Source organism: Epinephelus moara, chromosome 5 (assembly GCF_006386435.1).
Source record: "Epinephelus moara isolate mb chromosome 5, YSFRI_EMoa_1.0, whole genome shotgun sequence".
NCBI classification, from domain to species: Eukaryota; Metazoa; Chordata; class Actinopteri; order Perciformes; family Serranidae; genus Epinephelus; species Epinephelus moara.
The window spans coordinates 9,735,189-9,807,277 of record NC_065510.1 but is presented as its reverse complement, the minus strand read 5'-3'; the positions used below and the strand labels follow the sequence as shown (position 1 = coordinate 9,807,277).

General features: G+C 41.9%; 2 protein-coding genes across 2 annotated transcripts; both read left to right on the top strand.

Annotated features, from left to right (window-relative positions):
- Nucleotides 1-6,252: 6,252 nt before the first annotated feature.
- Nucleotides 6,253-34,320, top strand: rnf38 (ring finger protein 38). Its single transcript, XM_050045188.1, has 13 exons — nucleotides 6,253-6,386; nucleotides 7,365-8,046; nucleotides 20,223-20,284; nucleotides 26,273-26,475; nucleotides 27,025-27,418; nucleotides 27,549-27,713; nucleotides 28,000-28,170; nucleotides 28,510-28,692; nucleotides 28,822-28,925; nucleotides 29,046-29,130; nucleotides 29,382-29,503; nucleotides 29,620-29,719; nucleotides 30,653-34,320. The coding sequence occupies exons 2-13, from the start codon at nucleotides 7,446-7,448 to the stop codon at nucleotides 30,713-30,715; spliced, it is 2,253 nt and encodes a 750-aa protein (XP_049901145.1). The 5' UTR covers nucleotides 6,253-6,386; nucleotides 7,365-7,445; the 3' UTR covers nucleotides 30,716-34,320.
- Nucleotides 34,321-50,558: 16,238 nt separating this feature from the next.
- Nucleotides 50,559-71,768, top strand: chrnb5a (cholinergic receptor, nicotinic, beta 5a). The gene is made up of 8 exons (XM_050045194.1): nucleotides 50,559-50,684; nucleotides 57,345-57,490; nucleotides 62,810-62,854; nucleotides 62,948-63,057; nucleotides 64,487-65,013; nucleotides 67,245-67,735; nucleotides 69,303-69,448; nucleotides 71,043-71,768. The coding sequence occupies exons 1-8, from the start codon at nucleotides 50,639-50,641 to the stop codon at nucleotides 71,056-71,058; spliced, it is 1,527 nt and encodes a 508-aa protein (XP_049901151.1). The 5' UTR covers nucleotides 50,559-50,638; the 3' UTR covers nucleotides 71,059-71,768.
- The last annotated feature ends 321 nt before the right edge of the window (nucleotides 71,769-72,089 follow it).

Here is a 72,089-nt window from a genome sequence, read left to right as displayed (position 1 = left end):
TGGGGTTGCATCTCAGCTGCATACACACAATCAGGCTCGCAACACAAGACATATGGCAAACAAAATCATGCAGCATTTCAAACATTTGATAGATTAAGATAACCAAAGCGCCACATGGCGATTTACTTTGTGGTACCTGTTTGAGGAACTTTTTTGCTTTCCTCTGATATTGTCATTTGTGAAAATATCAGTTTTCACAATGACTTTTCCTTGCTTCTTTTGAATCACCAGACCATTAACCGCAGAAAGGGAAACAGCTTAAGCTTTTCTATCCAAGCCAAAGAAAATCTCTCACCCTTCCCTGTGTCAAAGCCATTGTGGTGCTCATCTGGCACAGCCGGTTGGATATTTTGGTGCACCATGGTGTGGCAAGCCATTTCTGGGGTATGTTTTCCACAAATATCCCCTCTGTGATGGCCTTTCTGGAGTCAGACGATCTAAAGGCTATAATCCTCTATTTAGGGTATCAGCGGATGGAAAAGTCAGGAAAATAAGTCCTTGTTTTTCACTATTAATCTGGCAAAGCCTATAAGTCCCCTCGTGCCTCTATGTGGTGATATGATTATGGCATGGCAACTATTACATGATTAGAAGCTGTGAGTAGCTGGGTCAGTTAGATTGCATTATGGGATATTTTGTTGTTTTGTATGGTCTGTGCAGAAACCAATGGAGGAATGTTCTTTGTTTATGTGTGTGTGTGTGTGTGTGTGTGTGTGTGTGTGTGTGTGTGTGTGTGTGTGTGTGTATGTGCCAGTGGCATAAATTACCCAGGTGTTGATGCCGCTCTGACTTTCAATTCTCTTTAGGGCTGATATGCATTACCAACCCTCCAAATGACAACAAACATAACACTTGAAATACCATACACACACATTAAAATACACATCATGCCATACATACCAAGAACTAAACTTCTACCCTCCATTTGTTGTTGACACACTATTAACTCCAAGAGCTGCTTAACAAAAGAGAGTAAACACAGTAAAGGCCAAGTTGAGATTATTTAATGCATTTTTAGCTCAGCTATTGGCAAGTCGCTCAGGCAATCGGCCTGTTCACCATTTTGGTCCAGACTGAAAAAACAAGTACTGGATGGAAGGCCAGGGAATTTTGTACAAATATTCATGGTTCCCAGAGGATGAAGGGCTCATTTGTGCTTAACGTTAGAGATGGAGACGGACAGAGCCTTCTGTCTGTACTCATTCTGTCTGCATTCATTTCATCTGTATTTGTGCATGTTTTCTGAAAACTTGAGAAGATCCAGAAGATCATGGAGGCAGCTCAGCGTAGTTCAAATGAGATACAACTGTAGGAGACAATGAAGAAATTGAATTAATGGTGGACCGGAATGAATCAGTAACATAGTGAAAAGAATTCTCAGTCCACATGTCAGGATATATGTTCATAATGGCCGCACAGACCACCGCCATCTACAATGCTGCTTCCATTTAAAGGTACAATATTTCGACGTCCTCCACCATTACCTTGTTTGTCATTGTGTGAAACTTTTGACTCTGCCCTCAAGTGCCTTCTATTGGCTGTATCTAAGCCATCATAAAGGACGAATGAAAGTCTGAGGGCAGTGACGTTTACTTTTAAAACTATTTTTGTACATAAAGGGAGTATAAATTACCCTGAATCTTACTTACTTTGAAGATGCTCTGATATTTCTTCTCGAGCTGCCATAGCTTTTAGTAAAACATCTATACAACTATTAGATGGATTACCGAGAAATCTGATACTTCTCACTGAGTACCACCAGCAGGTCACCATTTTGACTTGTTCAGTGAAATACTGCATTATCTACCAGATGGACTGGCATCATTTTGGTACAGACATTTGTGCCTCCCTCTGAATGAATTACAATAGCCTAAGTGGAGAAGCAGAATTTTCTTCTAGCTCCATGATCAGGTCACATCTGTGTGCTATAGGCCTACTTTGGTTTATGACTAAATATCTGCAAACTAATGTCATTCCCATCAGCCTCCGCTAGCCTCAGCTATACTATTTTATTTTTACTGATTATATGTTAGCATACTAACACACTAAACTAAGATGTTGAGCACGGCCAACAACATACTTGTAGAACATGATGTTAGCATTTAGCTCAAACCATTGCGGTGCCTAAGTGCCATGGATATACTTTATAAAGAGAACTGGATACAGCATTGGAGGTGGGGCCCGGTTCATTCCTATGAAAGTTGCTCAGTGGTGCATGAAGCCAAAAAAGTTCAACTTTCTGGGTATACAATTTCACGAATCTTCAGTATTGTTCACCACATAAAGCAAGTGCACTAGAGACTTCTGTAGGTCGAGCAGCTAACTTCCAGTTTAGCCCTTCACTAACTTGAATGGGAATGTTGTGATTTAATTGTGCGGCTCCTCTGGACTTTCTAAATGTTATCAGATCGAATGGCTCATAGTGAAACAAGTTATTTCTTTCCCAGTATAAGTCCGTAGGAAAAAGTATATTTAGGCCCAATGGCATCATGCGATAGACCTCAAAGTTGTAGTTCCACGGTTTGGCCACTATGTCAAATTGCCTTCAATTGGCTGGCACTGCTCTGGGGGGCTCGCTTAGTACAGCACACTAGTGTGGCTGCAAAATTGCCTTGTTCTAACACGACACACACAAGGATATTTCCAGAGTGTAATAAATGATCTAGAACTTTTTCAGTGACACTAGAGACCACACAGTGTGACCGACTAGTTAGTCAGTCATTACAAACTCAGGCCATGCAGCGAACATTGATTAAACCTGCTGAACTTTACATTCAATTCTAACACTGCAGGAACCATTCACACAAATGTATGCACTGTGGCCAAGGCTACCACACAAGGTACAACCTGCTCATCAGATATCATCGGGAGGGGATTCAGTATCTTACTCAAAGATACTTTATCCTATCACTTCCAATTGGTAGACAGCCGCACTACCTCCTGAGCCGCAGCCTCCCCATATAGGACTAATGGAGACTGCAATATTTTCAGAGGCCCTCAAAATGTGAGACTGAGTTTGGTGAAAATGTGTATAAAATGATGAACAAGATATCTAAAATGTTTCCAGTTCACTGAATGACAAAGCCTTGAAAACACTTCTTTCTTTCTTCTTAAGTAAACGTCAAGCTTCATCAAGAGTTGGAACAATCAGATACAGAATAAACAGTATATGACACAGCCAAACTGTTTGGAATAAAGTGATTTTAACAGCCTTAAAGCTACTTAGGAGAAAACAGAAAAAGGAAAACAGTATATAAAGAGGATGATACGCTTATTATACACAGTTTCAAACTTAGAGAGTCGACCTCAGTCACTCAGTAGGGTTCTCATGGCTGGTCCCACCTATTGTTTAGATCTGCTTGGGGAAACAGAGAGGCAGGCAGAAGGAAAGAACCTAATGTGTTGCTTCTTGCCTGTGCATTCTTGGCATAGCTCTTTGCCCTTTTCATTTTTTGACTGTGATTTTTTTTCTTCCTTGCTTTAATAGTGAAGCCAAGGGTCCACAGCCAGCCAAGTCCCACCGCTCCAGTCTGGCTAAGCCACAGAAAGCTTGGCTTCCTCCACTCTCTGCTCTCTCTCTCTCATTCTCCATGTATGACTACAGTGTGCGTCCCTCTCGTTTTCTCTTTGGATGTTTGTCTATGTCGCTGTGGCTCTCCTGTTTGTCTCTTCTCCTTTCTGTTTCATTTTTGGTGTCCGTCTGCGTTGGTCAATCTGCCTCTTTGTCTCAATTTCTCTTCTGTTTTTCTTGTGTTCCCTTCTGACACACACACACACACACACACCACACACACACACACACACACACACACCACCCTCTCTATTTCCCTGCCTGTCAGTCTGTCACAGCCAGCGGACTGGTTTAGCAGGCGGGGTTCAGCTGGGCTCCACAAACACATGGCTCTCAATCTGCCTTCTTGTGTGTGCTGGAATGGTATTTCGTTTTCTATGCTGTTCGTGCATTCTACTTAATTTTCTTTTAATTTATGGACATGTTTAAAGGCAGGTCAATGTTTTTACACTTATACATATGGACGAGGTAGATGCTGCAGAGTGTACGGCCATATGCTTTTCTTTTTGTAGTGAACTTTGTGTCAAAGCTCAACCACTTGGATCATTTGAAACGCCTTATTGTCACATATCGAATTCAAAAACATATTGCGTAATGAGTAGGCTAGGTAACGCTGGAAGGTATGAAAGGAATGACGTGTCACCTAAAATTCAGCTGCTTCTCAGAAGACATTCAGTCTTGTTCTACACAATACGAACAAATTTGAGTCCATAAGAGACAGTGTTGGCAATTTGCTTCTCTCTGTCTCTCAAGTGAAATTGAATTATAGATCAAGAACCCCTTATGCTCACCAAAAACAGAATTCTCCAACTCAAACAAAAGCCTGCGCCCTCTTCTACTACGCCCATTTCTATCTGATCAGCACCATTCATTCCGCCACTTAGACAGGAATCTAATTAGACCAGAATATCAACATTAAAACACATATCTGCCCCCCTCCCTCCTCTCTCTCACTCTCTCTCTTTGTTTCTCTGCTCTTCCCTACAGCTGGTGAGAGTATGGTTTGTGGCTGCCCCTCCCCCAGCGTTTGAACAAGCCAATAAGAGAGCACGTCAGCAAAATAACCCCCCCTCCACACACACACACACACACCATCCCTCGTTTTCCCTTACCACCCCATCCATTCCCAACCCCATCCCCCAGAGCCCTCTCTCCACCCCATCCCCCTTTCCTACCACCCCTAACCCACTTACTCATCCTGCCTCCACCCTCCTGCACACCCACGAGACTTCCCCGCCCTCTCTACTTTCTCACCCGTGTTCATCCTCCCTAGCCTCCTTCCCCTCTCCTCTCACTCTGCTTCACCCTTTTTCCTGGACACCCTTTCTTCAGACTCTCCTTCATTACACCCACTCGCCATTTTCCTTATCCCCATCTCTGCTGCTCCCCTTCCTTCCCCCACCTCTCTCTCTCTCTCCTCCCTCCCTTTCCTCACTCTCTCCTCTCTCTTCTGTGGCCTTATCTTATGAATATCGGTAGCACACTGGGTGAAAAATTGATCCTCCCCGCCTGTCTGTGGACGCTGCCACAGTGCATTAGCCTGTGTGTGAGTGTGTGTGATGTGTATGTGTGTGTGCAGGCTTGCTGCTTGAGGGAGGGAGGGAGGGAGGAAGGGAGGGAGGAAAGGAGGGTGGGAGGGATATTTGCATATCATCAAAGTAGGGAAAGGGAGTGTAATGAGGAGAGAATGTGTGTGTGTGTTGGGTGTGTGTGTGTATTAGGAGTGGTGTTGATGGGTTGGGGTTGAGTGTGTGTGAAATGAGAGAACAAGACCAAGGGAATATAGTATGGGAGGTGAGAAAGACTGGGATGGGTTTTAGGTGTGTGTGTGAAAGAGAGAGGACAGGCAGACAGAGATCACATGCATGTTTCCCTTCACATGTCATCCATCACACCCCTCACAAACTCGCACAGAGGATGCACAGAATATCAACACAATATGGCATACACATACATTTCTGTGCAGGCCATATCCTGACCTTTGACACAAAAAACAGTCTGGTTTCATTCATTGCTGGTGAGAATTTGCCATATCTCAGTACATTTCACTAATGTAAGAAGGAGCAAAAATTTGAGCGTGGGGGTGAAGACACATGCACAAACTTGTTCTATCCGTTGAGATATTTTGCTCACAAGCAGCGTGTCACACAAGCAGACTCGCCTCCCTTTTGCCTTGATGGTGAGAATTGAATTAGGCCAATTTAATTCAGACGTGCTCTTTTTTCCCCGTTTGTCACTAGGCTATTTATTTTCTTTATGTCTCCGTCTTGTTTTCTAGCCGCTGTAAAACGGCACGCAACTTTTGCAAACACAGCGAATAGTTATTCTTAAGGCGAACTTTCGGGCTCCAGAAGAAACAGCTGCAATGGGTAGGCTTGGTATTTGTAAATAAATAATTTAAAGCCCCTTTTAGCCTGCCTCTCTGCTATCCGCAGCTTCTGATTTAACAGGAAGCATAATCGATCGCCGATCATCCACCGGTTCATAATGCCGGTAAACTCGTGTTTCTGAGGTAAAGTGGGTGAAAACAGACCATAATGGACACTTTTAGATGGAGTTTCGTGTTGTTTTGTTCTCAGTGACTGTATTGGAGAGGCGTGTGCTTAAAAGCAACTACAAACGCTTTCTGTTTTCCAGTATCGATTGGGCATGCCTGGTGAAATCCGACTTGAGCGTTGACGGTCTGTCACATTTCACGCTGACACCAAGCGAACACTGGGCGCATACACACACATTCGCATACACTCACACGCTGGGCTCACCATATTATCGACAGATCCGAGTCAGGAGTACAGTCGAGGAGAGCACATTGAAGGTAAGTTGTTGTGAAAAACTACTCAGGGCAGGGAAATGAGACCGGGTTTCAGCGGTAGACTCAGAGGCGGGGTCATTCCTTAAGATCGTGTTAATTTTAGCCGTGGTTCTTTCTTTGTAATTTTAGGTTGACCACTTTTTATCTTCCTCTGTGCGCTTTGCCGTTTGCCCCTTCCCAGCTGGGAAAACATTACCGGTTCACCCTAACTCAGTGAAATCACCCCGAGTAAGTTTTTTAAAAAGCCTTTTTGTTTTGTTACTACTAACCAAGCAATTTAAAGGGATTCGAGGCGTGGGTGGCTAGCTACGGGATTTTTCTATGTGTTGGTCGGTGGAGGAGGAGGGGTTGGTTTGGCTTGCCAAGCTAGTGAACGACATTACGCAGACTGGCTAAACAAGTTTAAATGGTTGTTAAAGTGGGTAAAGTTGGCTTAAACTCATCTTGGGGAATGATGCGGTTGTGAGAAAGCGATCGGGTATGATAACACGGTTGTTATACGGTTAGAATAGGCGTTATAACGCGTTTACCACAGTATGCTATGCGCACTAACGTTAGCATGTCCCCCCAGCGTTAGCCTCCTGTGAGCTAGCGAGCCACGGCCGTACTCGGTGCTCGGCTGTTGTGAACTAAACGTCGCCGGTGAACCATGATATTTAACGCTACTATCATGTAGAAGTAGCTGATATTTTTAAACCCAAGTTATTGCCTCTTGGTCACAGTAGAGTTCAGTTAAAAGTGAGAGAGTATCGATGTTTTCTCGAATGGACGTCGTTTAGTTAGTTGTTGAACCAGTTTGGGGAATCACGTTGTGTTTAGTAACGTTACTTCGACAAACTTGAGGGAAGTAGACACCTCCAAGTTAAAGCACACATGCTTATCTAAATAAGCAGAGGCGGTTTACGTTAAGTGTTTGTGTGAACAGTACCAAAGAGCCCAGTTTGACTGTTAGCCTCTCTCCAACTTTGTGTTTTCACACAGTGGCTAAAGAGCTTCTTCTGTGAGAGGAAACCGGAGGAAAAACGCAGAAAAAGAGAAACAGAGGAAATCCCCCGAAAGGAAATGCCAATCGCAGCCGCTGGACAGCCAACGACTCAGGAGCCTAGAGTGTGCCCCCGGCTGCCCTCCACCCCGGAGCCTGTCCCTAAAGGGGCTGATTTATTCGACGAGGCGGGGGCGGCGGAGTCGGCGGAGCGAACAGAGTACGGGGGCGCGGAGGGGGGCAGAGGACTCGGGGGCTATAGTTACAGCCAGAGCGGCGCTAGGGGCTTTGTACAGCCCGGATCCACCAACGGCTCTCCGCCACAGTCCCCAGCCGCGTCCTCCTCTTTTCTCTTCCATCCACTTCACCACCCCCACCAAATGGCCATGGAGCCCCCAAGGACTCGATCGCGTTCTCGGTCTGGATATTACCAGCAGTACGGTGGTGGGAATGGGAATGGAATTACCGGCAGCGGAGTCATAGGATCTAACCATCACCACCACCACCTCCACCATCAGCAGCAGCAACTACATCCACAGCAGCAGCACGGTGCCGGTTGCGCACCGCTTGGAGCTCACAGCAACCACCCGGAGAACCAGCCTCGAGCCCCAGGAAGTAACGCCTCTTCCGGCATTCAGAGGCTGCCTTCGGTTCCCGGAGCGCACCGCATCCCGGCGGCAGGTAAATGTCCCCACTTGTCATTGTCACAGACTGTGTATGTGGTAGTGTATCCTCGACCAGGAGAGGCAGATGAATCACACGTTTTATTCGACTTTTATCTATGCACAAGCACCAAGTTAAAGGGATAGAGGTCGAGGTGTTTAACACCATGGGGGTGTTTTTAGAGGCAAATTAAGAGAAGGAGGGGACTGTCCAGGGGCTGGCATGACAAAAGTGTCTGTGCATGTGTGAACACATTTGTTCTATTCTAATGAGACAGGGTGTTTTATGTGCTTGCCACAGAGCTGCAGTGTGGATGTGGTGCACACAGTTCGCACATACAGTAGGTAAATGAACAACAGCAGTCTGTGGTGTGGACCGGGGTAGCCTCAAGCTTAGTGAACTGCTGTGCATAGTTAGTTACCCAGACTGTGTTTCTTAAGGCACTGTGGCATGTCTACTTTTAGTCAACTACACAAATATTGATGTAGCTAGGTAACAAGGCTTACAGTGGGAACAGGCTAATCTTTGTCTAAACTAGGCATAGGTACAACATGATGGCTAGATAACCCTGGGTTGGCTTTCTGGGCTGTTAATTTAACTTGTGGGCAAGAAACAAGACAGAAATCTACCCTTTTCACATCATTCTGGTGACACAAGTTCATTTTATAAACAGACTGTTTAAAGACTGTAGCTGTTAAAGATGCAGGTTTGTCTTCACATTCACATATTCATAGTACCGTAAATCTTTGCTCGATGTAGTGCTCTGGACAAGAGAATCAGTTAAGTGACAAAAAAGGAAGTGTGATGCTATATAAAAGTAGATAGCCATGGCTTCTATAATAACAGACATACTTTATCCTAGAGCTTGGTATATTCTGTTTCAGACAGGGGGTTCTCTGCTGGTAACTATCTGAGTGAGCCATGCTTTGATATCTGTGCCTCACTGCCAAACAAAACTTAGCGAGAGTGTGCATGGACTGGTGCTGGGTGTAGAATACATGTGAGGGCACTCTGACACAGCGAATGCAGTGCAGTGAACCACACAACATAGAAACAGCACAGCTAGAGTTTCGCATTCAGCAAGGCAGTGGAAAAGCTTTTCTTTCATCACACCTAACAGGCTTCTCAGGTTAGGAAAATGCTTGGTCGGTAGTTGTCTCCTGCTGTGCTTTGGGGTAAGTGGTAATTTCTTAATGAAGCAAATGGAAAAGGTGAAAGAAAGATTTGACTTACTATTTTTGCACAGTTTCTTACAGGCATGAAAAAATAAAGCATAAATTTGATTTATAAAGAATCAAAATTTAAGGGCTAAATGAAAGGAGGAGTTTTAAGAGGCATTTCTTATACGTTCTTACCCAAAACCTTTTGCTCTGTCCTGAGCAGACTCACTCTTCATACTGATTTTACATGTTGGGATAATTTAACATGCACTGACTAAGAACCCAGTCATTCCTCTCATTGAGCAACTCACGATGTAGATTAGTCACTACAGGTGTTTTTTTCTTTCAGGCCCACAATCCAACCACACAGTGAAATTACATTTGCATATAAAATCACAAAACTATTTTCTACCAGTCCAAATTTCACATTTACAGCTCCGAAAGTCTGTGTGTTGACTGACACCTTTAAACAAAAACTGTTTGCATGTGCGCATGGGAGACTGAGCAGTTGTGTGTGGGGACTGGAATTACCTGTCTGGGAAAGTGAGAGTAAGAAAAAACAGCTGAACATACATAAACAAAGGCCCCTTCTCAACTGCCAGCCTATTGGTTATCCAGCAACTTGTGTGTTACAGGCAAGGCCTAGCTTTGTAGAGGCTTTGCTGGCTTTGTGTTTGTGTTAGAAAGAGAGACCTGGAAGAACTGAGACACAGGATTTAAAAGACTGAATTAAAAAACAGATCAGTGTGGCAAGTCGCACTGCATCACCACAGACAGTGAACTAGTCATCGGCTGAGTTTATTGGTCTGCTGTGACCTACGACCTGTACTCTGTCATAGTAGCTTGGCTATGACATGTAGGATAGCACAAATCAATGGATAGAATGACTGTATTGTATTTCTAACCAAATGGATTTCGATCTAGAGGGGGAGGCACTGGCTAAAAATTCTATAGACGCTCACTCATTATCTGAATTAATTTCAATTAGACCTGAAATGCACAGCACACAAAAGAACAGTAATATGGGAAAAATTATAGGTGTGTGTCTTTTTCAGTGGAAATAATAAAGGCTGTAGTAAAAGAGCATGAAAAAGGGTATGTGTCATCTAGTAGTTATGGAGCGCTTCAAACGTAAAGCAGTTGCTTGATATTGAAATAAAAAACAGACAGCATTTGAGTGCTATTAACATTGTCAAATTAGCCAGAGGAAGCCTTAAGGCTAATTTATAGTTGAATATTCTCTTATACAAGTGAAGCAGCTGGCTAGCCGGACATCTCCCAGCACTACACACCTTTTATTAGACCCTCTTTCCATTTCTAGAATGGGTCCTGCTTGTTGGGAGAGAGTGGGAGAGAAGGAGATACTTAGTCCATTCTTCCTGTGCTAGTCACCTGCGTTGGGCATGAAAGCTAATGATATCCTGTACTCTTCAATCCCTCCCCTCTCTCTCTCTCTCTCTCTCGTAGTCTATTCTAAATCTTTTGGCCCCTTTGTGCCTCGCTCTTTCATGATTGTTTTAAACAGTTTGTAGTGCTCACATTTTTTTCTACCCCATTTTTGACATTCTATCTCATGTACCGTTCACACCACTTCGCTTACCATTTTAAGGAAATTAACATGTCTTGCAAGGTAAAAAAGACCCTTGAGAGCCCACGTCTGCAAAATTTAGACTCAAGGTGCAAAAGAGAAGCACAGAAAATGTACTTCATCTTAAGTTCCCACCAGATGCTTAAAACTGCTGCCAAATTGGTCCAAGTGGATAAAAACATCCTCTGTAGCAGCTGATATCCAATCCTGATTCCGACCCAACTCTGTCACAGCCTGTCCCCTGCTAGTCACACTACCCCTCCACCCCCCACCCTGCACCAGATCAGTCAACCCTTTCTGTACCCCTCCGGTCCATTTTCTCTGGCCTCCTCCCTCACATTTGTCTAATGGAGGGATCGTTTTAATGGATTGCCCAAAGCAACAGAGGGGCAGACACTCCTGCCACTCTACCTTTACCCCTCCACTCCACTCCTATCCTCTCCATCCTTCTGTCTGCAACAGAAGTGGAAACATGCACTCTTTTTTTTTTCTTTTTTTACTTTCCTTTGTCTTGTCGCCCAGGCAACCCCCTCCGGTTTGAAGAGAAAGTCTTTCACTTGGATCGACCAAGTAGCAGGGGTTCCCTGCTACTCCGTCACTCCAGATAAACAACAAAGCAGTCACTTTGGTCAGCGAGAGGAGATCCTGGGGGTAGAGGATGGTGACCTAAAATTGGCCTTAAACCCAATAGATGGGCTCTGCTTGGGTTTGAAAACAAGACGTACTTAAGAGGGAGTGGAAGAGAGAATACCAAAGGTCACTAAAAGCCTTAAGTAAGGTAAATATAGGGAGTATACAAGAGGGAGGCCAGGGAGAGAGCAAAAACTGGACTGGAAATAGAGACAACACGAGAGTCAGCTTTTAAAGAAGTCATGGGTTGGATTAGGCAGTTATAAGAGTTGATGTTTGGAGGAAGTGCAGTGTGTGAGATTTAGGAAGGTCAGGCGCAGAGAGAGGATGAGGAAGGAAAGGGAGGGATAATTAGATGGAAGCACAGGAGAAATGGCCAAAGGAGGAAGTTTCATGGAAAAGGGCTGGAGGGAGACGCAGGACATCATGAGTATTACTGTAAGCTAAGCAAAGAGAGGAAGCATGCTTCACAGACAGCAATTGAGTGTGCAACCCTCGGAGGAGGAGTGGATACTGTGACTGGACAGAGAAGGATGAAGATGACTGGGTGGGAGCAAATGGAGGCTCCGTAGAGGGTGGGATATAGGAGGCTAGAGCAGAGACTAGAGGCAGTTAAGTTTGTGTGTGTAGGTGAAACTATGTGTGTGATAAATGCATGAATGAATGTACGGAGAGTTAATGAGAAGGGAGGGAGGGGAAGGTTGTTGGCTCCTGCTGTTTGCATGTTAGCCTCCCATCCCAGTTGATATGACTGGGAATGTCCAGCAGATGTGGTTTGGTTGTGACATGGATGCAAATCCATGTTTCCAACGTTCACTGGATGCAGTTGAGAAGGAGCATGTCTTGGGGCAGCTGGATTTGTGTTGTTTTGAAGCTTGATCTCACAGCCTCTCACTGACTGGACTGTAAACTTCATATAGATTACCTTGCTATTATAATGTCAAAACCTGTGCTGTAGGTATCTGTCAAATTTTATTGGAATTTTCAGAAAATTGCCAAAAGAAAATGCGCTTTTCCATCCACTGCTGTTGTTTGAATGCAGGGAGTTGACTCATCAAGATAAGCAGTAGATGGCATTAATTCTCCAGTCAGAAGAAGAGGGCGCAAAAAGATTATGTAATTGAAAGAGCGCCAGTCAAACTATGGATATATAATAATGGAGAGTGTACGAAATAATGAAAAGAGAGAGTCATAACAAACTACTATTACAGCTCTTTGCTCTTGGAGGAGTTCTTGTAACCGCTCTGTGTGCATACATGAGTGTTTTAAAAGTCATCATGAGATGACAAAGAGAACTGACAGTGGCCTATGTAGTGACAGTACGTCGTGATGCTATATCATCATTTATAAAATGAGTCCATTTCCATTGTACTTAGTCACATTTCTCTTTAATAGACACACAACCTTTTCCACCTCCCCCAAGCTTAAAAACTTTTGAAATATTTCAAGATTTTATTTTTTTGTGCATGCAATTTAAAATCCAACTTACTATAGATTTAATTATCAACAGCCACAGACACCAACAATTCTACCATTTGTTGGCCTCTCACTTTTTAATTTTAAGCTCTAGTTGCTTTTGTAGCCGTCCTGTGTCGCAGCAGTTTGTTAGCATCAGGGATGTGCAAGATTAGTGGACTAGTCAATAAAACACAGCTACCCTCCGTAATCACTATTTTATGTAGGGTAATGTCAGCTGCATTTAAGATAAGATTTGGTTATTAAAAAAAGAAAGGATTAATGATTTTAAATGGCTCTAATACACAATATTTTTCCGAACAATGTTTAAACTTATAGGTAAGTTTGTGCTAAATTTCCAATTTGTTTTTGAGGGTTTTCTTATTTCTAGAGTAGTCAATTAGTCTACCTTTACACTTAGTGTTGAAACATCAGGAAAATTATTTAAGAACATCCCTAGTTAGTTTCTCCAGCTTTTTCTTGTCATTTCAAAACAACCCCTGTTTGTGTCCTTCCTTATTTCCACCTCTTGTTGCCCCTTTCCGCCTCTGTTGTAATGGTTATGCAAAGAGAGAGTTTGCACTGCTGCCATACCCAGACTGAGACTGAGTTCCCCACTGCAAGTCCGTGCTAGTCAGCTAGTCTAAGTTTACACTTCTGTTTAAGCATCAGGAAAAGTATTCAGCGCAGATGTATACATACTCAGTTCCCCACTGCAAATCTCTGTGAATGCTGACTTAGGTTGTAAATAATTTTTTGGTTGTTTTTTAGACTTTAAGTTGTAATAAAACATCCTTCTCTTTTTGTATTTTGGCAAACGAAGGACTGTTTAGAACATACTGACAATATCTTTTCTGATTTTCAATTCACTGATTTGGACAAACCTCTATAGACTGAATACATGAGCATATATAACTGTTGTACAAAAGCCAATGCGTGTGTGTATGTTCGTGTGTCTTTGCTATGGTTTGTCTTTATTCAAATAAAGTGACACCTACCTTTTATTATTAGCACCATAAAGCCGTGTAGCGCAGTATCTGTGGTCATATACTGAGCCAAAACTGAAGAATACCCAAGCAAAGAATGATCTCAGATTTAGAATAAATGATATTTTAATTTCAAGCTCAGCTTTCATAGATGTACTGCCACTGATCCTGGGGCTATAAATTGTGCATTTGTCGCCCCAAAGACACAGAACAAGTACATTTCTTACAAGTTATTTCCATTTAGCTCCTTGGAATGTTGTTTCAATGAGATGATAGCTCAGTTTGTGGTCGTAGTGTGGAGATTTATGATTGAAAAAGAGAATTAAGACTGTCATCTTTCTCTGCCTTTCTGTCCATTACTTTATCTCCCCTAACGCTCCCTCTCAGCTGGCTTCTGTCTTTCAGTGGGGAATAAGGAGGGAGAGGGAGATAGTGAGGACAGGAGGAGGAGTGAGAAAGAGTAAGGAGTGTGAGGGAGTATGTGTATGTTCATGTTCTCTTTCTACTGACTGTGTGTCTGTATGTGCACAGGCCTTGTTTAGTAGCTGCCTGGGTGGGCTGGGAGCAGGAACAGGAGTGTCAGAAACGTATGCATACATACATACAGATTGACGTCACCGTAGAAACGCTTTTACTGCACTGAATGAAGTTAACATAAGTGAAAGCAAGAGGGCAGAGGTAGGGTGCATGTCACCTAAAGTGTTCTGGATAACATGCATAGAAGCTACTTTAAAGGTTCCTTTTCAAATGAAAACATTTTGATGGATTATTTTTTCATGTATTAGTGTTTTGTATGCCTACAGTGTGTTAGGACGAGCAGCCGTCTCTCTTGCTGCACACAGCTTCTCAGTTTTGTAGCCAGAAATATAACAACAAGATGATGAGATGCAATGGGTTAATTTTGGGAGCCGCTAAAGACAGCTCATATACTGCCGCTATGAGTCTTAAAGATAAACTTTGCAGGCCTACGCACATAGGGTCTTTAAAGTGAGTAATGGAATATTTTTCAAGACCCCCTGAATCTAAGAATATGCAAATGTTTTTCAATTCAGCAGTTCAGCTTCTGGACACAACATGCCTGTCATTTCACTGAAAAGTCCTTTCTCAGTGTGTGTGCGCACTGGAGGTTTCAGTTTTCAACATCACACTTGTGCACACCGCATACTTGATCGCGATCTGTCTCCAAAGAGGTTGTGATGCCAAGATATCGTCCTTGTATGCACATGTCTTAAACTCCAATCTAAGGTGAGCACAGAGAAATGTTCCCCTTCAGGAGATGAATGAAAAAGCGATCGTCTAGCGTCAAACTCTGCACATACACCCTTCTGCAAACAGTAAGTAAAGTCACAACAAGCAGAACCGATTGTGGTGTGAACGGGGACTCTAATATTTTAAAGCAGTGTCTCTTACTTTGAAAGAAACATAATGAGGCAAACTAATTTCTTTTTGTAGGGTCTCTCAGGTGGGAGCTTTCTATAAGGCTATATAGGCTGTTATTAACCATGTGAAAAAATACTCCAAGCTTAGGTATGTCAGGGGTGTGTCAAAGGGCTCAAACCAAAACATCAAAACATGCCTCAGCAAAAATGACATACATTTATCCGTGTGAAGGGTTACATGAAAAGAGTTTCTTGGTAGTTCACGTGTGCTTTTAAATTAAATACCATGCTCACCTTCAAAATTTCAACTTCACATCATGTGTATTTGCAGTGCTGTGTGACTCAATCCAGCTGTGACTGGTTGGTCAAGGAAGAATTAGCATTACATTTATTTTCTCATGCATTTTATTTTATCTAGATTCTAGAGTTGAAAACAGGTTTTGTGTCTTTGTGTTTCCAGTGTTTTCTCAGTGCGGCCAAAGCAATACCGCCGCCTATAATAACTTTGCGATCAAGTATGTTGAGTGCGAACACCTGCGCGTGTTCTGTGGGACGTAGAAGCGGTTTTCAGACTTGAGAAGAAGTGCGGGATGGAGGAGCAACCTCAAGGACTGCTGCAGTCACAGAACAGAGAGGAAGATAATGAGAAAGATAATGAGGAAGGAGAGAACAATAAATAGATGGAGGAGGACAATGAAGTGGGAGAGAGGTAGAATCAGTCCCATTTCTATACACACATACACACACACTTGCCATCAGGCCCGTGCGAAGCAGTGTTAGGCAGGTAATGGCTGGGCAGGCGTTACATGTCCGCCTATTTTAAGCCTGTATGCCAGCTTGTTACTCGACTCGGCTTTGCACTAGGGTGTGAAGTGTGCTGTGACATGTGTTCAGGAGGCGGGGTGATGTGAGAGGTGCGTTATATGTGTGTGTGTGGGTTACACATATGCCCGGCTGAAATTTGTCTTTACTTTCTTAATATGTAAATTGGTACAAGTTCTGCAGCAGTCGACAATGTTTCCACCCATTTTCCCCATTTGTTTCTGTTCACCTGGTGATTTGTTAAGTTAGCCCGTCACTTATCCATCATCTTATCTATCCAGCCATTCTTTCTATTCACCCCCTTCCCCCTTTTTTTCTGTATGACACGAGAAGGGAAGTTTAATAGAGAAAGACTGCAACAGAGAGGGTGATGGAGATCACGGACAGAGATGGTGCGATAGGGAAAGCAAGGAAATGTGGGTGCTGTGAGATAAAGCAACAGGAATATATGGAAGAGAGAGACAGGCCGGGCAGATAGGGAAATAGATCGGCGGCAGGAAGGGATGGTGATGAAGTGATGGAGAGTGTGAGGAGGAGGAGGATGTGTGAGGAGGGTGTCTGAGCTGAGTGCAGGTGGGGTGGGGGGATGAGAAAGGGAGGGAGAGGTGGAGGAAATGGATAGAAATAGCTGATGCACTCTGAGGCTTACAGAAAATCAATAGCAGTCAAGAGGGGAAGCCACAACCCCCACCCTGCTCCCTCTTCCTCTCCCTCTCTGACTGCTCTCTCCCCCTCCAGTCGTCTTCCTTATGTTTTTTCCTCCACTCTTTATCTTTCCCCACCTCCCTTTCCTCCTCAGTGCTCTCACCCTTTCATGTGCATTTCCAGCCTTGTCCTCTTCTTCTGTACCGCCACTTTGCCTTCTTCTTGTCCCCCACATTCTCTTCCCCAGTCCTTTCTGTCTCCTTCACACCCCCTCTTCATCCACACCTCCCATCACTGTTGTGCCGGCCTTGTCTTTCACCCTCTTTCCAAGTCATCCTCGTTTCTTTTATGGGTTGCTTCATGCATTAGACGGAATAATCCGTGTCCATGATTTTCTTAATTTTCCAAAACAAACAATTGAAGTCAATGGCAATTTTCTGCAGCCGGTGCAAGTATTTCAAATTGTCTGGTTAATACAGCAGAAAAGAAGATCACAATTGCATCCCTCGCTATGACAGACACCTTCTCATCCCAAATTTACATTTAGCTTGGCAGTCTGTGCTTAAAGCATGCACTCACCTTCTAAGCTTGTTAGAAGTCTTCAAATAGTTACTGTAAATGAAAGCTGTCCATAAAAAAACATGTTTGTAAAGGCCTCGACACACCAAACCGACATCAAAGAATGAGCGGTGACGAAGGCCAAGTGTTGCATCGCCTCACTTCTCATGTGCCTTGGCCAAAAAGTTGCACTTGAACACAACGCAAAGACTACAGCCAACAGTCGACCAGCACATATGTACTGCGCCGGTATGAGAGGAAATAACTCTCCGTATCGGCAGTCGTGATAGTCTGTATATTTCATTAAAAAAGGGAAAGCTCAAGTTAGCACATTACCAACACATCCCAATGTTGACAGAACAAATGATATTTAACTTGCACTAGTGAACAATAACAATTAAGAACCATCTCTGCTAAAGAGCTCAGTACCTAACAAACAATCTTACCTAATATAACAAGTGTGTTGAGATCTGACACCCTCTTGACGGTAGACGTTTGTTTGCTTCCCTTACTTCTGTTAATCTTCTTGTGCGTTGAGCTAAACTGCCGATGAGAGTGATTTTATTCACAGATGGGTACCGCCATCTCTGATACGGAATTGGCTGAAAACCAGTCTACAAAGGCCCACAAGGGCTGACTGGGGCAAATGGTTTAGGACACACTGCACCAACTGGGGGGACAGATCCTCACCGATTGCCTGACAGTGGCTGAAGGCCAACTGTTGTCTTGATGTGTCAGGGCCCTAAGGCATATGATTGTTCAATGTAATACATGTCCATTTCAGATGGGCTTTCCTTAATCTAAATCTTAAATCAACAATAAAATCTTAAATAACAATTACTTAACCCCTGGTTCCTCTCCTCCACCCATTTCCTTTTCTTCACTTCTTTTCACTACTTCCCACCAACATATGCAACATTGACATCAACTCTGCCTACAGTGTGTCTGTTTTGTGTGTGCATAAGTGTCCAGTATCTTCTCTGACAAGAGTGTGTGTGTGTGTGTATTTAAAGTATTAACATATTTTAAAGTTTATAATATTCATGAAATCGCCGGTATTAGCATTTTCTAAAATTTCCTAGATGTAGGAGAAGAAATTACCGTGTCCGCACACATTGAAATTCATACCGCAATCCCACTATTCAACTTTCCTTGAGGCCCTAAGTGTAGACACTAAACTGTGTGTGCTGTGCTGTGTGCAGTCTGTTAGTCCAACAGTGGACATGATGTCATCGAAACATTTTAAACCTGTTCTGTAGCTTCTGTGTCGCGCTCTATAGAGTGACTCCGACTGAATGACTCGTCTCTGACTCAATTTACCGGAGTCCGACAATGTGCAAGTGAGACCATATTCAGGGTAGGAGCTGGATTTTTGCCTATTGTCACCGGTGAATGAGTGTCGTACAGAAGAGCGCTATGCAGCCGGCGAGTCCCATGAATGCTTCACCAGTACTCTGTCCCAAATCATCTCAGTGAAAATAGCCTTTTAGCCGGTTTTCACTTCACTAATGTAAGCTTTACTTAACTCAACCTTTTCAATCCATTTATTTTGCCTGCTCTAGGGATTGGAGAGGAAATGCTTTTTTAAGGATTGAGGAATTCAGTTGTGAAAACCTCACTCTGTCTGCCTCTTCTTTCTCTTTCTCTCCCCCCTCTCTTCTTTGTTGTCAATCACAGCTTTTCTTCAAAGAGGGAGGCTGTGAGCAGGAAAAATCCCACAAACAAACAGCCGAGAGGTGAAAAATGCTCTTTTAAAAAGGCCTTTTTGCATCTATTCCCTTCTACTTTAGCTCTCTTCATCCCCATCGTAAAGGTAGCCTTGTCTGGAGTGCCCTTGGGAGTGCTTACCCTTGGTGTGTACACCACTGCCACCATCTGTGGTGAGGACGTCCCCAGCTAAAGACGTGCCCATGACAAAGGGAAAAACAAAAGCCAGAATGAATAGAAAAGACAATAAAAAGATGAAAGGATTGTGGAAAAACAAAAGAGTAAAAGTCTTAGCCGTGATGCAAGCGGCGGTATCATCAGAAAGCTTCTCTAATCCAGGATTACTGTGTTTATTTTGTGTGTGTGTTTGTGTGTGTGTGTGTGTGTGTGTGTGTGTGTGTGAACCTACATCCACTGCCTCTGATCTAAGACTATACCATATGTGTTTTAGTCACTTTTGTGCCGTACACACGGTCAGCACCCGTTCTCACAAACATGTTGTCATTGTTTTTTGCCGCTGTGTATTAAATCCAAGTTGCACAGGAACAATAACAACAAAAGGATTAAACACACTGCGTGTAGATAAACAAGAGTCTCTGGGTATAATGGTGCTATCAGTTTCAACAAAGGTATTACCAAGATGTTTTGTATATTGTATTGTAAAATAATACACAGTACAGTGATAATTAATACAGGAGCTCTATCCATACAGGTGCCAGGGCTCATCTGTAAATATGGGAAAGTGTTGAAAAGCAACTTAATGGTTTTTCTGCTCACATCAACTTGAGCTCTTTTTTTATATGTCAGATGCATCTGGTTGGTGCTCCAAATTGAATTGCATTAAAAAACAACAACTTATACATTTCTTCACAGTGATAATTAATCATAATGAATGGAAAAAATACACGTTTTCAACAATTTCCAGTTTTGTGTGGGGGGAATATAACTCAACTTACATGGTCTTACAAGCACTGAATGCCTTAATGTCCTGGCAAATGAGCTGATGTTCTGTTTTAATGAGACATATATGGTGATGAAACTTATTTTTTTATATTTTGATGTATTTGACATTCCAAACAAAATCTTGCATTGAATAAAAATGAATTCATTAATGAAAATCAGATGTGTAACAGTTATGAAATGTAGAGCATGTAGGGGCCCTGAGCAAGAATAACATTTTATATAAAAGCGAAGTTATAAACACTATGCTCTACACACTTAGGTATATGTCTCACTGTGTTTTCCCTTTACCTTCTCTGTGTAGGAGCCTCTGGCGGGTCCTACCACTGCCACCCCGATCATGCATACGGAGAGGAGAGCGATAAGGTAAGCCACACACTTTTAACATGCTTACATGTCATGATACAACATAAGAAGTTAAGTTGCACCCTATGCAGCCTGATTGAGCTCATGCTGTGCAATGACTCAATATTAGATAATTCTTCTCTGAGCTGTTGCTGGGTGAAGGACTGAGTCGCATACACAAAGAACTAGTTCCCAGCAGTGTGTGTGTGCGTTCACAACGTATATGCAGAGTGCAGTGTGTGAGTCTCCTGCTCCCCCAGTGAACTCATAGTTGTCTCAGAGAGTAGGAGGCTGAGTTGTAGCCAGTAAAAATGACTGGAATTATTTTGGTTGTGGTGCTGCCACAGCCATGAACTCAAGCAACCTATGGCTTTCACTCATTGTGGTGTGGAATATCCACTGTCAGAAAATGATGACTTCTTGTAAAATTTTGTCCAATTAAAGTAACTTGAGAATTTCTGCTACAGTTGCATCAATGGGAAACACTGCTTAGGCTGAAATAACTAAATGACAATGTAAAAATCTGAAGTTTTTCAGCAGAATTTGAGCCATTTTGATTGGAAGTTTAACTCTCAGGTTGTTAATCCTATTTATTGTGTATATGCTTTTAACAGTAGTACCTCCTTGAGAAAATCAAACACAGCACAGTTTGCAAATCTCAACTCTGCTATATGTTTAGCAAATGCTGAAGTATGTTTATACAGTATACGTTAAACACATTATACAAGCCTAGAGAGCCTGCATACAGAGCATGAGCCTGTGGCAAGTATGTCCCCTAAGGATGGAGAAATGTTAAGTGTGTAAGCACATTCCTTATGAGCTGTTGTGCTCACATCGCTCAACGCAGTTTTTGTTTTTCCTTCTTTTCATTTCATTAAAAAGGACATTGTCGGAGCTGACCATGCTTTTAAGTGATCAGTCAGTTGTGGAAACTTTTTGTTTTATCAGCTGATTACTGGAATGAAACATCCATGGACCCCACATGTCTGCAATGTCTACACTTAACATATAGTTTTTCTCAGACAGTGCTTGTTATTTATTAGACACTATGAAATTAAATTCACTAGAAAAAAGTTTACATATTGCACATTTTAAGCACAATATCACTGATAATTTTGAAGCAACCAATGTCAGATCAGTGCAGCTAGCTGGCTAACCTTAGCTTCTCTGCTTGTTTGGGCAGGCAAAATCCTATCTGAGTGGACACGACAGTTGGCTAGCTTACCAAATAACTTCACCAGCTAACTGATCCATGATACTAACTTGTGTATTATGACAAACAGTATTGATTTAGCCAACAGTAAATGAAGCAGTGGTACAAAGCGCTTTCTACTTAAGCCAGCTAGCAATAAATTAGCTACTCAACATAGATCTGTTGTTTGTAGATTCATAATGTTAGATGATAAAGTAATTTGCAAACAGATCATGGAGCCAATGGTCCAAATGAAATATAGGAACACTGCCAACAGTTTCGTTAATCTGAATATGATTTTAACTAACTCTCCAGCATTCTGTCAACATGAGGTTGATCTATCTGGCCAACTTGCAGGTGCTCTCTCATGGCTTCAGAGTGCGAGCACTGGAGCGCAAGCAATAGGATGATGACTGCAGTTCACGTAGGAGCCTCAGAGAGAGGTGTCACTAATAACAAGGCTTTTCTGAAAGTTACAGACAGAACCTTTAAAAAGCAAGCAGACGAAGCAGAAAACGGCAAAGAAGGAGAAGAGGGGAGGCAGGATGCTGAGGAAGGTGTTGCAGAAAGCTTCGAGGGAGAGAGGGGAAGGGAGGGAGGAGGGGAGGGAGGTGAGGCCAAAAACAGGGAGGGGGTATTGCTAATGATTTCACCTCCAGCTGTGGGACTTGGTTGGAGTGAGGGAAGGGAAAGGAGGGGAGGGAGGGGGAGGAAGGGAGGAACAGTGGCAGAGGAAACAAAATGGGCTTTGAAATCTTGTTGATGGAAAGAAAATAAGTGGGGGAGGGAGAAGTGTTTGAGTGTTAGTGGAAGCATGTCTGCAAATATTAATGAATCTGTAAAAGCAAATGACCATATTTGCTCAGTGTGCAGTGTGCACATTCATGCGCAATTTCTAGGGCACGAATGCTGGAAAAGAGAAACCTGGGCTCAGTTGTATTTCTTAGGTGTGTGATCGCATACACTCAGTGGGCCTCTCTTTATTTTGGTTCTCAGCAATGACAGCGAAGCCACAACAGCTGCTGGCCACAGTTACAGTGTGTGTGTGTGTGTGTGTGTGTGTGAGAGAGAGAGAGGATGCATGCACATCCCAAATGTGGACATAGTGAACTAGAACGTGGTAGGGTGTGTCTGTACTCGTGCTTTAGGATATCTGCCCAGCCTGGTGTGTGCACATGCTGAATGTGGACACAGTGAAAGGAATGGAGGGTGTGTATGTATGTGTGTGTGTGTGTGTGTGTGGTCTCCACACTGTGAGCACTGCAGAATGTGCTATAATATCAGCCATAGAGCTGTTCACAATGTTTCTGGGCCGCGCCAGGAGTCACCATGTGTGTCTGTTTGTGTATCTATCTATGTGTGTGTGTGTGTGTGTGTGTGTGTGTTGAGCCTCTGAGAGTCAGCAATTTTTTTTCTCTATTTTTCTGGCTTTAGAGGAAACATGTTTGGACCAGACGTGTGTGTGTTTATGTTCACAACCAGCACTCTATTAGAACATAAGGCCACATTAAGGCATATTGCTTGAGGACACACACACACATACACACACATGCACACACACGCACACACACTCCTTTGTCTGACACCGCTCCCCTCCAACTAACGCGGGTAGACAGGCCCATCAAACTTTCATACTAATGGGCAATAGTCTGCATGTGTTAAACCAGTGTGTGCATGTGTGTGTGTGCTTCTGTGTGTGCGTCCTGTCTAAGAACTTCTTGTCTTGTCCCCTCAGATTTTAAGTCGGGGTCTTGGACAGGATAGGACAGACAGAGGAAAAAGGGGGTGGGAGCAAGAGGAAGAGGGGGTTCAGCTTATCTGATGGAAGGAAAGGGGGGGATGGGAGGATGTTGTTGAGGAGGGTGGGGAGTGTGTGAGGAGGGAATATGTCAGGCTTGGGATGGAGGGGGTGGCTTAGATATGAAAATGGGCACAGTAGATGTCCCTAGGGTGTTGGTGTTGGGGCTAGGCTGGTACAGAGGTTGTGGGGTGTCGGTCGGAAGAGAGGGGGTTGTTGTTGAGAAGAGCAGAGTGGTTTGGGGGTTGGGGTGGATGGCTGGTACCCTCCAGCCTGTGTAGACACGGGCATAGATAGAGTGCGCCTTCCATGTCATTTTTTATTATAGTGTGTATCATAGCTTTACTTAATGAAGAAGTTAAGTATATATCTTTTTTTTAATTTACCAAAAAGAATATGCAGAATTTTTTAAATGTGTCTTTATGTCCAAATCTCTTTGTGTAGGACTCATCCTATGCTCAGACACTGTACATTAAATTGCATTTTGGGCGAACAGATTGCAATCAGATTGTGTTTGAACACATGGAATCATGGATGTACTGTGATCACACTTGAGCACAAGTGTAAATGCGATTGCATTTTCAAGCTACATACAACAACTACGTGGGCTGAAATACATAATTGCGCGCAACTGTTCTAAACCAGTGAGGCAGCAGCCAATAGCAAGTTAGTGAGCTAAGCTACCAGTAGGAAAGCTTGGGGATATTCAAGACACTTGTGGATGGAGTGAAGACAGAAGTATACAAGCAGATCTCTGCAATTTATGAGGCAATTGCAAAGAACAGTTTTGAGCAGAGCGATCTGATCTCAGTGTGGGCTCAGCGCAGCCAATCACTGAAAGCGCTCTTTGATTTAACGGGATGTGTGATTGGCCCACTACCGCAGCAACTACAACCCATACAGTCTGTGGTGGGTGAAGTCGGGCGCGGTGCATTTGACAGAGTTGGCAGTTCAGTGAGTCAATATGCCACCAAAATGTTTGCAAGTATGACTACACTACACCCCTGTGGTATCTGGTGACAATTTATGTAACCCAGATCTTCCATTCACATGATCGGTGTCAAATGAAGTAGAAATAAAAGGTGCTTTGATGAGGTGCTTTGATGGTATTTGTTTGACTTTAAGAATACTGGTTTTGGTACTGGTATCGTTTTTAAAATGACACCCCGCCCTAGTAACAACTATGAATGTTAGAATTGTTCAAGGCTGCGACATGTGGGAATGAACTGGAAACAACTGTGTTTGAGCACAAACAGTATGAATAAAAAATAAACATAAAACCAAAAATCCTTGTCAGTTATGTAAAAAATGTTTGGGTCATTCAACTGCACTATTTCAAAAGCTGGCTGGTAAATATATTCTACTATTACTTCCAGAAAGAATGAGGGGACAAAAATGTGTTTTGAACTACGGAAAGGGCAGGTGAGGATGCCTGTAGGTGTAATACAGTTTTGAAGGTGTTGGGACAGGCTCACCAATGCATCAGTCATCTTAGAAAAAGAAGTTCAGGCGTGGTAATTTGGATAAGATACATCTTTATTGTCAGTGTACACTGAAATTCAGAAGAGCAGACATAGACAGACACACTCCAAATCTTGGTGTGTAACCCTCGATAGGAGCCAAATGTGTTCTGTCATTAAGGGTCTGGTGCGCCCTGAGGCTCCACCAAGCTTCTCCTCTCTGTAATCTGTCTCACACACTCCTTCTATCCATACTTTTCCTTTTCTTCCTTTGTCCTTTCTGCTTTCCATTCCTCTTCTATCACTCAGTCCACTCTGGTCAAGAGTTAATGAAGTCATTGTTATTGTTTGTCTTTCCCATAAGCTGGTCAAGCCCAGGTCACATCCAGCACTACGAGCGAGCGATAGAGCCATTAGTGTACAGTGTGTTTAGGCTTTACAGTCAAAATACATTTCATCCATGTTTGTTGGAACAGCAGCGTCTGCCTCTAAAGAGCTTCAGAAGGTATTGTTCTTTATAGGCTGTAGAACTCAAACAGTGGCAGCTGCCCATGTGTGAATGTGAATTTGCGCATGTCTGCGGGCGTTTCCATAACTCTGTGTGTGTGTGTCTGTGTGTATGTGTGTTTCTGCAGCCTGCTCTCCAGCTGTTTCCTGTTAGCTATCACACTGCTCTCAAGGTTGCTGAGCTGTGTATGTGTGTGTCTGTGTGTGTGTTAAAAGTCACAGCCGCTGAGTCATTTTTATCACACTTTTACAACGTGTCTCTCCCACGAAGAGGAGAGGTGGAAGCACGGATCAAGTAAGTGGAGGGGGGAAAAAGTGTTGAGATGGTAACTATGAGGAAATGTGTGTGTGTGTGCGTAGAGTCTCTGTGGTGTCTCTTAAAGAACCGATGTGTTCTTCAGAACACAGCTAAGGTCTGCGTTAGGGTGAATGACTAAGAACTGACACATGAGCATGAGTGTGTGTGTGCTCTTGCCTCACCAAGTGCCAAGTGTGAGAGTCACTGCTTGACTGTAAGTGAAGTGACTCACAGATGAGTTGATAGGGTTGAAACAGAGTATATGATAACTCAGTCCAAACCTGGATGACTCTATGTTCAGCTATGTCACAGTTTTTCTGCGTATCGCTGACTTTTTTTGATTCTCAGAGAGAAAGTATTTGTTGAGCTCTCCAGTTGAGGGTGTGTTCGTATGACTCGCACATGGACTTGTGAGTGCTTGTCTTGCGTTTGCATTTCCTCACTCCAAGAGGAAGTGACTTTGCAGCCTCAGGGCCTCTGAGCGCTGGTGGTGTAATATGCTCTCTTTCACACACACATGCACACAAATGCATATGAGCACACACACTCTGGATCATACAGGAAATGCCATGAGTCACAAAGGAACTTAGTGTCTATGCACTAGTTTGGATTGTAGGCTAGAGGGACTGTAAAGCATGGTGAAATTGATTTGATACGAGTGCTATGGGTCACTAACCACAACACTCATCCTCTCTCCCACTCTCCTTTCCTTCCCTCTTTTCCCCTCCTCTGTTCTCCGCCTCTCCCTCTGCAGAGTGAGGAAAGCCCCAGTCCAAAGCGCCAGAGGCTGTCCAGTCAGTCTGTCTTGGAACAGCTAACCTCATCCGCCCCCCCACCATCCACTCCATCTCCCCCAATCCGCCCCTGGGAGTCAGGACCCCCAAGTCGGAGACAACCGCACCCCCACACACACTACCACCAGGAGAGATGCCTCACTCCTGCTCGGCACAGACGCAGGTAAGTTGGTTTCTTGGTTTCCACAACTTATGCCAGCCATACACTGGAAGACTTTGAAAAGACTTTGAAATTACTTAAAGTCTGAAACCCTCTCACATCTAAAGACAGTGTAAGTTTTACAGTTTGGATTTTGTCGCCTCAACTCTGTACTGGCCTCTGTTGTTTGTCAGTGCTATTTTAGTGGAAGAAGACTGTGGAAATAAGAGGCAAACCTTTTCAAAATTAAGATTTCTCACTAAAATAAAAGCCGGCAGGTGGATCAGATACACACAGAAATAAACATGGACTCCTGTTCACTTCACAGCTCAACCGGTTTCTCCTCAGTTTTCACAGTACAAGAGAACCTGAAACTTGTTCACATTCTTGCGCCTCCTCAGAGTCCCCTCCATGTTCACTGTCCACTTGCTTTGCTGTGTCTTGTTTGGTGAAAACTGCCTAAGATGGTGAAACCGTTACAAAAGTCTATGGTGTAAGGCTGGCCTTAGTTCCACTGTAAAAAGTAAACTGAGTATCCCAAATGTAAACCTGTCCCTCTCTTCCCACCTCCAGCCCGCCAGCAAGGCGACAGCGCGGCCGTCTCTCCAGACCCACCCGTCACTTGCCTCCCCATCACCACCCCTCCACCCAAGGCCCCGCACCTCGTCTGTCACCATCGGAGCACCAGGATGAAAACTACCACCACAACCTCCATCCCTCCACACACCAGACATACCCAACCCACACGCCCAGCGCCTACGGCCAGCCTCCCACAACCGGAGGTGCGGGCGCAAGTTTGGAGGAGCCCCGAGCTTTCCACCCTCCCACCTTGTCGCCGCGACTACTGCACCCGGCTGCTCACCACCACCACCACCCCCATCATCATCATCACCATCATCATCATCAGCAACAGCATCACGCAACGCAACAACAGCAAGGAGCCATGGTCATGGACTTGCATGAACAGGTAAGTCTGCAAATACTTTCAAGTTATGTGTGAGACTGACATGAGACAGTGTGTGTGTGTGTGTGTGTGTGTGTGTGTGTGTGTGTGAGAGAGAGGCTGCATATTAACTGTGGTGTGTTTTCTCCCTTAGCTGCAGCAGGCCAGTGTACCAGTCTCCTACACAGTGACCCCAGTCCCTCCACACGGTCTCGCAGCACCTTTGTGTAGTGGCCAGCACCTTCCCCCTACCTGTTCTTCACAACAACAAGTCCCCGCCTGCAGTGTGGTCTTCAGCACTGGACAACACTACCACCCGGTGAGAGGAACACAGCAGCGTGCAGTTTGTAGGAGTGTGTGGGTTTGCTTGCTAATATAAACAGTACACTTTGTGCTGCACAGTCTTCCTTCCAACTTAACCACAGAAAAAGTTCTCAAAAGGAAAGTGGGGTAAAAGTAGACCTACAGAACGGTTCCCTGTCTGAGGGGGCTTATTATCTTCCAGGTCTTGGCTGCCACCTTGTGGCAATATATGGCACATTACACATGCATTTAAAATGTTTCTCATTTTCTTTCCTTTCTCTTGTTCTCCACCACTTTTCCAGATGCTACCGGCGTGTTCAATGCAACATTTACCGGTGCCGTATGCCTTTCCCTCGCTGCTGTCCAGTGACCCTCAGTTCCTGCTTCCACATCCACCCCACCTCTCCCACCACCCACCCCATCTCCCCACACCCGGACAGTTCCTGCCTTTCCAGACGCAGCAGCCACGATCGGTACGTGAATGGTTTATGTTTTTATAGTTTATCTGGTATTTATTTATTTTTACTTGCGTTATTCTGTGCGAAAAATAACGCCAACACATGAACTTGGGTTTGTAAAAAGGAAACCATTAATATGGGTGAAGTTTTTGTTTGCTCACTAGTAATTGTAGACCTAAAAAGCAATTCTAACTAATAATGAATCCCCAGTTGTGATAGTTTTCTTGTCCGATAACAGCGGGATATCTTCTACCTAGAAATGATATTAATTTATTATCATTAAAATACCTTTGGCCCAGTTATTGTGCCACCACTATCATGACATAATTGATAACGTAGTGTGTTTCTTCTCAGCCCTTACAAAGGATTGAAAATGAGGTTGAGCTTCTAGGAGAGCAGCTTTCAGTAGGTGGAGGCTTCAGCTACGCCCACCATCACCACCACCATCACCACCAGCCTCCCTCCACTCTGCCGCCCTCCACCCCCCTCCAGTTCCTTTCACACCATGACCCCCTGTCGCAGGAGCTCTTTACAGTGGTGAGTACAAATTCATTACCATGACATCATCATCATTTGTTTGCATTATAATATACAGTTATGGTAAAATGAAGCTTTAACGCTTGGTTGAATAAATTGATTTTCTTTTCTTTGTCCCACCTTTCACAGCCCTATCCCCACTTTATGCCTCGACGATTCACAAGCCGGCGATACCGCTCTCAGCAGGCTGTACCCCCATCACCATACCACCCCAGCTTCCTGCCTTACTTCCTGTAAGTGTTTTTCACTTCCTCAAATTTATGTTGGAACTGCCCAGGTGAATTTGCAATTAATTTGAATATAGCACAGAGACGTAGCAAATTAATTTTGTGTACCTTGTCTTCCAAATACAGGTCCATGCTTCCTATGCCCCCAAATGTGGCCCCCACTATCAACCTAGAGCTGGATGTAGACGACGGAGAGGTGGAGAACTATGAGGTAAGACAAATTGTAGCCATAGCATTCAGCAGCATTCAGTACATTAAAAAAATAGTAATAATGATAATACATGGTACAAGGTAGGATTTCATTGAAGTCTTTATAAGGGACTTCTGTTCTCATCCCATATATAACACATGTATAATTTGTTATCCAGTTGCTACCTGTTACTTTCCACACAACTTTAACAGTTTATGAACATGGCCAGAACTTTGTTCTCTAAACTTAATATTTCTGCGTGAACCCCTCAGGCCCTTTTGAACCTCGCAGAACGTCTAGGAGAGGCCAAGCCCCGTGGTCTTACTAAGGCAGATATAGAACAGCTTCCATCATACAGGTTCAACTCCAACAACCATCAGTCTGAGCAAACACTGTGAGTACCTTTCTGCCTTTAAAAATTCTCATGTGGTGAAGAATCTTTCATGTGGGTGGCTGCAGGTGTGTACAAGATGCTGTTTTAAATGACACCAACCTTGCTTTGTTTTCCAGGTGTGTGGTATGTATGTGTGACTTTGAGTCTCGCCAGCTCCTGAGGGTCTTGCCATGTAATCACGAGTTCCACGCCAAGTGTGTAGACAAGTGGCTCAAGGTGAGTAAAGACACTCAGCTATTTGGGTAACTGAAAATGTATGGACTGTTTCCCACTTTGCCCTTAAAGCCAGGTCACACCAGATAGTGACACAGTGAAATTCATCCATGTGTCTTTGCATAACATTTAATTCTGGAAGCTTGGTAATGTAGCGACTACCCACAGGACTAGTTGGCGAACTACTGTAGATAGTGAGTAAATGGCTGATGTGCTTGCCAGCTGGAACATGCTACCACTAGTCTGTCACAATAACTCTCTGGGCTTGTTTCTGTTTCATCAGTGCAGGGCCCTGGTGTTTAGTTTTCAGGATATTACATCTTTTCATTTAATTATTGAAGGGAGAAAAAGGCTTTCTGAGTTAACAAGCTAGCTAACTGACAGTTAGCAGACATTTAGCTAGCTTCCATAGCTACCATCAACTCCTGTTTCATACTGTTTACAAACCATTCCTGTTTGTGGAGCAGTTTTCACTCTGACATATAATATATATATAACGGTTCGATAGAAGAAGATGGAGCGACACAGCTAATAAGCGATGATAGCTTCATGGGATTTAGACTCTTGAAATCAGCAATGTCAAAACTGATATTTGACAGATATTGGTGTAGCTATAGCTTGCTATTGGTCAGTGCTGTAAATTTGGGTGTCTATGTTTACAAAAATTGAAATTTGTGCAGATTTACTTCATGCTCCTATAAGCAGATCCTTGATTGCTGCAGTGCAAGTGTAATGAATTTATTTTGCCACTAAATTTTACTTTTTTTAAATACTGGTGTGACTGGGCTTTTAATCAGCTGACTTCTAAACAGCTTCCATAAACACAAATTCAACACTTTTTTAACCGTGGTGTTCACATCTAATATGTATTCATATTTTAGATAAATGTGTGTTTATCGGTTTAACGCTCACCTCCTTATTTTTTGTTCTCTCCAGGCTAACCGAACCTGCCCTATCTGTCGAGCCGATGCCTCTGAGGTCCAGCGGGATTCCGAGTGACCTCATATCAACACCCTGAATCCCCGACTCCCCTTCTTGGATGCACCAACCAATCAATGAACTTCTCTCCCTCTGTCGTACGCCTCCGTTCACACATTCTGCCACATAACTGGGACCAGTGCTCCTATTTCCTTTCACTCTTTGTCCCCCAGGACACTGAACAGTAACTCTCACCTGGGATCAGCAACTTTCTACTGACTCGTGCTCACTTTATCGCTGGACTTCCTAGGCCTTCTGTTTGGACTATTACGCCCCTACTACTCTGCCTTCTGCTCATGGTTACCCCTTACTAAGAATTGCCTTTGAAACACATACACTCAGTGTCATGTGCAGGTGGACATATATATATATATATATATATATATGTGTATTTTTTTAAACGTTATGAGCCCTCGACAGAAAGAAAGACTTTCTTTGAAAAACGTCTGTATAGTTGTACTAACAAACATTTAGGGAGAATTGGCAGTCCAAAGATTATAATAATTCCATTGTTATTGTTCTGGTTATGATTAAGCATTCACATCTTGGCTTGCAGAGACTGTCATTTTTACTAAACCCATTATAATTGCAGTTGAACAGTATCAGTCCATTTTAATATCTTTATGTGTATTCTTGCATTCCTTGGCGTGAGAGCAGTCTGTATGGGGTGAAACAAAGATACTGTACACTGTGTATCAAAGAGTGAGCGACTTTGGAACAGTGAAAAATAGACTTTATTTTCTCTATATGTGTGTCTGTGTGCAAGTGTGTGCCAGTGTGTGTCCTTGGGCTTGTGTGTGTGTGTGCGTATGCGTATGTGTGCGTGTGTGTTACTCCTCCTGTGGTATTTATACAGTTCATGTGGTACAGTGCATTGACTTCCTTAATCCTGTTGTTTCCACTCTACTTCAGATAGATTTAGACTCACTGGAAGCTGAGGGTAACTTCAGACCTTTTATAGCCGAGATCTGTTCAAAAATCAAAGTTTAAAATCAGAGTGTAGGACCAGGAACACCTCCACGGAAGTTAACAATGCTTTTATGTCATGTTTCTTTCTTTTTCTTTCTAAGCCACGCATCATTGACACACTTCGAATCCCATCACTTCATGTCTGGCCATCTGCATTGTTTTTGTCCCAAATGAGTAAAGGAAACAGATAGGGACTATTTTTCTTTATTTCAACACATCCACCAAGCTCTCCCCCAAGACACATTTATGTGAATATAGTTGGATCTTACAGGGCTGACAAGGTGGATGCAAAACATTCATGAAAACTGTCACCGAAATACTCACACATGCTCAGTTTACTAGCTTTCTTACGGGAATGAGGCCTTTGAAAACACGCATCTATATCTGTCTTATATCTGCACCCATGCAGCGTTTTGTCGGTGTTGGTAGATATACATGCAATGATTTCTCCATCATTGACAGGGAACAAGTTTGAAGAGACTTAAAAGGTCACAGCTAAATCTACTGTTTCAGCAGACGGTGGATGTGACACTTCAGCACTTTAATACGTAGATTTAAGACCTACACGCTCTTTTCATTCTGAACAAACACTGATCAGTTTCCCACAGTCCATGTTTGTATGAGAACAAACATTCAAACGCATTAAATACATGTATGTTCTCCACATTGACTTCCAGCACCTACAGTATCCCAGTATGTCAGTTCCTTTATATTCTCACTGCACATCTGTCTGTTTTTCAGAGTTTTTGGGGCTCAGTTTCTTCACAGTTCTTTATCTCTGTAAGGCCCATGTCAGCATGTGATAATGTAACTCAGAGATGTTCACCTCATGCAAAGAGCAGGCTTTCAGTGTAAACATGGCCGCAAGCAGCAGTCCTGGGTTCAGCAGCAGCTCAGTTGCCAAAAGCAAAGCCACAAGTAGCAGTGAATGGGTTTCAGGCTTCAAAAAAACTGAGCAAAGTCACTTTGGCTGGCCTAATTTTCATTAGTTTCTCACATAGTCGTTTCATTATTACAATGTAAGCAACATTTAAATAATTGCACACTTAAAGCCCCGCCCTTTGCTCTGCCTTTATTGGATGTGAATGAACCTTTGGATGCTTGTTCAGGATGTAGTGCTGGATGTCTCCACTGAGTTTAATTGGGATTCCCCCAACACAGCTTGACTTATGGCCTATTTCCTGCTAAGCCCTGCCCTTTGCGAAGACTTTTTGACTGATGCCTGCCATGTTTTTGACCGGTCTTGCTCATTTGTAACAGAATTGTGTAGCTCCGTCCTGCAATGCTGGATACCGAATTTGTATTGATACAGTCAAATCTAAAAAAGTAGATGTCACATTGCTGTTTTTCCCTTGTGCAAATTAGCAACAACTCCGTAATGGTCGCCTTTATTGTCCGAGAGGCTTTTTGTTGAGCACATTGAGGTGTAGATGTTATTCAGACTTATGTAGTGTGGGGTGTGGTCTTTAAAAATGTTAAAATATGGGTCCGCCATCAAGCTGATTGGGATCAAATTTGATGTGAAGCACTGGGACATCGTTTCCACCATTGGTGCCAAGTTTTGTGTCTCTAGCTTGTTCCAGCTCACAGCAAATTGAGCAGCACCACGAAAAAAAAAGACTAATAGGCCATGCCCACATGCAAGTATCAAAATGACAGGTCAGATCCTTGTTAATACTTGTCCCCACAGAATGTGCACAAAATTTGGTGAAATTCTGTCCCTTGGGTTTTGAGGTACACAGTTCTTGCATTTGTGGCACCCTCTATGGGTTGGGCTCGTAATGCCTGGGTAGGCCTGTTCCCCAACACATACTGAAGATATCCACCAAGATTTATGATGATGAGTTATGGCCAATATCCTGCTCATCCCTGCCCTTTGCAAAGACATTTTGATTGGTGTGTCCTGTGCTACTATGAATACTAAATTTTCTGACACAAAATTACAGTGGTGCTAATTTTATTTTAACCATTAAACATGGGCAGAGTAAAGTAGATATCACTTCACAGTGAAATGAAACATGTTCAGGAACATATACAGACATTTATTGACCATTAAAAATAGTTTTATCACAAACTACACTCTCCCATCTCATCACATGTGACAATACATTACCTTCCCTTCATCCTTGCCTCCACATGTTGACATCTGGTACACTCTCCGGCAGTCATCAAAGTACCAGGCAACAAAAACTGCACAAATACTGTATTGTATACCAGGACCAACAATGATGTAAGAAGTGTTAATTATCTCTGGCTTAAAATACATTTAACGTCCACTCGAGGGGTGTGTCCAAGTGTACGTCCTGCTGGTGCAACCGATCCACTTAAGGAACCACTTTTGTGGGCTATGTGTGACACGTTCACTATTTCTCTACTGCTTCCCACAGGCTCTGGTAAACATTTAGGTGTTCAGAGTCATCCTTTATTTTTTGGCCTCAGGGTGGTGCTAGGGAAAGGTAATAAAGTATTTTATATCAGCTGTTTGTTTTTTTTTTCTCACAGAAGTACATGACTTTCTCAATGAATTACCAGATTGTTTTTTTTTTTTTTTTTAATGAACTGTATTATTCTCATATGCGTTTATCAACATGCTGATTGGATAAATCCATAAATGCAAAATAATCCATTTAGGGATTTATCAAATAAAATCTGTAAATGAAAAGAAGCTGTTTTTTTTGTTTTGTTATTACAATAGATCCTCATTAGTTGTTTACTTGGTAATGACTAACCCACTCTTCCTGGGTTACAAAACATTGTATATTGCACTCACACTACATGCAGCAGACCTCCATTATACAGTTACAGCAACAATTTCACCTCTTTAAACAATAAAATCACACACACACACAAAAAACAAATTTATGACAGAGATATAAATAAATGTTAACAAAATAAAATCATTTTTACCATAACCTTTTGCAGCGGTAATACTGTTAAATTTGCCACAGGCGTTCCAGGATATGAGGGCTGATACTGATGATTAATGTCAAATATTTATCTACCATTCAAAATCATTTACAGTGTTTGAACTGAAGTGCTAGCTTACATTTAGAAACAAAGCTCTGGCATCACAGAGTCTGACAGGTTAGATGAGACTGTCTGGCATCACAGAGTCTGACAGGTTAGATGAGACTGAAGTTTTTGTGATTGTAAAATAATTCTATATTATTTTAAGTTGCCTTTAAATGAACAGATAGTTCAAATAGGGGATGTAAAGGTTTAAGGGTTTAAGTTCAGAACACATCTGTATCCCACCTCTAAAATAACCTACATAGTAATTCCAAGGAGGTTTTGAGTATGCAGTGTGGTCCCACAAGAGGAGCGACAACTTAAATGTGGCTATAGGCCTACTTAATAAAACAGTAAGTGTGCACATTAAACCATTTCAAAATTCATATATATTTTTGGTTTAACAGCCAAAAAATATCAGTAGCCTAAACATGAACAACTTCCTGCCAAATTCGAAAACTAGAGTGCTAAAACGCAAATTTGCTCTGTCATCAAGTGTAAAGTCTGGAGCTGCTCCAAAGACAATGAATTGGGAAAGATGTTATAGACAACACTGAGAGCACCCAGGGGATTGTTCTGAGCATATGGGTACATTTTATGTGTCAGGACAGAACACGACAACAGAATAAAGCTCATTTGGGTTTTTTAAAAAATTAAAAACATTTTGTGGGTCCACAAAATCAGGTTCCCCTTCATTGTTTATGGAGCAGCTCCAGACTTTATATCCTATGACATCACAAGTTTGAGACTTGGTCCTCTGGTTTCTGGCTTTGAGAGAGTAGCTTATGATCACAATAGTGATGGAACTTTCCTAGCCTATGGAAATAACTTATTTGAATTCAGTGTCCCACAGTATAGTGCGCAGAGTAAATGAGGGTGCTGTTTGCAGTTAAAAACACTGTGAAGAGTGAAACAGCTTGAGAAACAACAACAGAAAAGTATTAAATCTTTTTTTTTCTGGCAGTATGAACTGTGTACATAAGTGTACATATTTCATCATTTCCTGAAAGAACAAAATGGTAAAATACATAATTTATTGTAAAATAATTGCAAAAACAATGCTATGAATGCAGGCTACACACATGCTCAGTATGTTATATGGACATCTGTCGCCCTCTGGAGGAGGAATAGTGCAGTACAGTGACCAAAGCCTGCTGTCTTCAAAGATCAAGTGTGCATTCCCTGTTTAAAAGTAGCTCATAGCTGAGTTCCCTCAATGTGCTTTTTTCTGTGTACTATCTATCTGCTGTTTCAGGCAATGTCTGAGGTGTTTCCTTCTTCAACTACCATAAGAATCCCCTCATATATTGCATGAAAATCAATTTTTATCACTACTTGAAACAACAAAATATTGAATACAAAAGTCAAAATGAGCAGTATATGTGAGTGCTAAACGATGTCACTGATTTATTCATGTTCGCATTCATTACTGAAGGAAATCACTGGAAATTGGTCTACACATCATTTATCCTGACTGATGCCAGCCTGCTTGTCCTGTGCTGGATGGTCTGCAGACATTGTTGTTGCAGTACTGTTCCCCACCATGCAAGGTGGGCTCCTGTCCTCTGGGACTTGTTTATGCTCCATTATCAGGTGCCCATTCTCGAGGCTCAGGTGAAGGAAAGAGAGGTGATGATGCTTTTAGTATCAGCCTTCATCTCTTAATCCTTGAAGAAGATGGAGTGTCATTTGATCTTAAGTAGCACATTTCCTTACAACACACCTTGGACTTGAACTGCCCTTGTCCACCGATGCAGTGAAGACAGGTTTGTGGGATGCCACCAGCAAGTTTGAAATCATGGTGACAGAGAGACTGTGAGAGTTCTTTTACCTTTATATGTGTTTGTACATCAGTGTGTTTGGTGATTTTGGTCAGAATTACAGTAAAAGGATTTCACTGTTAACTGTGGACTCCCAGTCTTTGCTCAGCTTCCACATGACTGGATTACCAACTGGGCAAAGCAGGCAACTGCCCTGGGGCCACAGGAACCGGCTCCATCAGGTCTTTCTAAATCCAATTATGTAGGCTAGTTATGACGCATGTGATGACTAAGTGGAGATGAACACATCACTAAATTCAAACAGGTTGCACCACTCATGCTACTTATTTTAATACATACAGTAATTGCCAGGTGAAGCAGTTGTTTAGTTAAGCAAAACAACTGACAAAGCTAATATTAGCTTGCTAATATATGACTCATATATTGGACCTGACATCTTATCAAATACTTGTTGATAATAATGCAAATCGGAAGGATTTTAAGTTACATTTCACAAAGATAACACCTCAAATTATAGACTTGTGAATAATATTTAGCTAAATAACCAAATAATGTTAGCTAGATTTATGCAAGGAAACTTTAAGGCAAAGGCAACTCAAAGTGCTTCAGAAATAAGTCAAGTCAAAGTTCATTATAGCCCAATAACAAAGCCTGAAAGGGCTGTCTAAATAATAATTGCAATTCAATTTCAGTTTATCTTTAAAGCCCAATATCACAAATCACAATTTGCCTCAGAGGGCTTTATAGCATATGACATCCCTCTGTCACTGGACCTTTAAAAATGTTTGTAGTTTCCTTGAGTTAATGATAGCATTAGGCCCATTATCATTCTAAGTGGCATAAATTCTACTAACTCTAAAATGCACATACATTATTTCTACATGTATGCATAATAAAGTCACACATACATTTACAAAGGATTCACAGTTATGTTTCATATATAATTTGCAGTTTGTGATTCCACAGTGACTTCCTGTCTACATTGTTGGTTGCTTTTGACTGGACAGGGCTACAAATGTTTCCTTGCAACTGATTTACTCTGACTTTTATAGTTTTCGTGTAAGAGACCCTTCATGTGGTGCTGTAACAATCAGAAAAATTTGTTTCAGACATAATGGGAAATGCATGTGGATACCCTCTCTAGTTGGAACAGTAACTTGGAAATTTTGGAACACAGCTTAGATACAGAAATATGGCAGATGTTTGATTTATGGTTAAGAACTTTTTACTGATTCACCCATAGCACATACATTTTTGCTCACAAGTAACTTGCAATGTGGTATGAGGTTGTACCTGTTGGTTGCTGTCCACATAGCGTGACCTCGAGGACATTCATGTGAGCCACACTGGATCGTTTTGTGGGCTAACTTTTCGAGCAAGAGACTGTGAAATACTATCCACCTCAGACACAAACATCATGTAAAAATAGCTTAGTATTGTATACACCATAAAATGATTATGTTTATACATGGCACTTTATATGCCACCCTTCACATTATTGTAGGCCCAGTTTAATATGCAACTCAATTTCATATAATGTAGGCTATGTAGTAGGGGGTCACTGCTCCATCTCTTTCAGCTAAGGGATCCTTGCCTTGAAAAACATGGAAGACAACTGGTCTATGTTGTTTCCACATTATGACTGTCACAGCTCATGAACGCACCAATGTCAAAAAAATGACATCCAAACTCAGGACATGGGACCATCTGAGGAGCACATGAATGCAGCACAAGTCTTTACTAAGTAAGAGATTTGTCAAGTTTTAATGGTGCAACCTGATTCACTAAATCAACAGTTTGAGTTATTTACACTAAGAATTTTACACACACACATTTAGTGGTTTATGAATAGCTGGTGCAACCCAAACCCCCAGGGACCACTCAAAACCCAACATACATTGTGTGGAAATAATAAAGTAAAAAGTCAACTAATGTTACAGGGACTTCAGATGGGTCTTATACCATGACCTAATCTTGAGGCCCTGTCAAATCATTCTTTTTATTTCAGCTGATGTTGTGCTTACATGAGAAATATGTTAATTTGTGTTAATGTTATTACCACAAAAAACCCGGGGTAATGTCATATTTCAGCATAGTAATAATGTACACAATGCAGACAGAGTGAGAGGAATGGCAGGTTAATGGAGGCCTTGCTGCCTATTTTTCCCTCCAGCAGGATGACCAAGTCATAAACTTCCACATAAGTCACTACAGGAGTGTTACAGGAACAAATGGGATGCTGAAGCATAAATACATAAATGCAAAGTGTGTTTTTTACTTTGTTTGTTACTTCAAAACCACAGTCTGCCTTCAAACTGTAGAGCTATAACATTAATCATTAGGCTACTATCGCCATCTAGTGGTGATACAGTATATGCATGACCACATAAAATGCATGTATTCATTTCTATACCTCTTACCTTTGGCTTCAATGAGCTTAAATTTTTAGAAATCATATTTAAAGCATACAACAGGTAATGATAGAGAAAATATAAACTGTTTATTTTACCTGCATCTTTGGGAGATTTTGGTCTTGACTGTCTGTATATCCACCTTTACACTAGCCACCACATACAGAGCTGTTGTGGCAGGTCAACCCGAGCCATTAGCTGATGTCTGACCGAGATGATTTTGCAAGAAATGTCTGATTGTTTGAACCAGATCCAAGCTGCTGTCACGATGTATCAGTAAAGTGGTAGGTGTTGCACAGAGAGTCAGCTAATCTGCCTAATCTGAGTGACACACTTCCATAACATCAGGAAATGTAATCAGCTACACTGAAATATCGTGCCAGCGAATGAGATAGATTCATTTTAAGGACTGCCTTTCAGAGACATCACCTCCATTGCTACCTGAAGTGAACTTACTGCTGTTTCAGTTCTTACATGCCATGGGTTATGATCTAACCTGCCTTGTGCACATATCCAGGTGCCACCAGCAAGTTTTTAACAATCTCATTGATAATCCAATCATGCTCCATGGTCACTGTGACAAGATCCTCTTTCATTTCATTTCATGGCCATGAACATCATCTGTAACTTGTGAACATGCCTCAGTGAGCCAAGAGATGTGTGTTATTCAGACAACAGAGTGTGTTCAAGTATGTTGCTTGATTCAACTTTTGGAAACTTTTCTAGACCGTATTCAGTTTGTCCAACAACATAACAACACATTCATATATACATGTCTGTTCCTGTACTGTTTGTGTAATACAGGCAACGAGTACGGAAAAGCATTTTATCCATCTTAAAAACCCTTGAACTATGTTGAGCGAAATGGAAAGGGAAGCCTGTGAAGAACAGAATCCGAAGGTTCTATATAACATAATATTCTGCAAGTTAAATGAATGTAAGTCAAAAATAGTGAGGTAGTGAGGAATTTTGCCAAATCAAATCAAATCAAATCAAAAAATAAAATAAAATAAAAACCTAATATAATAACTAGTAAAATGCACCCGGAAGAGTACAGATCTCCACCAGGCAGCCACCTGGGCTGATCGCAGCCATTCTGGACAATTCTGTTCCAGCAGCCATGAAGCCATGCACTTCAGCAGCATCCCAGAAGCTAATGAAAATACACGCCTTGTCTATTTATGACGGAAATGCAGCGGGTCACACAGAGCAAATTGAATTCCCCTGCTAACAGGCACTGTATGTGAAATATAGATACAATGTCCTTGAGCACGCAGTCATAAATGTGCATACAAAATATGAGGCTGATTGGTCCAATAGTTTGCAGCTGATTAGCTGCGGAAAGACGAATACACACACACTCACACACATGCACACACATAGACACACACACTCACACGACCATACGCATGATACCCTCCAGGCTCACGCCTGGCAGAGATAATAATAATAATTACACTCCCATAAAAGGCCACAGAAAGTTAAACACGTTTGGATGCACATGCACTCACAAAAACCCTAATGTGATGATGTAAGAGCACAGAAGGAGGACTACATGCAGGATAAAAGCTCTGGGGGCTTTGATGACTGTGACATATTACACCTGTTACCCTTCTGTGTATATGTGTGTGTGTGAATGTTTGTTCCTTTGCCTGCTTGTCAGTGTCAGGGCTTTATCTCTGGACTGCAATGTGTTACTATAAATAAACTACCTTAATATATAATATTTTAGGTCCAAACATTTGACTTATTTTATTGCTTGTTTTTTTTTTTTTTAAATCCACAGGGTGTGAATAATCAGAAATACAGAAAATTGGAGATGCATGATAAAACCAGAGATCTGAACACAGAGGTTTGGCAGGACACCAGCAATTTCTTCCTCACACTTACCATTTGCACTGAACCCTGCAACTGTGCCATAAAAATAATTCCCAGATTAGCAGGTTTTGTGTTGACAAACAACATAAAATGCAGGTTTGGTGAGCTGGTGCCCTTGGGTCTGATGTTCTGTGTTTGAGCCGTATGATTACACTCATCAGATATGTGAAGGGGAGCAGTACATTTCTGCAGGCTTCAGTCTTTATCTGCTTCTCACTCCAGTTTACTTTATCACAACATCCCTCACCTCCCATTACTGTGCCAATGACACTCAAATCTAGTCCACACTTCCAGCCTCAAGCCCCCAGGCTGAGGTTTATGTATCTTATGCACCTCTTGCACTGTTCCTCTCTCAAGAAGATGGAGTGACTCTTCTCCGTGGAACAGTCTGCCCTGCACATAACCTCCACATTAAGACTTGTGAACCCGTAGTGACATCCTTTCAAAATCTTGGTGCGATTTTGGAAAACAATTATCTGGTGCCTGGCTATTGCTTTTGGTCTGCACTCAAAAAATTTCCCCATACAGGTTCTGATGGGAAATGGAAAATGGACTGGACTTTTTGATTAAGACCATCCCATCAATTTTTAGTATATTCATATAATTTCATGTGATAGTATACTATATACGACTGGTGTAATAATTTCAATTAATCAGCATAGCAGTTTAAAGGTCCAGTGTCTAGGATTTAAGGGGATACATTGGCAGAAATTGAATGTAATAAATATGTTTTCATTAGTGTAAAGACCCTTTTTAGGGCCAACGTCACAATGACATCATTTTAGTAGCTGGAGGCAAAACACGACTCGCCCCCACAGGACTGTAGGCTACAGGAGTCTTAAAATGTTATCTTGTTGTGTTTTTGGGAGCCAGAATAGAAGGAGTCATGGCTCAAAACTGAAATTTTATTGCATACCAGCCGCCACTGTCTGTCAACAAAAATGAAGACAACTATGTTTAAATACGATGAGATGAAAGGACCGAACGGTTTCGATCATCAAAAATGCTTGTGTGTGCAGCGTACATTTCATATCAGGTTAGGGAAAAAGTATTCACTGTTGTAGGGATGAATAACGTTATGTGTATTAAGAGTTATCATGTCCACCTCATCAGAAATTGAGGAGGTATTAAAAGGAATATTGGATTTTCTGCAATGCTAACTTTTAGCACATTTGCTAAGTTAGCTTTGATAGCAAAACAAACTGGAGGAAACCGTTCAAGTGTTGTCCGCTTTTGTAAGATTTGCACAGTAATAAACCACAAAGCCGGCCACCCCACCTTCAGCAGTCCTGTCAAATCATCCATCCACTGAGTGAGAGCATACAGGTCGGCCAGTCTGGTCCCGTTGGTCAGTGTTTACTTTTTCAAGTAACACTCGTGGTCCTGGAGAGTGAGTGACCTGACATGGCACACTCATGAATTCAGTCTGATGCTCTACAGTAAGTGAGAGTCCTGCTGGTCTAAGCAATGGAGCGTTACATTTCTCTATTGTATATGATTCACTCTGCTCGGTGCTCTGCTGCTCCGTCTCCCAGACAGAGTGCCCGGATTGCGCTTTGCCACTCCAAGAGTGCGGTGCTCTGGATAACATACAGAACTGTACATTATGACAAAGCTCCGAATTTACCAATGGTCCAGTTTGTCCAGGAGTGTGCTCCTACACTCAGGAGTATTTCTGAATGCACCACTCGCATCATCTTCCTCCATTGTCTAAAACAAGTCTACAGAACTTGCTAGCTAATGCTAGCTATTTGCCTCCAGCTAAGCCCCACCCACCCAAAAAACGTCATACTGTTAACATAAAACTAAGAATTGTTTTCATTAGCTTAGAATGAGCCATTTATATCGACATTAAAAGTCTGCCATGCTGTTTCTACAGTAGTCCAGAACAGACAAATGAAACACTGGCTCTAAATAGGGCCTTTGCATTTTCACGTTGGCCACTGGAGTACATGCTTGGCACATGGGAGAAGTTTCAGTCAGTTGCAGTCTGCAACCTCACCACTAGATGTCACAATCTTTTAGGTTACGTCTCCTCATTAAATTATTGTGCAAGAAAAAGCTCTACATTGGTGGTCAGTCTCTAATTTGTTAATGCAAAGTACTAACTAACATGTCCGTAATCATAACCACTCATGCATAAGAATGAGCTCAACATTTTCAAAGTTTGCTGCATCACATCAACATTTTTTAATGTCCCACCCCATCCAGGCCGTGATTGGTCTGTTTAATCAAAATTACACAGACAAGCGCATTGACTTTATGAAAACTTGAATATGTTTTAATAAAAGGCACCTAACATTAACAGCCAGCCAGACAAATCCAAGCCTTACTTATGCTATTCCTACTGTCTTCCTATCTCACTGCTTCAGCTGCTAGGCCTTGCCTAGCAGTTGAACTGGTATCGCTGGGCTCATTGGGCCGTGATGTCTGCTCTCCCTCCTGCTGCCGGTGCCTTCAGACTCACCAGACTGTGAAGATTTACTGGCAATGCTGCTAAATAAATAATTAGTTATTTTAAAACATTTGGGTGCATTAGCCTCAAGTGACTTCAATGTCTTATCTCTCAGCTTTTCAGCACCACCTTTTTGTTCATTTTTTTCCCTTTTCCCTGTACATCTTGCTCCATACTCCATGATTTCTCCAAATGTTACCTCCTAAGAGAGATGGGAAAGAGGCGGGATCCAAAATGACTGGACCATAAGTAACTGGCTAGGAGAGCAAAGCTGACAGATGTAACACCTGACCGCATTGGGTCGGCAGCCCACACGTCTGTGCCAGTCAACCAGACAGCACCTGGTTATTATTTTTATGTATTTTTTGCGTTGCATCGGTCCATTTGTCAAGCGGCCCACCGGGAAAACTCCCGGTGCTCCAGATGGCCAGTCCGACCATGCCCCCATATGACTCTTATGATTCTTTGGACTGGCTCATTGTTACATTTCATGCTTTGATGCACACCCTTGGTTGTTCCCTGCCACCTTTCTGTGTGCTCTATTTCTATCCTCAAGCTCCTCCTACTGGGCAGCATATTTACCTGCTGCCCATATCCTCTCCACCACATCATATTGAAGCTATATTTTTTCTGCAGAAAGTGAGATCTTTTTAATGGCTTTAAGAGGCACACCACTAAAAAGATCAGTTTACCCGTCATGATGAGAAAATAACACCTGATGATGTCATATACCAAATTTACACCTGACAATATCTGGATATGTTTTACATATTAAGATCCGATCAGAATGTAGGCACAATCAAGATGACATGAAGCACATTTTAATACCAGGCCTATTTGCAAAGAGCCATGGACCGCGTGTCAACATCCATACACACAGATGACAAAGCAGGTGTAAATGGAGGCTTAGTGATGTCATCAGGGTTTATCTCAACTTGAGCTTGGTGGCCACAAATTTATAACTAAAAGCCTGCATTATAAACAGAGGGTGTGACAGTGTTTGAATCACATGAGTGTTTATAAATCATGGTGGATCTAATGAAAATATTATCTGGAGTTGCATCATGGGAAATATAGGATGGGCTTTAAATTGGGACTTAAAATCAGGATTTCTTGTCCTCTGCTGCTTTAATTTTAACCACATATATCAAAAAAATCTGTCTCTTGGACGTCCCCCAATTTTAAAGAAGTGTGACAAACACCCTTTAAAGACCTGAAGTGCCCCTTTAAGACAGACTGACACTGGTATTGACAAAGCTGACTCATGTTCTGTTTGATTTAGACTATGAGGACAGAGAAGGGTTTCACTCCCTGTGTGTAGTCACGGTAGCTTGGTTTTATTTTGTATTAGAAGGACTTTTAGGATGCTTTTTTGAAAGCTAACTATTGCATATAAGACTTCTAAATGAATTTCCTGCAGTCTATCAGTTGTCAAATCAGTCAGTATGCCTCTTGCAGCTCAGTCACTGAAAGACAATGTTGGCAATGTATGTGCCTACAAACCATGAATACATCACATTTGTACATATCATACATATCATATCAACGTCTCTTAAGTGATGCAGCATACCACTTTGTCATCAGAGGGTGGATGGCATGGGATGGTGAATGGACTGACACTTAGGCAAGATGCTTGCCAAACTGTGGATCACTGTTTGAGACCAGCCAAGAATAAAACCAGTTGTTTTTTAGCAAGTCAATACTGTTTTTCCTATGGCTTTTAAAGCACCAAACGTGGGTGGTTTTCAGTGACCCATCACTGTCATTCGAGGCGAGGATAGTGCTATGGAAAGCATTCATTATTTTTTTAACCAAGACATGCTGCTTTCCAGCATAGACAGTGCCCTCAAACCTGGGTATTTTAAGCCTGAACATGATCTTTTCCTAACAAAAAACAAATGGTTTTAGTGCCTAAAATAAACCACATGCTAACAACAGCCTTGTTCAAATATAAATAATAAATAATAAATAAAGTTTTAAGGTATCCTCCAACATGGTTTGCAGAAATATAAAATGTCTGGTTACGTCTTGTCCCTCAGACATTTCTTTCTCAATCCTCTTGATTTATTAAGAATGCAGAATGGGCAGGTAACCTTTGGCAGTGTATTTATTACTGTTAATAAGAGAATGAGGGTATCTCTTCAAAATGAAACTTAACAAATGTGTGCATTAGAAAAATAAAAAATAAAAAATAAAAGTAGATAAACATTTAACATAAAGCAAGGACTGCTGGTCGAACTCATTCATTCATTTTCCGTAACCACTTATCCTGTTGCGGGTCGCAGCGGGGCTGGAGCCTATCCCAGCTGACACTGGGCGAGAGGCAGGGTATACCCTGGACAGGTCACCAGACTATCGCAGGGCTGACACATAGAGACAGACAACCATTCACACTCACATTCACACCTACGGACAATTTAGAGTCACCAATTAACCTAACACGCATGTCTTGGATTATAAAAAGGAAGCCGGAGTACCCAGAGGGAACCCATGCTGACACAGGGAGAACATGCAGATTCTGCACAGAAGGGCTCCACCACCCTGGATTTGAGCGCCCGCCCTGGATTTGGACCGGGAATCCTCTTGCTGAGAGGCGACAATGCTAACCACTGCACTGCTGTGGCAATCTTTACTGTAAAAAGAGTCATTTTTGGCCAAAAGTAAATAAAATCTGTGTGGAACTGCAAGGCATATTTGAGCCTTATGATGAAGGCAATACAGTCTGCTGAGTCCAAATTAGCCTATCAACAGAACTAATAGGTCCAAATTAGCATTCATTAGTATGTTTTACCACAAGGTGGCTACTCTGCAGTGGGCTAGTTGGGATTATATGGTAGTTTAACTTTGCAGCGTTGGCAGCGAAAGCAAACAAATCTGTCCACACGCTAATAAATTCTTTACTTTTTACTCTGAAACTTTTCTTGTTTGGGATTTGGAGTCCATAGCTAGCCAAGGGAGACTCAAGTGTTGCTACTGAGGTTTTGCAAAATATAAAGTAAAGTTGCCAGGCTGTAGAAGTATGATGCACATTTTAGTTGACAAAATGATAAAACCTGTTTATAATTTGATGTATAGGCTACACATTTTTACAATTGGGGAATGTAAGAATCACTTTGGGCTCACAACAATTATAAATGAAAAAAAAAAGTAATAAAATAACCATTATCCATATGATTTTCCTATAATTCAAAGCCACAGGGAGACACTGGAGAGGGGCTACCCCTTAGGATGGCTTTAGTTCACGCACCCAGGTGTGAGTGTGTTCATGAATGGGAGCGGAGGCTGTTTGCTGCCGGCTCAGCAATCTTTCCAACATGCACACTCAGCAGACCTCATCTGGATAAATAAAGATTAAAACCCATCAAGCACAGAGCTCTAACAGAGTAACTCCTTCTCTGTGAAATACGTTGATATATGGGTCCCACCAAACACAGAGTGTCCTGATTGTAAATATATAAATGTGTCAGGTATGATCTTGGCACTGTTATTTAGCAGCCTGAAGCTGCCTGGTGGTGATGGAGCAGTGGAGTTAGACAGGGAGGGGAGGGTGTTGTGAATTGTCGTAAGCTCTGGCACACTTGTGCCTCTTAACTTGACTGAAGCAGACACACACGCTTCCATTATGGCGGATTGAAATGTCCACTGGGCCGTGTAAAGGAGTAATGTGTTAGCTATATGGCCTGGACTGTGAGGGATTTACGCACACGCTAAACCCATCAATAACGGCACCAGAGTAAATCTCTTATCAGTCTTTGTTTGGACATCATTATTTCTGTTTTTTGGAGTTTTTGTGAGAGCACATTCATTAGGAGATTGTTTGCATGCATGAGTGTGTTTGTATGCGAAAGGAAGTGAAAAATTGATTTAGATTCTCTTATGAAAATGTGTTTAAATTTTCCTTTTGGTTTTTGACACAAGAAGATCCAAAAGGTCATTTTTTGTTTTGGTTTGCTTTTTAAATAATCCATCTTTTGCATTGTATGTTTCATTGTACCTCACAAAACAAAAGCAAACCTCTAAATCCCCCCCGGAGAGGAGAAATCCATGCTTGCGACTGTCAGCTGCTGAATCTGCAATGGGTTATTCATGAGCTACAAGCAGAAATATCTAAAAAAGGTGCGGCCTGTTCATGTCCTCATGTCTTTATTGCTTTCACACCAAGCCTCCCTCTCCTTTCACTGTGACTGTGCAGCAGAGTGGCCTGCGACATGACTCTCCTCTTAGTGTGATGGAAAATCATAGCCATGTGCATCCAGTCCAACTGTTAAAAATACACTTGGCGTGAGTATAAAGGCAAGCCTACACACATACACACACACTCATAAATACACATAACAGCATAGTTACAGCATAACTGAGTACTCTGTATAGCAGCTCTGAGGTATATGATATAGGATAGTGAGATGAGCCAGAGACATTGGCTCTTTTATTTTAACAAAAACGCGTACAATAAATTCCTAAGAAGAGTTGATTAATATTCTTACAATAGAAAGCAGAGATATAGAAAGTCCGCTGATGGTGAATGAATAAATAAATCTGAGGTTACTGCGATTCATCCCATTGCTTTGGGATTTTAAAGGAATCCTTTATCTGCAAAATGACCATTTGTATAACAGTAATTCACCACGTTATGTTGGATTCATGAAGAAACTTTGTTTTACTCAATTGCCAAAATGGAGAATCCAGAAGATGAACATTTTTCATGAATTTAAATAAATGAGGACTGCAGCATCTTATTTCAGCTCCTCATCATCTTGCCTTCATCATTTAAAAAAGGTTGTTGACAGACATTTTTCCTCATAGTTTTTATTAACAAACACTGGTAAGTACTAAGCATACTGAATAATTGAGACTTGGATTATACTGCACATGCTGCACAAGTTGTGTTAAAATTTGTGAACTGTTGTTTGATAACAGGGCGGCATGGTGGGAGTTTGCATGTTCTCCCTGTGTCAGCGTGGGTTTTCTCCAGGTACTCCAGCTTCCTCCCACAGTCCAAAGACATGCAGGTTAATTGGTGACTCTAAATTGTCTGTAGGTGTGAATGTGAGTGTGAATGGCTGTCTGTCTCTATGTGTCAGCCCTGTGATAGTCTGGCGACCTGTCCAGTGTGTACCCTGCCTCTCACCCAGTGTCAGCTGGGATAGGCTCCAGCCCCCCGTGACCCTCAACAGGATAAGCGGTTATGGAAATGAATGAATGAATGAATGAATGTTTGATAACAGTGGCAGATTTTCCTATAGGCAATGTAGGCAAACACCTAGGGCGCCACCCAGAGGGAATGGGCGCTGAACTTTTTTTTTTTGACACTCAAAAAAAAACAAAAACACATACATAAGGGAAATGGTGGAGTGGAGGGGAGGAGTCAGGGGTGTCATAGTGAGGGGAAAAGTAGGACTGATTACCCAGGATCCCAATGAGAGAGGGGTCCCTTGAAAATCCTGAAATGAAAAGTTTGTCTTTGTTTGCAACTTTGTATTTCCAAGTAATTAGCTCATAACTGCATTCAATTTGGCTAAACTAAACTGTATGAAAAATAGTGGAGGCTCTCTGAGGCCCCTCTCACACCTTAAAGGCAAAAAATGGTCCAGTCTGTCCCTGCCCTAGGATTTATTTGTCTCTAAATGCAACTATAGCTGAGTATGTGATTGCTTATGCTGCAAGAGCACCAACATACACTGTCATGTTTTTCCTGACGTTTCCAAAAAAGAAAAAAAAAGAGACAGAAAAGGCATGTAAGAGAGACATGTATCAAGACAAGAAGGGCAGGGGGCCCAGAATTTGGTGCTACACCCCTGGGAAGTGTACTTGAGTGAGAGAAAATGAAAAGGCAAAAGCCAGGGAAAGCTTGCCTAGGGTGCCAAATGTGCTCGGCCCGGCACTGTTTCATATAGTTTAGCTGTTGTTAAATGCCATCTATGATGACTTCAGTTTATAAAGATTGTTGCCTTTTCAAACTGTTCCATTCACCATGGAGGCACATGAGAAAACTTACTAACACAAGGTGAGTAACTGAATTATGCAGGCGAAGTATTTGATGTTTTTTGTGGAAGAAAACACATCAGACAATTTAGTTGAGGTAATCTTTAAAGATAAACATAAGTATGTATCTAGGTGCTTACCAAACTGGTGAAGTGTGAAGCAATGCCTGAAGAGGCTGACTGACTTTCTGCAACACCATTTTTTAAATATATGCTTTATTGTGCTTATTTTTATTCCATTTTCACATTTTCAGTGCTTTTTTGGCAGAGAGAGAAATCCTCTCCTCACCCCTCCTTCACTCCCTCCCCTCTCTTATTATGAACACATCTGCTCACAGCTGGCACTCTGTGGGTGTCCGCTGCTATTTCAAAGCATATTACAGTGATCAAAAAGCTTATATTCAAACTAAACTCACTTTGAGCTTAAACAATCACCTTAAAATAACTTGTGCTTCTTATAATGGCATTTGCAAGTACAGATGGGTGCACACATTTCTGGTTACAGTTATGTGCTGTTGTCTCTGGTGCGTTTTCCTCTTTGTATTGTTCAAGTTTGGGTTCACTTAATGCCATGAAAAGTAGGCTATGAAAGCACCACTGGCAGAACAGAGGCCATCCAGAGCAGACAGACAGCTGAACATCAGTTCAAGCCGTGACGTGAATCTTTTCCACTCCTCAAGGAACACACACACACTCCCACACACACCCACACACACCTCCCCTCCCTGACCCCCCACCTCCTCCTCCCGCTTCTCCTCCTGGCTTCACCTCCGGGCAACACGGACTTTCATGGGAAATCATCCCTGGCCTCTTTGTGGACTTTACCTGCAGGTAGTTACCCCGAGGTGACAAATGTACAAACGTCTTGTGTGCACTTTCTACAGCTGCGCCAGTTTCTTAACGCACTACAACTTGTCTGCGCTTCATCCAGAGGAAAGCGAACTTAACGCAGGTGAGCGGTGATGGTTTAATCCACAGAAGAGGAAGAAGTTCAATGAGGATTTTCTTTTGGGCGACGACAACAACAACAACACGGCACTCATCTGGACTGCTGGATTTGGATCGAGTTTAAATGTCACCGCGGCTGGTTTGTGGCTGAGGCGGCGGCGCGCAATGGGCAGCCCAGCTCCTTTAATACTCGGCTATAAAACAAAAGACCAACATGTTGTCTTTTGCAAATAAACATTGTCAACAAATGACCTGTTTATTTTACTAGAGAAGTTTCTTCTTTTATTTATTTTGCGCGGCTCAATATTCCGGCAAAAGACGACCAACCGGAGCAGGTGTGTGCCAACCAGCGCTGGGAAGACAAGGGAGTTCAGCTGAAAGACAGAGGGCTTACTGTATCACGACGGGATATAAACATTGCATATTTCCGCTGATTACACTCAAGGCACTTTTTTCTTTTGGAGGATCAATTAAAGAAAGTAGCGAAGTTTGTCCAGTGAAGCAGAGAGGAGATGACTATGAACACTGTTCTCCTGCTCTCCATCCTCTCTCTCACAAGTAAGTTCCTCTGTATTCTTTAAATTTTAGTATTTAGTATTGATGGGTATTTAAGTGAGGTGACATTGTAAAAGTATTGCTTTGTTAAAAGTGTTTCCTCCAGACGTGGCAGGCATTTTCTGTGCGCTTTGGCGAGAATCTCTGCTTTTATCAAGACATTAAGAGGCTGTCCAGGGTGCTGATGGACACACAAGTTAGCCATCATGCAGAAATCTTTGCAGAAAGATGAAGACACCCCCCACACCCTCTCTCTCTCTCTCTCTCTCTCTCTCTCTCTCTCTCTCACACACACACACACACACACATGCACAGGAGACTTTTAATTAGGTGTCAGTGAGCTGCAGGAGACATATCTTGAATGCAGTGTCATGTAGATAATCATGTACCATTCAGATGTGGCACTAGTTTGATTTTGACTTTTGATCCAGCTGTGCTCCATCCCAAATGCTTCTTTGCTGTCAGATGCTCATCAAATCTTTGAAATCTTCAAGCAGACAGACTAAACAAAATACTACTTTTTTGGCACGATCCACCCCTATGAATTGACTTTGTACGTACTTAGGTTACCATAATTAAAAAGGTGGCCTACTGGATGTTTCAGATATTCCAGAACTTGTTATTCCAACAAGCAGAAAGATACACAGGAGGAAGTCTGAACTGATAATAAGACCATCCAGAACTTAACCAGTCCTCATGTTCTCTATGCTTTACTTTAGCTCTACCAAAAAGACATTTTGTCATTTAATTTTCCATCAGTGTAGCAGTTTGCAAAATTCTTTTTCTTTTTAGCCTTCATTTAATTAGACTATTACTCTGACCATTTTTATCTCTCTATGAGGGTTAAATGCTAAATCCAAACCTTTCTTTACATGCCAGGCCAGCCCAGTTGCCAGATAAAATATTGGCATTGTACATTGCTGCACTAATTGCACTACATTTGCATGTTTCATACGTATCATGTCAATGTTGCTAAAATGACGTAGTGTGTGAGCTCACTTTGTCATCAGGAGGTGGAGGGGAGAGATGGTGTGACAGTCAGGCAAGATGCCTTTCAAGCTGCAGACCACTGCAAAGCACTGTCCATCACCAATAAACAACAAAACTGGTTGTGATTTATTGAGTCAGTGCTGTGTTTATAGCAGTTTTTAGGCACCAAACGTGGGTGTTTTGTAGCACCCTGCCACTGTTATTCCATGAGGGGATAGTGGCATTAAAAGCAGTTGTTTTGTTACAGAGGCATCCCTGCTTTTCTAGCGGGGAGCTAGATGGAGCTAGAGGAGATGGTGGATGCTGTGTCACCCCTATTTTAAGTCAAAACATAATCTTTTCCTAAACATAACCAAGTGGTTAGTGCTTAAACCTAACTGCACTTTAACCACAGCAATGTTGAAACATAAAGTTTCAATGTATTCACTACATAACAACGGGCAAATGTAACATATCTGTTGTGCAATGCCAACATTTTTCTAGTGATTGATCAAGCATATCATTGTGGTGAACTAAGTCACATTCTTTTACTGAAATTATGTTTAATTTATTTGTCTTCTTAACAGAAACAGGCAGATTTGAAAGTGCAAAAGGATTTCAGCATCAGCATTAAATAACCCATCATCATCACCCATCACCTCCTCTGGCTGCTAAACCTCTTAAATTTCCAGAAAGGATATCAAGACATGACCTCAGTGTCCTTAATGATAGCTGTGGCTCGGAGTTTAGCTTTGCTATGCTCTGTGTTGCATAACATAAGCAGATGTGCGCTCTTGTTGCCTTGAAAAGCATTGTGAAAATGATTTTACACAACCTGTCTCACCTACATTTGTATTCTGTGACATCTAACTTTTCATTGTTGGTGTAGAGCTTGAAATTAAGTCTGATCCTTTTATGACTAATGACAGAGACACAAACTCAGAAGACCCTGGAGTATCCCAAAAGGGAAGGACGCGGTACGTCTTTGACAACAAAGTTGAGTATGTGAATCAAAAGCAGCCACAACACTCAACTTTTGCCTCAGAGACAGAGTTTAAAAAACTGTGTGTAGTGTTCCTACTTTTAAAATACTTGTAAGTAAAAGCAGACGGGCTCTTTGAATAATTTACATAAGGCTATTTTATACTCACCGCCCAGAAAGCAATGTCTTCTGTCTTTTAGGGAGAACACTTGGATGTCTCCACCACTGTCCTAAAAGAAGAGCTTCCCTTTATTAACCTGACCTTGTTTCAGGTTTTCTTCTACAGTGTTGACTTTTGTGTCCTTTCCCCATGAAATTGTGTAAGCTTGTAGGTTCAGCTTTAGCTCTGGACTTACAACAAGACAGAAAGTAAAAAAATCAGAGCCATCAATTAAATTTCTGCTCTACAAAAACAGCTGGACTCTGACATAGATCAGGTGTGACAGGCAACACAGTCGAGCATTATTCTGCAACATCCATCAAGGCAAAGATACCCTGAAATCTAGGTTTGAATTATTTAAACGATGTAATACACCGACAAGGCACATAGCACTTTACTGTGTCTCCCACTATGTTGTTGTGAGTGTTTGTATCTCCCTGAAGGCCTGGAGACTTGACCAGACCTTGTACTATGCAACGGTGTTTGGCACCATTCCTCAGTCACAGCATCTGTGCTTTAACCAAAGCTGTCATCAAACACGGAGTTTAAAAGACACACCGGCTCAATAAACAACTTCATCAATTTTAAACATCAAAGTCTGTTTACAGGTCTTGGCAAGTTGTATTAAGCCTTTCGTCGCTCCAGCGGGAGCTGTGTGAAATCTGATAAATTGCCTCAAGTGATGTGACTTGAGTCAGCGTTGGTTGGGGCGGAAATTACAAAATTGACAGCCTAGTTGGCAGTGGATAATGTTGGCATTGTACGTTTCTGCAAACCATAAATACATTACATTTGCACCTTTCATACAATGGAGGTGGAGGGGATGGTGGATGGTGAGCTAGGTGAGACGCCTGCCAAACTGCAGACCACTGTTCAAGACCAACAAGCAAAAAATTTGCTGTGATTTATCAAGTCATTGCTGTGTTTCCAGCACCTTTTTAGGCACCAAATGTAACTGTTTCTGGGCAACCCATCGCTGTTTTTCCACTGGGAATAGTGCCAGGAAAAGTGGTTGTTTTTTAACGAGACATTCCACTGGAATTGTGCCACCTAAAACAATTATTTCAAGCCAAAACACAGTCTAACCCTTTTCCCACACCATAACTAAATGGTTTTTGTGCCGAACCTGATAACACGTTATCCATAGTGAGGTTGAAATGTTAAGCTTTAACATACCCACTATATAATAATGTGCACATGTAATGTATCCTTGGTTTGCAGAAACATACACTGCCAACAGTTTTTGGAGTTTGAACATGAGAAAAAAAATCTGGGGGTGTGGAAAGAAGTGAGCTCAGCAGACCTATGCAGCCTGCTCCTCACCTCTGCTTGAGGCTAGTGGCTTGAGGCTACTTCAGCTGCTATTAGGATGACACACTCAACCCGACTAAACTACAGGAGGTCAAGTTGCATGGCGGTTAATGTGGACGCCAGGTTTTCAGAAGGAAGAAGAATGTATGGAATACAAGAGATGATGCCTCTGGGTCTGCTGCATCGATTTTTGTCAGGAATCAGTTTAGGAAGTAGCCAAATTGAGCTTTAATGCAGCTGATAAAAAACTTTAGAACAAAGTCCAAATGAAAGCAGAACCAAAACTAAAAAGCAAATGGTAAAATATAATCTTGAGTAAAGGGATGAACACAGACAAACTGACAAGGAACAAAGGAAAACACACACAGGTATATATACACAGATACCTAATCACAAGAGCGAGACACAGCTGGCGTAGGAGGACACGGGCAAAAGCAAGGAAATGGAGATTGGCTTACAACAAGGGTGTGGCTGGGAACACTAGGGTGGAGCAAACGAGACTAATACAGAACAGGTGTGTGGGGAAGACTCTTGGAACAGGGAAGGACTAACGAGACAGGTGTGACAGAAAACAGGCGGGAAAACACACAAAGACAGGAAGTAAAACCAGACACGACACATGAGGAGAGAATCTACAAAATAAAACAGGAAACATATTAAACATCAATTAATGACATGAAGAAAGGAACACTAACAGAAAACTCCAAAACAAAGTCCATAGGATAACAGAATATAAACACACCCAGGATCATGACAGATTTTGATATTGTTTTTATTGTTTTTTTAAATGTAAGTCAGACATAAGAGTGTTGATCTTCTCATTTCATTCAATCTTTCTCATTCTCATCAGAAATAAAGCAAATAATCATATTAACCAAAATGTCGAGCTCTTCCTTTAACAATGCATTTTCCCACAGTATTTTCTGTTCAAGTTTCCTGCCTTTGTTAAAACTGTGCCCTGTGATTATTCATTTATTTCTAAGTCTCTATGAAAAACAAAGCTATTATCCCATACTCCCTGACCCCTTGTATTCTTTCTCCATACTTAACATATAATCCTGCTATAGGTACACAGTAAGTATTTTATTGATTCTCTGTATACATTAAGATAATTACAGAATAATTTGAAGGCTGTTATCTAAAGTCTAAGAAAATGCTGGCATCGTACATTTCTGGAAACCTCGGATATGTTACAGTTGCATGTGTCATACATATCATATCATGTTTCTAAAGTGATGTAGTATATAAGCTGACGTTGTCATTGTGAGGTGGAGGTGATGCATGATGGGGAGCTAGACACATGCTAAGCTGCACACCACTGCAGAGCACTGTTTAAGACCAACAAATACAAAACTGGTTGTTTTCTAACGAGTCATTTCTGGCCTCCAGTGTTGTTTTTAGCCACCAAAAGTGGGTGTTTTTTAAGTGACCCTCACTGTTTTTACTGCGGAGATAATGTCACAAAAAGTGTCTGTTTATCACGAGCCATCACTATGATTTCTGCCAGAATGGTGCCCCGAAAAGCAGCTGCTTTTTGCGGAGACATTGCTGCATTTTGAGTCAAGATTGTGCCACAAAAAGTGGGTATTTTAAGCAAAAAACAGGATCTTTTCCAATCATAACCAAGTGGTTTTTGTGCCTAAACCAAACCACTTGTCAACCACAGCGTTGTTGAAACGTAAGGTTTTAACATATCTGCTACGTAACAACGTACAAAGGTAACCTATCTGTGGTTTGCAGACTCGTACAATGCCAACATTTATTCTAGTGCAGGGGCATCCAAACTTTTGTGAATGGGGCTGGATTAGATAATGTGTATTAGCTGCTTCTCACATCATACTGGTTATCAAAAATATATGTCATACACAAATGAGACAGTCGCAACTCTTTAAGTGAATTTTTTTTTAACTTTCCATTGCTCCTGAAAGAGGTTGCCCTCACTGTCAACTTTATGCTTCTGTGCTGTGGCCTTGGCTCCTCCCTAGCAGAAAATGTCTGCTGTTAGGTAACAGTTCATTTGCTTGTTTGCCATCTGTTAGTTAGTTAGTTGTGCTCACATTAGTTCTGCCTGCGTAGTTCTTACTTGGTGCCTGTCTACAAACTGAATGATACTCCTGCCATCGTAAGGTAAAAAGAAAAAATGCAAAGTGATCTTGCTTGATTAGTGGTGGTGGGTCACATATTTAACATTTCGAAAGACAAGCCGCAAGATGTTTTAAATAGGCTCACGGGCCACAATTGGCCCCCAGGCCGGACCTTACTGTTCTAGTGATTAGGTCAAAATACAAGCCAAATACCTAAAAGAAGGTCTAACTGCTGCATTAAGGTCACTTCAAATAGAGTCGAAATGCGATTAAGGCCTCTAACCATCAGTTAGTTATGTGCAAATACACCACTCAGGTTCTTACTTGATGGCAATTCATGTATCCTCTGAAGTTAAAATAAACTGTAGACTGATGTTCCATTAAGCTGTAATAGATTCTCTTGCCTCTCGTTGCTTTTAAATGGCTGAGCACATTGGCGGTGACATGAAAACTTGAAACAGCAGGGTGCTGTTTAAAAAAAAGACCATCCATGCTCACTCAGCCTTCCCTGCATGTAATCTTACAAAAACAGACAATTCATGTGGCACAGAGGGGGCGAAGCATTCCAGATATTAAACGCTCCCTGCGCTGTTGTCAGTTTGTTTGACAATGTAGACATAATGGCTGTGGAAGCCAGGAGAGTGGGTCAAAAGCATTTTGCTTCTGACTTATTCATACGATCACTTTTACATAACCAATATTTTAGGGCTGAGGAAACACAAAGCTTCAGGGATCCTCTCGCAGGGATGGATGCATGGCTGGATTTTTGTTTGTTCTTTTTGCTCTAAAACCCTGCAGTAAAGTGTGAGACAGCGAGACGCACACCCATACACACACAGTCACATTTTAAAGAGGACACGTGATTCAGCCTAAATGCCCGTTGGTACATTTACTTCATTTACAGCCAACTTGTTTATTGTTCATCATTCATGGTGACACTGGACTGAAAACATGCTGTGACAGAGAGAAGATATCACGCTTTGAACTGCAGCCCACACACACGCATGAAATGTGGTGACATTTTTCTATGCAACGTTACAGTGACTGCACGACTTGCTTCCCCTATAGACATACTAAAAGGGAGACGCATCCTAGGGTTTAAAGCTCTTTCAAAATAAAATGTTTTCCACTTTCTCTGTGTCTTGAACGTTTTGTAGGCAGCAGGGCAGAGAATGCAGAGGAGCGGCTGGTGAACTACCTGTTGGGTCCAGAGCGCTACAACAAACTGATCCGACCAGCTGTCAATAAGAGCCAACAGGTCACCATCTCCATACAGGTGTCTCTGTCACAGCTCATCAGTGTAGTAAGTATGTTTTTATATATATAAACACACATTTGTACACATGCACAAATACAGATGTATCACAGAAGCTTTGGGGCCCTGACACTAATGCTCATTATTCTGACATTACCAGTGACCTTTTGACTGGGACAAAATGTTTATAGGCACATAACCATACCCCTTTCCAGATATTATAATGAATCTGTCCTGACATCTTGGATTCATATTTCTGTTTCTTAGATTATTTTGGGGGGCTTTTTGGCCTTTTTTTTTTGATAGGACAGTGGTAGTGTGGTAGTGTTCGATTCCGATCTGCAGCCGCTGCAGCGAGGACGTAGCCTGTCTCGTAAAGCTTCTAGTGTTTATTTTGCATCACAGCTCTCTATACACTCAGAAGAAACTTGTAACCTGTTGTAACAGCTTTACACTTTAAAAAAAATGATGTCATCATTAAAGGGATAGTTCAGATCTTTTGAAGTTGGATTGTATGAGCCACTTATCCATAGTCAGTATATGTCAGCTGGCACACCCCCAATTAGTAGAAGCAAGCTGGAGTGCATCACAGAAGCTAAGCAATACCGCTGCGGAGGGTTCAGCAACAAAAGTATTTTTAGCCAGCTGAAAAAGCCTCTCTTAAAAAATCAATGTACGTTTAAGTGTACATTATATTTAGAATATTACAGCTTCACCTTACTATCAGACAGTGACTTCTGATGGAAAAATGAAGCTGTTTTATCATTCTCTCTTAAGCCAGACTCCACTGAGAAAAACAATGACTTAAAAGTGCTGAACACATGAGCTGCTCTACAACTGCCTCAATCAGTTATTTTGTTTGTGATATTGCATGACTTTGGTGTTTAATGGTAGCGTATAGGAGAACTATGGTGGCTGACGTGGAAATGTGATTAGCCCTATCTAGAGCTAGTGTTTGGTTTGTCTGTTGTTCACTACACCCTGCGAAAGGGGGCCCACTCCGTATGATGTAAATGGTTCATTTTAAGGTAATGAAAACACAACAATTCTTATTTTCAGGTGAAAATACACATAGTTATGCCAATACGTCCACCTGAAACCTACACGCAGGACCTTTAAAAGGGTTAGTTTGGATTCACCAAAGTCACACAATAACACAAACAAACTAACTGATCGAGACAGAGGGTAGAACAGAAGCTCACTTCAGTCAGACAACTCATGTTTTAAATGTTTGTTTCAGCAGCAGAACGTAGACTTTGGCGCCTACTCTCAATATATTGTAAACTGAGTTTTTTTAGTGGGCTAAAATACTTTTTGCTGCCCCCCTCCACAGCAGTACATTGCTTAGCTTCCATGACAGACATCTACTGTATGTAACACACTGACTATGAGCTATGAAGGACCCCACACAGACCCACTTCAAAAACTCCAGATTGTCCCTTAAATCCTTTAGAGACAGCATCACTGGTATATTTATTTTATAAAGTCATACTGGGCAGGCCAAAGTCCCTCACACACATGATTTCACTTATGTAACCTGATTATTGCTCTTCTACTGTGTGGATCTGTACCAACTGTACTTTTTCTAGTTTGGTGACATCGCATGAATCCAAGCACTGCTCTGCTCAATAGGCCTTTTTCACAGAGGACATGTTTTCACAGCAGCAACGGCACACAGGTGTTACTGATAACATTAACGATGGCTCCTTTTTATTGAAGTGTCCCAGTAAGCCATGACTTTACATACAGTACATACGCAATGCATTGTAACTGCTCCAGTGCAGTCTCTTTTTACAGCTACATAAATATTACAACAGCAGTGAATAAATATTACATTATCGTATGTGTTATTATAAAAACTTTATGATAATTCAAGTTAGGTGAACCGGCAACTTTAAAGTGCCTGTGGGTGTGAATAAATCTGTGGATGGAACCCAAGTCTCTTAAATCATCCATGTTTCCCTCACTTGTGTACTTTCCTTGCATCTTAGTCCCTCCCACATGGGATGCATGAAGAGACACAAGGAATCCATGCGAGGAGAGGAAACAAGGAAATATGTTTTTAGAGAAATGATTCTTTTCCTCTAACGTGTCTTTGTTTCTGATCAGCAGAATCAGCTGGCAGTCAGCTTTAACAGCTGCAGAGACTTTTGATGGAGTTTGTGTCCGCGCACATGTGCACTGTGCTACACTAATAAAAGCACCCAGTTATCTCTGGCTGAGCAGCAGTGTTTTATCTCTGTTTAACAAACACCTGCACATGAATAACAACTTGCATTCTGTATTTATACTGTGTCCCGCTCAGAGGCACAGAATGTGTTTATATTATTTATTCATTATTTGCGTCTGTATTTTTTGATATTCTGATTGTGAATTCATTATTTAATAACACAGAATATGATTATGGTGTCTTTTCAACTCTGGAAATTATTTAGTAGGCTAAATGTTTCAGGGAAAATTGAAATTATGTAACTCATCAAACCCGACGCTCGGGACTTATCAGCCTCACATGTGACTGAATGGAAATGATGATAAATAATGTAAAAAGTGTTTCTCGCTGACAGACAGACCCTCCTAATCTCTGTCTTCAATTGTATCCATAATAGAATTTAATGGGGAAAATAATAGGTTGTGAGGAAAAAAAAGTTATAATAAAGTTGTTTGTGGTCCTTTAGTTGTTCAGGCCTACAATTAACACAGATGGTGAATTGAAAAATAAATAAAATATAAAACTTGGGAGTGATGCGCTTGAGTTTAATCTACTATCTGTCTTCACTGATGTATCAGATCAGTCCAATACCAGGGCATGTTGGCCAATAAAAGACTTCTGCGAATGCTGCTCTTATGTATCCTCACGCATGGCCCCTCAGAGCAGAAATAAGAGCTTTGAAACAGGCACACCAGGACGAAATCTGGTTCAATCAAGGAGTGAGGACATATCAAATAAGAGACATGCTCCCTGAATCTGTTTGTCTGTCTCTTTGAGCCTGTTTACACCTGGTATTAACGTGTGTTTTGATGATCCGGAACATCGCTGTTCCCACCTGTGCCTATCATGTGTCTCCAGCTGACCACTTGTGTTCAGATTTTGTTACTGCCCCGCGCACAGTTGTTACGTACATACTTTTGCTACCTGCTCTGTAGCATGCTTGCTACTCATGTGAGCCATTGTGTCAGTACATATCACTGAATTCAACGCATATCCTTCCATAGGGCAAAATGATGGATAGTCATGCAACTCATCATAAGATGGGTAAAGCCCAGTATACACAGTGCGATTTTGGTGATGAAAGATAACCAAGGTGAAAATAATGTGGAGATATATTTGGTCGTGGCTCTAAAATGGTGGTCCTACGTCCACAGTGAGTGAGATTCAAGGATGGTCGTTGTCACTGTCTTGGGATCAAAGACAGCCTGAAATAAAATTCTCAACAGTGTCAGAAATTTGGGATGACCATCTCCCAGTGTGACTGCTGTTACAAGCTACGTCCATTCTCGGAACCCATCGGCTGTATTCGGCGTCTGACTTCCGGCAGACAGCGATACAGCCTCTGGGGGCAGACCCTCGATTTTTTGGCATTCCAGTTTGATTTGGACGGAGGAGGCGAATTTCCGTTTCCGACTTCCGTTTATATATAAGTAAATATGCTGAACCACTGCGATGGATTCAGAGTTTGCAGTGATGCCAATTATTATTCCGCCTCGTTAGTTCACTGCACGGAGTGTTTAACCTGGCAACAACTGCAGCCGGCTCAGACGTGATTGGTCAATATCACGCGGACTACAAACAGCCTACACCCGGAAACCAGGGCTCTTCCGCTCTTCTTACGGAGGCAAGATCTCCAGGGTTTGCCTACAGACTCTACATTCACTGAATGTAGAGTCTGTATATAGAGACTAACCTATGTCTGCTAACCAACCAACAGAAATGCAGCATGAAACGACGCACTGCTGCTAAACCCAAACAAAGAGACAGATAGCAGCTCGCCAGGAGGCAAAACGTGCTAAAAGAAATGTGTGGGGTTCTAGCAAAGAAGAAAACCTTGATGAGTTGTGGCAGCAAAAGCCTTGCCTGTATGATGTGCCCTCCAGCTCTTATCATGATAGCGTAAAGGAGGATAAAGCATGGAAGGAAATAGCGGTGGAGTTGTAACTGCCAGATGAGCAACCTAGCAGCAGACACATCCCAGTATGTAGTGCCTATAAAGCTTAAAGTTATTAATGTGACCCTCTATGTTGTAATTCACAGATGAAGAAGTAATAACCTGTGCAGCATCCTTGCGCACTCGGTATGGGAAGTTATTGCACTGTATGCCGTAGCCTGCGATTCCATAGGCACTGTCTTTGTACAGTCTGCATACATCAAACTTGATGTCATACCCAAGTTCATTAGATCCATGTCGCACAGTGTAGCTTGCACTAAACTCACAAGACTGCTAAAATCTCACAGTCTGTAGGAGGCTTAAGTTATAGCGTGTTGGTGGGCTGTCACCAAAACAACCACCACGTCCTGCACATATGACATAGTCCTTGTTGGGGACACATCAGGACTCATTAATGAATACACTACAAAAGATATGAGGTCAAATGCGCCCCAGACCACCTCGGCAAGTAGTTTGAGTGATCGGTTCACATTGTGTCTTGGTTGTTGTTAACACTTGTGTTTAGCGCTTTCCACTTGGGATCGAATCACCCAAAATGCATATTAACACCAGGTGTAAACAGAGCCTTTGAGTTAGTCCTGTGACAGATGGGTGATCAAACCAGGATGTATGCCACTGCACACCCAATGCATGCTGGGAAAGGCTGCAGCCCTCCTGTAAACGGAATAAGCAACTAAATGGATGGATGGATAGTGTGGGATTTTTTAAAGTAATCTGTCTCTGGATTATCTATGATTTAGGAATTAATTCTATGCTATAGATATATACATGTACTCAGTCACATTACATTACTTTTTGGTGAAGCTCTGTCAAAAGTGTTTCCCAACAACTCAAAAGCCATCAAACTCACAGGCTCATTCTCTAGCCACACATTTCTGCTCTGGTTGAACACTCTGCACTCTGAAAGTCCTGCACAAAAACATACATGCAGCCCCATGTGAAGTCTAACTTTGTGACATTTTGTGAAGGTGTTGGAAGAGATGTGATTTTGCCCCAAAATGTTTGTTATTACATCCGCTCCCTAAAGGTATGCTCTGGTATTTAGGTTTGACCTTCAGTGTGTCGTGCTAAAACCACTGCCAGTAAACAGTGTGTCGGCTGCTCTGCTTGGTTTAATGAAAAAATCCACCATTTTTAACCGTAAAGTGAATTTTTATGGAAATGATACTCATTGTATAATAAGCTGACTATTGCTGTCTTGCAGAATGAGAGAGAACAGATAATGACGACCAACTTGTGGCTGTTTCAGGTACAATACAATCTTTCTAACTGCCCATTGCACATACAATGTTCAATATAGAGTACATACATATGTGGGAGTTTATAAATGCTCTATCTGCAGGAGTGGAATGACTACAGACTAAGATGGGACCCAGAGAAGTACGAAGGCATTAAGAAACTACGAATACCATCCAAACACATCTGGCTTCCTGATATAGTGCTCTACAACAAGTAAGTATGAGCATATCATCAATTTGACATTTAGATGATCTCGTTCTGCTGTTTTATTCTGAAGTCAAGTAAAAAGTTCAACTACATTTACAGCCTGCGTGTGTATGCGTGTGTGGTGGCCTCACATTAATAGATTACAGTACGTTAATAATGGAGTTACAGTGCAGCTTTCCACAGTACTGAGAGGTTTTCCAGCATTATCAGGGCATTACAAGCAGAAAATCTGCTGCTAAAATAAGCATGCTTTTCTATGGGGATTTTGTAATTAAAATGTTCTCTTTCTTCCAAGCCTGTTTTTTTGCTGAGGTGAAGGGGATTAGTATGGGCTTAATCAATGTCTGCTTTTAGGATCACTTCAGACAATCATGGGGGAGAGTTTGGGTTTGTCTGATTATCATCATTGCAGTGAACACAAAAAACAGTGGAGCCTCGAGAGTTAGCTGACTTCAAATATATCTTATTAAAGTTGGGGTAGGCAGGATTCTGGAAAAGGCAAAAAACAAACATACAAAAAAGTCAGAATTTGAAAATACATCCTCCTCCTGCCACTCTCCTCTCTCTGTTCCAAGCCCCTCCCACCAGACAACCACAGGACAAGCATGAGCATCACACAACAACCCAGTGTTTCCTACACATTGACCACTCCAAGGTCCTTCCGCTTTGCTCCCTGTTGCTGTGAACTGCTTTCCCATGAGTAGAGCTGGCAGCAGCTTGGTAGACAGACCTTTGGTTGGTGGCTGTAGTGGCTTGAATTCAGTCAGCACAAACCCCTTAGCACCAGGTGTCACGGTGGGCTGGTGACCAGCAGCAGTACTGGGTCTAACCTGTGTAATGGCAGCAACAGAAAGTTTGCAGGTCTGGCAGGGAGTCCAGGCTGTCTGTTCCCCCAGAGCTGGGTATACTGGCTGGATTCAGGTTGCTATGGCCACTGACTGTGTTCAGCACTGCTGCCCACTCTTTTCCTGGTGAGTTAGTCTGTAGCAGTGGAGAGTGAGGCGGACGACACAGGGTGATTCAAGGCTCTAGCTAATATTAGCTGCACAAAACGTGAACCTCAAGCTGCAGCTGTGGGCCTCTGGCTCCGGTTAGCAGAAGGCGAAACTATATGCAACATTTCCTCTCCATCTCTGAAACATTTTGCTTGACACATGTTTTTTTTTTTGTGTTTATATGAAATGGCTGTAATTGGTCGAAGCCAATTTAGTCATGGGCTAAATTTTCTAAAGCCTGAGGACAGGGTTAATAGGAGGTGCAGAGGTCTAGTTTTCTTTCAGGCCACTTGAATTACAATTAGCTCAAAGTTTATGGGATCTTTGCACAATGACCCAAAAAATTAAACAGCCTATTCCAGCTTTTAGTGCTGATTGTGATTATAGACTCTGGATCCATACTCTCTCTAATCTTCCATCTCACCCACCACTTCTTACAGTGCTGATGGTGTGTACGAGGTTTCCTTCTATTGCAATGCTGTGGTCTCCAACACCGGAGATATCTTCTGGCTCCCCCCAGCCATCTACAAGTCGGCCTGCGCCATTGAGGTGCAGAACTTCCCTTTCGACCAGCAGAACTGCACTCTCAAGTTCCGCTCCTGGACCTATGACCATACAGAAGTGGATCTAATCCTCACGAGCGACTTTGCCAGCCGAGATGACTTCACGCCAAGCGGAGAGTGGGACATAGTCTCGCTCCCAGCGCGCAAAAACGAGGACCCTAATGACATCACCTATCTGGATATCACCTATGATTTTGTGATTAAGAGGAAGCCGCTGTTTTACACCATTAATCTGATCATCCCGTGTGTGCTGATCACATCGCTGGCTATCCTGGTGTTCTACCTGCCGTCAGATTGCGGGGAGAAGATGACACTGTGCATCTCAGTGCTGCTGGCGCTCACTGTGTTCCTGCTGCTGATATCAAAGATAGTTCCACCCACCTCTCTCGCAGTGCCACTCATAGGTCAGTCATATTTATGTTCTGATAACATTTCAAATGATCAAATAATATCACAGATACTATTGCTGATGTTAAGAACCAAACATAATAAACATATCCTTCAGTTAGATTTTGCTCATATAAATCAGAACTTTTAATCTGTTATTATGTCTTAGATTAAAAGTTTCACAGTTGGATAGGAATTCTTCAGCTATATTTATGTTTGAAAGACACATCTTCACATAGTTCCTTGGCACTGAAAGTGTAGTTTACATTAGATCATATTTTGGGCAGTAAGCCTATTCGCTTTCTGTCAGAGAGTTAGATGGAAAGATGAAAACAACCAGCCCATTCATCTACCAACACCTCTAAAGTTCACTAACAAAGACATTATATCTAATTTGTTTAATGTAAACAACAACCAAAAACTACAAGTGCTGATTTGAATAGGGGGTTAGGTAGTAGACTATATTTTGGCGGGGTGCAGCAACTTCCTGGAGTCTTGACATTACCATGAGGTTGCAAGGCTAACAACAAAACTTCCAGGAGGCATCTTATCTGAGGTAAGAACTAATCAGGCTTTGTTAACTTCTGGTAACCTGACAAGAAGGCCAGAAAGTAGCCAAAAGGTAGTCTGGCTCAGACAAGTAGACTGTTAGATATATGCCGGTCATTGGCCACCTATTTTAGATGGTAAATAAGCATGGGAAGCATGAAACCATTTCCAAAATCCCATCTTTACATGACACTAGTCTCCCCAGACCTATCTCCAATCTACATTTTAGCACTGTGTGTAAAACAACAACCTCCAAGCTAGCAACCTACACACTAAAATGTCTCTCAACGTATCCTCATACAATGGTTCATATATCTAACCAATTAGCACCCCAGATTAGTTTATGTTAGGTTTAGGAAAAGAAACATGATTGGGCGTCACCACGTTACGTAAACCTTCTTATCGTGAAGTTACACACTTACAGTAACATAAGGTTACGTAGGTTAGACTTAAGAAAAAAAATGTCATAACAACGTACCCTAAAATAACTAAAATTCTGCCTGGTTTCACTCAGGACATGAAGTCCTGTGTTTGTTTGACCCATTCACCACCCCAATCTGTGTCCCTACACAGACTTTTGCTCTCTATACTACTTTCTTCATTATTACTGTCAGTGCGTCAGCCTTTCCCCTTACATGGCTTATACACAAATTCTGATGCATTACTTTTCATAGGTATATATACAAAAAGTGCATAAAAATAGGCTGCTTTTTTCAATCTTTTATGTGACATTTTCGTTTGCAGGGATTTAACCATTTTAATGCCAGGGCTCACCTCCCCGTATGCAATTGTTCCACCAAAACAAGTTCCCTCCCGACACTATTTTGCAAGAGCCCCATCGCTGCATCCAGGCTTAGTGCCACCCAAGATGATTGTAACTAGTTTGAATAATAACTTTGAATGAATAAATAATAAATACTAACAACCAAGAGCGCTTTCCCCCTTGTGAATGTGAAACAAGTGCTTTATAAATTTCAAGTTAAAATGTACAACCAGGTGAACGAAAACATAGAAAATGCCTGCCCGGGTCATTACAGTTAAATCCTTGTGTTGCATGTGCAAAAAGTGTGAGTACAACTGTAAAATATAAACCATGATAATACATAAATAGTGTCAGTATTTACTGTACCTGTACAGAGAGCCAGGCCTTTATCTGAAAAGGGCTTATATTAGAGACAGACCTTCATTACTAATTTTCCCTGATTTGTAAGTATATTTTATCATAAATCTCAATTGCTCCCATTTTATTTTGCTATTGATGTTATTTGCTGTTGCATTAAAAAATCCAAGGGGCATAATCCCTTCCTTTCCCGGTAGACTTTTAGTGTAAACCATGCAGGGACCTTTATTGACAGTAACTTCACAGCGATCAAAAGAACAGTAAACTAGAAACCCTTTGGAATAACTCAGTAAATGAAAACAGTATTTCCGCTCAAATTGGAACCTCAGAGCAGCAAATTGGTGAGCTCGACATGATTTTGTTGGTGGGCTGATGGAATAAGTGATGTGCAAACATCCTGAAAAAAGTGAGGCGTATGGGACCTTGATTCATGTGTCCGTGTTGGACATGCTGCTAGCATTATTTAAGACTTAGCCATAAGAATAATGAGAAACAAATGACTGACTGAGAGCAGTGTGATTAAAGGCAGCAGCAATATTTATTTGTTTATGGTGGCATCTTGTCTTTTCTCTCTCAAAGGTAAATACTTGATGTTTACCATGGTGCTTGTCACTTTCTCCATTGTGACCACTGTCTGTGTACTCAACGTGCATCACCGCTCCCCATCCACCCACCACATGCCCGACTGGGTCAAACGTCTCTTCTTGGTCCGCCTCCCTAACTTCCTCCTCATGAGGCGTCCAGGCTCTTCCAATGTCCGCGATAAACTCCGCAGGAAATATGCCAACCGCAGCACTGTCGGGAAAAACAATTTCCAAAGCAGCACAGACAAGAGGCAATACTCCAACATCCGACTTGGTGGGATCCGAACAGACGCAGACTCTTTCTACGTGAATGAGGACTTGGCACACAAGTTTTGCTGGAAGGTGGACGACATCCCAGATGGGGGTGGTGGGTTTTCAGACTTCCGGAGGCGTTTGGCTGTTCAGTGGGATGCAGATGTGGAGGAGGCAGTGGATGGTGTGAGATACATTGCTGAACACATGAAGACAGAAGATGACGATGAAGGGGTGAGGAGATAAAAACTGTGCTTAGAAGAATACACAATAACTTTAGAATTTTTGTTTATACCATCTATAGACAGTAAAAGAAAGGAAAGATAATATATTATTGAAAAGAATAAGGGAGGAGAAGACCTATGAGAGCAGATTATGAAGATGAGTGATTAAAAAGATGCAACAGGGGGGAATAAGGAGATTTGTTCAAGAAATAAGGACATTATCAGGACCAAACGGGACACACTGTGTTTAAAACAATTCAGTGATTATATTTGTCCTCCTGTGACATTATTCCAACCTGTCTGTCGTCTGTCTTTTTCTTAAAATATCAGATAACCTCAGAAAACCCTGCCCACACTCCCATACAAACACAAACCCTAACCCCAGATTTGTGGCTTTGGGCTCGTAAACTTCCCCCAAACTCCCACACTTAATAAATATTACAAACAAGGTTTGCAGCTGTAACTGCTCATGGCAAATTTCATTAAGATGCCTCTCTGTATCACCGGCTAGTGCAGTTAAAATTATACCCTGATATGCATTTGGTGTCCTAGAAGTTTCACAGACACCACAGAAGTTAATAACACACTGCTTACTAAGCTAAAAGAGTTAGCTCCATGAGTTGGTTATGGTTGGAAAAGTTTAGAATATGGCTCTAAATACCCACTTTTTATGGCACTGTCTCTGCTGAAAAGAACTGCCATGGGTCTCCCCAAAACACCCATGTTGGGGGGCTAAAAAGGCAGAGGAGACACAGCGATGGGTCTCTAAAAAGAAACTGTTTTTTTTGTTTGTTGGTCTTGAACAATGGTCTCCAGCTTGGCAGGTGTCATGCCTAGGTGTCATGCAGTCCACCATCCCATTTGCCACTTTTAGTGGTTAAAAAGCCACTGGAAATGCAGGAGTGACTTGCTAAAACTCACCTACAGTAGGTGTCATGCCATACACCATCCCCTCCTACTGATGACAAAGTCGGCTCATACACTACATCACTTTAGAATTGTTGATATGATACGTATCATATCATATTTTTGTGGTTTGCGCAAATGCAAACATTTTCACAATGCAAACATTTTCTTCTGACCACATGGTATGCACATAGCACCTGCCAATCTCATCTTCTGAACTGCACGGTCATGGGTGATAAAGTAGGAAGGCAGGTGAAAGGGTCCTTCTTGACATTGTCTCCAAACAATAGTGGACATAATCCATAGTATGGGCTTGGGATCTTGCGATTAGTGCTCTCTTCTACACTGCAGCAACAATAGAAAGTAATGACAACTAGATGATGACACAAGCATATCCTGCATGGAACAACATTACTAATGTGAAAACTGCACTCAGTTTTCACATTAGGAAATGGAGAGGGGGGACAAGCTTCCTCAATCACATTACAAATCAATCATAGCTAATATGAGAACACCCTTGAACACCCCTCAGTGAGCTCATGTTCTCCTGAGTCAAACAGTTAAAACATGATGCTGCAGGTCTGTTCGTACACACACAACCTTTATAGTCATGATTTGATCACTCTTAATTAACAAGCCGTAGTAATCTAACCTTGTTGGTTTGGTTCCAGATCATAGAGGACTGGAAGTACGTAGCCATGGTGATAGACCGTCTGTTCCTGTGGATCTTCATCCTGGTGTGTGTGGTGGGAACTCTGGGGCTCTTCATGCAACCGCTGTTTCAAAGCTACAATACACCCACCGCTGATGATACAGAGTGAGTCACATACACACTCATTAAAGCACTCGTTAAAATACATCACAACACACCTTTTTAGACTGTCATTTGTTGACTTGACCCCATTCTTCTGCACAAAGATGCTCTGCATTATTATTTTATTTGTTTTAACTGGTAACATGCCAATTTACTTTGTATTTAATCAGTTTTATTAGTACTATGCCATATTTTTTTCTGTTCTGCTTTTGTCGCTGTTCAGCCTATCACTGTGGGGCATGGTAATAAAACAACGGTTCTGGTTTAGATAATCAAATTTGTATGAACTGGGTATTTGTTAAGAAAACTGATTTTCGATTCTACTCATTTCTCCCTGAATTTAAAGTCTTGACCTGCTACACTTTACTACTTTGCCAGTTACAGATAGTTTTTACAATAAAACCAAAGTACTGCTGAAATTGTCTAACTGAACAAAATGTAATGGTGTGAGTGGTTTTCCATTCAACAAGAACAACCCTCAGTGTGACATGTTGAGGGCCTGATGTTCACCCACAGTAAGTACCTGCTGCCCACATCGCTACACGTCTGTCATCAGCTCGTGGTGGACACTTCTTTTGACAAATTTAAAACTGATCTACTGATGAAAAAAACAACAACCCAAAAAACACTGCAAAATGTCTGTATCAAGTAAATCTGTTTTTATGTACCGTAGATTTAGCAGTCTCTTACATCTGTCCACAGCTGCTTCACAATAAAAGCCTTGCTAGTTAGTTGAAAGCTTTAGGGCCCTGACACACCAAGCCAACGGTCGGCTGTTGGTCAGTGTCAGGTCTTCGGTGATTGTCTGTTGTCTGTTGTTTTTGCAGTGTGTCCCCCACTGATGCACGCTAGTCGGCCCTTATTGGCTTTTTTGCGGCCAATCCAGCATGTTGAATTGGCGTTGGAGGTGGTTGAAGCCAACAGTGAATGAAATCAGTCTTATTGGCAGTTCAGCACAGTGCACATAAACAACTAAAGTCAAGAGGCAGTGATAACAAACTTATTGTATTAGGTAAGATTATTTTTTTGTCATTGGGCTTCCCTTTTTGAACGATGAATACAGACTACCGCCACCTGCTGGTGTGGAAAATTATTATTCCTCTCACACAGGCACAGAATGTACGTGCTAGCTGGCCCTTGGCTGTAGTCATTGCGGTGTGTTCAAGTGCAACTTTTTGGCCGGGACACAGGCAACGTGAAGTGTCCCGTGAACAGTCGGCCTTTGTCGCCACTAGTTCTTTGATGTCAGTTTGGTGTGTCTCGGCCTTTAATTGTAAAGCTGTAAGATATATCTTACTAAACTGGATCTAATCTGCGTCAGAGTGTTTTAAACCATTTAGATTGCTGGTGACTTGGAACACATACAGTAAATGATTGTTTATGGCAGCCTGAATCTGATGGAAAAACAGCTGAGTATTGCTTTGACAGTTGCAGGAGTTGATAGGAAGCAGAATCAGTATGCAAAATCCGAATTGATAAAGCCAGTGCTAACATCTTAAAATATTCTCTTCATTTCAAACAAACTGGAGGATTATTGCAGAATATGGTACGTATACATTTATAATTATATCAACTTTATGTGTTTCTCTTTTCACAGGTATGGAGATTTCTAGGATTTCTGTGACATGAAATAGGAAACAGCCAACTAATCGTCACTCATAAACACTATAACTGTGAAGCTGCACCAGGTCCGGATCTGATCTGTCTTTGCTGGCTCGGTGAGATACATAACCAGCCTAATCAGTGCAGCCAGCTTCATCGTTGTGTTTGCAACTGTGGACCTCAAACAAACAGAAAAATACTGGGACAATTTTTTTTTTTTACTGCATGGCCTCTATCTGTAACGGACTATGCCTCCATCTAACTTCGCCATCAGCACAGACGTGGCGGTCTTGATATAGTTTTGATAACTCAAAATGTGTCCAACAAGAAGACTGTCCTGGAGCCAAGATGCCCGTGCAGTGCACAACATACAAGACAGTTTTAAGCTGTTTTTTCCAGTGTAAAGATAAACCACAAACCACAAGACTGAAAACAAAACTGTTAATTTGTTGTCTTTGTTTTGAGCTGGCTGTGCTGCTGATGGAACAGTTGGAGCTCTTTACAGACTCAATGTGCAATAGAGGCACAAAGGTTCATTACACATAATGACTCCTACAAGGCCATGAGGTCTGCTTGCCTCGGCAGCACTATTGACGTGCAAAATAAGACATAAAAGACATTATATCAATTGTTCATGTTGGCACAGTACAATGGACCATAATTTCTCCTTTCTTGAACCAAGCTTTATTGTAACAATGCAAGGACAATCTGTCCTATCCACCCTTTCTCTTCATAAAAATATTAATGCATCTACTCTCTCGCTCTGTCCTCTTCATGTTCTGTTTCAGAGCTTTGTGCCTCATCTCCACCATCCACCTCCTGAGCAGTGTTGTAATTGTTATTGCATTGTCTTATTTTGAAGAATGTGCATCTCCGCCTCCTTTCTCTTTCTGTCTTTCTCTCACATTTTGTTTTTCTCATACTTTCTTTTTATGTGTCACATCACATCACTTGTAGCACTACCAGGTTACATACAATATTAACCAGAAATATGACACTGACTGTGATCTAATACATGTTGAATAAAAAGCTCTGTATTTTA

Excerpts from the sequence above, each read along its gene's own strand:
- chrnb5a (XM_050045194.1), top strand. The coding sequence starts at position 50,639 with ATGACTATGAACACTGTTCTCCTGCTCTCCATCCTCTCTCTCACAA. Across the intron at positions 50,685-57,344 it reads CTCCATCCTCTCTCTCACAA|GCAGCAGGGCAGAGAATGCA; the intron begins GTAAGTTCCTCT and ends AACGTTTTGTAG. Across the intron at positions 62,855-62,947 it reads CCAACTTGTGGCTGTTTCAG|GAGTGGAATGACTACAGACT; the intron begins GTACAATACAAT and ends CTCTATCTGCAG.
- rnf38 (XM_050045188.1), top strand. The coding sequence starts at position 7,446 with ATGCCAATCGCAGCCGCTGGACAGCCAACGACTCAGGAGCCTAGAGTG. Across the intron at positions 26,476-27,024 it reads CCTGCTCGGCACAGACGCAG|CCCGCCAGCAAGGCGACAGC; the intron begins GTAAGTTGGTTT and ends TCCCACCTCCAG. Across the intron at positions 27,419-27,548 it reads TCATGGACTTGCATGAACAG|CTGCAGCAGGCCAGTGTACC; the intron begins GTAAGTCTGCAA and ends TTTCTCCCTTAG.